Genomic DNA, 72,089 nt, shown 5'->3' on the forward strand with positions numbered 1-72,089 from the left:
GAACCCGGGACATGAGAGGGTACCTGTGAGGGACAATGAGCTCCGAAAGTCAGTTTTGTTTTTCCGGACCAAAGAAAATACGGTCTCTTCTCCTGCATTTGAATGCGGAATAACTAGCACGTTGTTTCAACGTTGTAACAACGTTGAATAGACGTTGGATTTATAGTAAACGTGAAAGGTGAAACAACATTGAAATATGACGTTGAATCAACGTCAAATAAGTATTGGTTGTATATTACCTAAGATTGATTAAGATTGATATATGTGGTTGGCTTTCATTAATCCGCTGGCGGTCACCATATAACTGAAATCCTATTGTGTGCCAAACATGTACATAGACATAAATTACAATCATCAACATCAACAATCATCAATAATCGATCTGAAATTCATCTGCTCACTTTCAGCATCAGAGCTAATCATCTCAGCTTTGTGAAAGGAATATAAAGTACACCATGCTTCACAGATGAAATTACCATCCAGGGTATAGAGATAAGGGTTAATCCGTCCACTCGGCACCTCACAACCGTACACTTTATACATAACTTTTGCATTAAACAATAAAGGTACAGGGTTAGCACACATAAGTTTTAACAATATTCCAGGAATTATTTTTAAATTTCCAGGTATGAAATCATACCAAGATAATAATTATGCAGTTTACTTTACGTTGTACCGACGTGGCTAATTTTAACTGGTACAGTCAATTTTTCACCAATACATATATTTTTGTGTGGGATAAAACCAAGAACTGAAAAAAAGACAATACCATCGTGTGCTCTCAGCACGAGATGTTTAATCGACTGCTCCTCAAGGCAATTATGTATTTTCAGCCAATCAAATTTGCCAATATATTTGCTGCCGTATAGAGCCTAACAATAGTTAGGGGATACCCATTTGAAAAGCACAGTGAAAGGATAACAAAATGAAGTGATGATTAACTTTTGATTTGTCATTTTTAACTCAACAGTGAACCAATGCATTTGGCCTTTTGATTACCATAGGTTTTTTAAAATATTTTTATCTTTACACTGTACCGTTAGCGTTTAAAATATAGGTGCATTGAATATTTTTTTTAAAAACAATAATTACCAGTTAACGGGAACACTTGTTTCATATTCACTTCCTACCACCACCACCATTTCTCTCTGGGGCATATTTCAGATATTTGGCCATTACTTCTAACACCTGGATCTCACTGACACTGTGTTCACGAGTGACAGATTCTGCAAGAGAACAGAATTAAGCTGACACAGATGGTAATTTGAAAAGAAGCATGAATTGGAACGAGTACAATTTAACATTGAAATATAATTTCTTAATGGTATTTCAATTCAGGACCATTTGTGAAACTTATATATGCAAAATAAGATATTCCTGTAAATTTTTTTCGACCTATGCATAAAAGCCATAATCATATTTACCAAGTATAATCCAGCAGTCTGGAGGTATCTCTGGCAAGAAAACGACTACTGTACAAAATTCTCAAATAATTAAACATTCAATACATTAACAAATGAATTCCTGTTAACACAGTTACTGGTAAGAGGAAAAATTCATCACAAGTTAAAAGGGTGTTGCTTGTTAATTATTCACATGATGTTACCTCAGCATGGCTTTCTTCAGGTGATCCTTGTAATCAAGTCCCCAATACGTTGAAGATGAGATTTCTAAAGAAAGAAAAAATTTCAATTTAAAACTATGATTTGTCTACAATGGAAATAAACATTTTGCAAATCAATTTTCAGCTCAATATTTCCATAAACAGTTAAGAAATTCCCCCAAGCATGCGTGAGTGAGTGTGATTATCATTATCATTATCGCCTTTGTCTAAATATAAAAGGGACATACCAGTAGAGCTTGCTTGGAGATGAGAGGTTATATTTCTTCCATGGCCTCTACATCCTCAAGGGAGGAAGCTTGACTAATATTGAAGGAGTTATAATCCTCCATCTGATCTGGCCTTTTTGTGTTGTCCTTGATTTCCGACAACAGTTTTAAAACCATTCTCTGAAACCCTTAAAAAATGCAGTGCGGTCATCATAATAAGAATCTCTTTTTCTCTATCCCACCCTGCTTGCTCAATCTAAGTCTTATTTTCTTTCTGACTGCTGAAAGCTATGTAAAACTATTTCACTAGCTCACTCATTTTCTTCTATGGAACTGTGAAATGCAATTTATCAAATGATACTAAATAATAATCAGTGCACTTACGAGCTTCTGACATTGGGAACATTGATCTAGTTGTTTCGACTGTTTTTCCATCTTGTTTGGTGGGATGTTCTCACTAGAGGACAAGAGTGGTGACCTGGACTGCCTGTTTGATGATTGAGACCTCCTGTCCCTTGTATATGGCGATTGTGACCGCCTGTCCCTTGTATATGGCGATCGTGACCTTCTGTCCCTTGGATATGGTGATCGTGACCTCCTGTCCCTTGTATATGGTGATCGTGACCTCCTGTCCCTTGGGGGGGCGGTGGGGTAGCCTAGTGGTTAAAGCGTTGGCTCGTCACGCCGAAGACCCGGGTTCGAATCCCCACATGGGTACATTGTGTGAAGCCCATTTCTGGTGTCCCCCGCCTTGATGTTGCTGGAATATTGCTAAAAGCTGTGTAAAACCAAACTCACTCACTCATTCACTCATAACACTAAACTGAAAGGGGTAATCATCCAGAGAAGATGGCATTGTCTGTGTATATGATGACAACAAGTTTGGCTGGAGTGGAGTGTCATGTGTCTGCGTATCATGACCTACTACCCCCAGAGTATCTGGAAAAACTGGAGTAGAAAATGCCTGCAGTGGAGGCCTAGGAGACTGAGGCCTAGGAAGTGAATACCTTTCCTCTGTTTCCTACTCAACCGGGTAAGGACAAGGCGGAGACCTCCCAATTCCCTTAAGGAGTGTACCTATAGTAACCTGATGCATAACACGAGCACGCATAGGCACTTCCAAACCCTGAATAAAATGTACAACCTGATCTTCCACTCCCTTAGGAGGTGAAGTAGCCATATAAAATTCACCAGATGCCATGACTAGACAAATGCTACAATATAAAGTAAGCAGAATACCTGCTGACCACAGCAACAACTTCAAAACCAAATTCAAAGAACCTCAAATGTACAACTAGATGGTTGAGCAAATGTAACTAAATAACTTACCAATTCAATTACCGTATATGACCGTCTATAAGACAACCCCCAAACTTGACCCTCAAAATCAGTGTCAAAATCATATCTCTCATAGATAGGCCGCCCTTTCTCTCTCTTTCCTCCCCCCCCCCCCCCAGACGAGCTAGGATATAAAATGTACCGTAAGTATGTTGCATCAACGACGAGACGGCATTTTGTGAAATTGGATATAGAACGTAAGTGTATTTGGTGAGAATATTACATAATAAAGATTACTGGTATATTGTGGAACCCTGTGTTAGTTTTCCTTTTTATATCCCAACAATCACTGCTTGCATCAACAACGAGACGCCATTTTGTGAAATCGGTGAGTATAGAAATGTGAACCCAAGAGAAAAAGTACCATCGGTAAATAAAAACTGAAGTAAATTTTTGATTCAAAACATATTAAGTGTCCATATTTCATGAAGCATGTATAACAATAGGAATAAGAATATTTGTCATCGGGGTCCATTCACAATAAATACTGACATTTCTGTAAGAGAGTTCTGACAAGTCATCAGCCGTAAACCCTTCAAATTCAGTGTCACTGTCCTCGCCAGCCAGTTCCGTCCACGCTAACTCGTTGGTTCCATCATCATAATAATCTTCAAGATTGTCAGACACAAGCACATCTTCGTCTTCCTTTCTGGCTTCAGGCGTTAGAAATTCCTCGAACAAGGCATCGTCTTCAGAACCGTTCATCGCATTTGAAATGCCACATTTCAAGAATGAATTCTTGACCATGATTGTTGGGATTTCGTGCCACGAGTCCCTGACCCATCTCGCAACTTCACTAAGTGGAGCCTTCCTCATGGCATTGGATTTCGTGAAAGTGTGTTCACCGTTAATCATCCAATCAGACCACTTTTTCCTGACATTCACCTTGAATGGCTTGTTAAGAGAAACATCCAGTGGTTGAAGTAGAGATGTGCAGCCACCCGGAATAACTGCCTGGTGTGTCTTCTTTTCAACCAACCTTTTCTTCACAGAATGACACAAATGGGCCCTAAACATATCCCAAACAAGTAGTGAGTTGCAGCCTCTCAATCCACCTGGTCTCACAGACCACACATCCTCTACCCATCTGTTCACTAGCGCCTCGTCGATCCATCCCTTGGGATGAACTGCAACTACAACACCTGTAGGAAACTTTTCCTTCGGCATTGTCTTACGCTTAAAGACAATCATCGGCTTTAACTTCGTTCCATCTGCCATACAGGTAAGTACGACTGTGAAGTGCTGCTTCTCGTTCCCTGTTGTTTTAACTGACACTGTCTTTATCCCTTTAATGTCGACGGTCTTTGATCCAGGCATATCAAAGCTTAGTGGTGTTTCATCCATGTTACCTATCTGTGACAGATCATAGTTGATAGCATTTCTTTCCTTGATAACAAAAGCTTGAAATAAGTATCCGCTTTTACAGCAAAAGATGATGATGATGAAATGACAACACAACAACAAAAGTTAGTATTATTATCAGGAATAGAGATCAAGTAGATAGTTGTCAAAGGTAAAGTTAGGAATAGAGATGAAAGAACAACTGTAAATTCTGATATTTTACTAAGTTTAGTTTTAACTGGATCGAAATTAAAATAGATCTAATTTAAATTTTGTATATATATAATACACTAGTTTTTATACTAATTATAACTTTACTTAAATATTATTTCAGTTTTATTTCTCAAGATTCAGAATTTATAACTTAGTTTTCATTTTAGTTAACCTTGCCAACTTTTTACGATTATTCCCATAAAGGGACGTAACTGCTGTAGGGCATGACAACTGTCACATGTTTTGAATGTTATGAGGACGCAGTCCAAGAAGACAAATTTCATTGGCAAATATCAGAGGTAAATGGCTAAAGGTAAGCAGTAAACAGTAAAGGCAAACTAATGAAAACAAAACAACTAGCAAGCACACGTTTGGCACAGTACAATTAGCGACTGACAGTTTTGAAAACAGTCACAAGATTTGCTTGTCCCAGCAAACACACAGATTTCTCTATTAGGGCCAGAAAATCATGGACTTCTAAGTTCTCACTTTTATGTTTCCTAACATTCTCCATAATAGCCCATCTTTTAGTTAGGGGCCCCATGACGTTCATGATCCGCGTCTGAATACGCTTTAGGGCAGCTCTGTGGCTTTGACAGGCGCGCATTTGCCTTCTTCTAGCATGTCCTGCCATTCATCGTCCAATTTCTGGACCCGAAAACCTTTGGGCACTGGGTTTTCCTCAAGAATCGAGGTTTCTAACACCTCGTCTTTCTCATAGGTAGTGAATGGTTTCGAGGCATAATCAACCATGTCATCAGCAATGGTAGAACTCACTTTCGTAGTTGACGGACGAAAACGAACATACTCGTCCGCCATTTTGGATCTCGTGTCACGTGATGTTTTCCGAGAGTGGCTCTTTTTCTTATTTTAAGATTTCGATTTCTTTTCGATGATTTCAACACTAGAGTCTGAATCACTGGAAAATGTAGGACTTGACGAATCAGACGAAACACTGCTTGAATCGTATGAATCTGAATAATCGCTGCTAGATGACCTCGAAACGGCCATCGCCTGATCACGTTTCTTCGGTATCCTGAAACCCTTCCAGTCCGCCTGTTTTCTCTTACGACCGCGGTTTGATACTTCCTCAAAGGAACCATCTGCAGTGATTTGAACACTGTTTTCTGCCTCTTGGCTTGATTGTTCTGCCTCTTGGCTAATTTCATGATCAGAGTTTCCCGCCATTTGGCTTTCCCCAAGTTGTTCGCCATTTTGGCTGTCCAACTTAGCCCGTCTGGGCTTAGGCATAATGACAGTTCGACCAACAGCGAACACTAACGGTACGAGCAAACCAAGTACCCAAAACTGTAAAGGGACACTTCCCCTACAAGAAAAAACCTAGTAACGTACGTAAATACAAAATAAAACTTTTGTAAAGGCTAAAACTCGAAGAGCGTAAAAGGTAAGTGTAAGACTTTTGGAAGCCAGAGAAATGAGGACGAGATCTCGTTTTTTCTCGTGAGACTACATTGAAAGGCTGTTAACTTCTGGAAGTTAGAGAAACATCGTATTTAGATGTTATTTCAGTTTTCGATATAAAATTAGCGACTGACAGTTTTATCGGAAACTCATGATCGAGAGAAAGTAGTGCTGATGTATACGGGACGCAAAGTGCCGATGTATACCGGACGCGAAGTGGCCACACAAAATAAATATTCAGACAAAATAAAGCTTCACTATATACAATTTACATAAAGCAATACATGACAATCAACCAAACCAAAGTAAATCAACAACCAAGTAAACAATGCATTGTAATATATCAACATGCAAATCAAGAGAACAATCAATCTCAATTCCATCCAAGTGAGTTCAAACATTGTCTATGGCACCGTAAATGTCAATGTCAAATATAAGTGTCAATGTGTCACAGCGCCCTACTGTACTCACTTAAATCACAGGTCCTTGCAGCAATAAACAATCTAGTATATAGAGAAGAAAGTCACAAGGATGGCATGTGGCAAATCACAGGATACCACATTGCAGCAGGCAAAATGGCGTGTGGCATATCACAGAATGGCATGAAGAATATCTCAGACGGCATGTTGAATATAACAGAAGCATTAAAACATCAGATGAAATTCACCACCTGATTGTTGGTCGTAGGGCATCTTGAAGAAAGGTGTCGTCCCTGTTCAGGCGCCAATGAGACCGTGGTCCAGGGGTGGAACAAAACTCGGGTCAATGGACGACACCGGGCCCTTAAAGAATTCTTAACGACCAGCCAATAAGAATATTCTTTTATTGATGAAGATGATGTAGAGATGTGTGTACCTGTACCTAGTGTTGGGAATCAGTTGTGATTTCATAATCGATCATCGGTTACAATCGGATTGGCCCAACCGATCAATCATCGGTTAATAATCGATTAAATTAAATGACAAGAATAACCTCTGAATAAAAAATATGTTACACAAGACCATGTGTTTGGTATTGTCTCAGACTCCTAAAGGTAAGTAAGTTCAGTTCAGAGACAGATGGTTGAACTTGAACAAAAGAAAAGAAAAAGAATTTGTTCTCTTTATGGTTTACTATTTATTTACCATCAATGCCAGAGATGCCAACCTCTACGATTTTATCATACTAGTGGCTACAAATTTTAGCCTAAATTACGCCAATATGTTTCACTAGAAAATAGAAATTCTACGAAATTGGAAGAAAATTCATTAAATTTCAAAATATAAAGACACAAACATACATTTTCGTTGATTAAATACATTTTCGTCAAAAAGAGACAAGAAGAAATGTAATGCTGATAATTTGGGAATCTGCTTTTGGAGGTATGTGAAATTAAAGCTTCACTCTTGATTAGTGGCATATTATCTTTCTCAGAATCCATCATGATTTTAAGTATTTAGTTGACTACTAACTTTATGGTCAAAATACTAATTTTGATCATTGAAAGTACTATTTGCAACACTTTGGGGTTGGCATCTCTGCATCATCAGCATTATCAACCATTCAACAAACAACAGATTTTGTCAGATGTCAATATTGTCATGAAAACAAACATGACTCAATGCCGGTGACTGACTAGAAAAGTGAATCAAAACATTCAACCAAGAGGAATGAAACCTCCACTCAAACTTTTGCATCTGGGGCCGTACTACTACACAAAGAGCACCTTGTTGCCATGACATGGCAAAACGACAATCCTAACAACCTTTAACTCCAAGAGAGGTAATTGGAGTAAGTAGAAAGATACATTATGCTCAGTTTCATTTAATGATTTTGATGACAAATATTCCCAGTGAATACAGACTAGAGTGTCACTGTCAATACAACAGTCAAATTTAGAGAGTGTACTGGGCACTACTGAGTATAACACAACTGTTTAAAACAGTTAGGACGGTGGTAGAAACATATTAAACAATGCTTAAGTGGAAAAGCAATGCAACTACAAACTTTACAAAGCAAGTATTCTTTGGCACAATGTCAGTCATTTATAGTTTACTTACCATAATATATAGCCATAATACAGAAAATTAATGTTAAAACAAGTCAACAACCTGAAAACGCAGGTACCTGAGAAGATTAAAACTGTAACAAGAAAATACTGCTCTGAACATGCAGTATGGAATGTTAAGTATTCATCCTTTGACAATTAGCAGGGCTCCACATAATTCAGGGGTAGCCATACATTATGAACAGTCCCTTATCATAACAGACTACTGTCCTCACTGGATCACCTCTGATCTATTAGTAATGGCTATTACCAATACAGTTCCATGTTTTTTCGCAAGAATACAAGCAAGTCAATGTTGTTAGGGCTGAGTCTTGCTCTCTTTTTGTTGACGAGATTACCTGCCAAGCTAAACACCCTCTCAGATGGGACTGAGGATGCTGGTATAGCCAAATACTTTCTTGCCAAGCCACTTATGCGAGGAAAATACTGAGCATTTTTCTTCCACCAATCTAAAAGGGTTAACTGCCTGTCTGTGTGAGCTGAGCCAAGATACCTTGCTACCTCTTGAAAGACTACATCTTCTCTTGGCTTGACAGTTTCACCTGTACACAATACATCCTCCAACCACTCATCCATGTCTGCTGCTGGACAAATTCGCTTTGCAGGTGAAAGTGTAAGTGAAATGTCCTCCTCCACAGATATGACCTTACCATCCTCATCATGTATGCCAAGGTTTGTCAAGTGTGGGAGAACGTCCTCTGTACCTGGTTCCTTCTTAATCATGTTAATGCTGGCAATGTTCACACCCCCAGCTTGCTTAAGAAGAAGGTCATGCGCAAATGCCCGGTCCTCAGCACTGAGGAATTCAAGGTCCTTTGCAAAAGGGTTCAATACGCATGCCATGGATATCAGCTCTTTGTCACCACTGGTTCTGTATGCCATTTGCTGTCTGATAACATCTTTCACCTTCTTAATGACATCAGGATCATCATCACTTGTCTTCATGCAATTATCAATCTTGATAATGATAGGCATGATTTTTTGGAGTGTTGGGTTTTTTTTGGCAGAAACTATAGTGGTAGCTTTTTCAAACGGTTGCAATATTTTGATCAGTTTCTCGGCAAGGGTGTGTTCTTCAAAAGAAAACACACATGCTTTGATGGTATTCTTAGCACTGTTGCTGAGAGTACTCTCATTCGCCAAAGCCATTATGGCTGGAGTCTGTTCAACCAAACAAGCAAGCATTGCATGTGTACTGTTCCACCGAGTTGGGACGTCAGCGATAAATTTGTGACCCACTAGTTCACTGCTAAGAAGCAGCTGTTGCTTTATCTTCAATGCATCAAAAGCGCTGGATGACTGATGAAAGAAAGTAACAAGGGTTCGGCCTTTCCCAATCAGTCTTGAAACTTCAGGCACTTCCAGGCTCTTCTTCACAACCAAATTAATTCTATGCCCATAGCAACCAAACTTCACCCACTCCAAAATCTCAAATGCCTTTTTTTCATTTGCAGCATTATCTGTGACCGCTGTTGGCTGGTGGAGCTTCCATTTCTGTTGCGTTTCTTTTAGACTTGCTGCAATGTTTTCTGATGTGTGCCTCCCTTCAGTTTTCTTAGTTTCCAAAACTACACTTTTCAGTTCCCACTCTGGGGTGATGAAGTGTGCTGTCACAGTGTTGAAGCTTTTTAATGTGTTAATGCTGGTCCACCCATCGTGGGTTGTCCCCTATAAAATGAAACATCTGGGGACCTCTCAATGTCCTTCATGATATTTTTCTGCATTATGTCCTTCTTCCTTTGAAGCTGTGTGGTGACAGCTTTCCGTGAAGGAATGTCATACCTATGAGAAACAAGAGATAAGACCTTAAACATGATGAATCAATTAACAGGTGAAAAATGTTATCATACTTTTTTTAAAGATTTTAAGTACACATTAACCAATACATTGAATTTGTAACTTGTAATAGTTGCTTTTGTCCAACTAAACTTTTTAAAAATTATCTTTCTAAATGAATGTCAGAAATTAAATGGAAGGGACTGATGAGAAGACTATGGATCAATCTCAAGACATTACAATGCTCCTTGAGGAAAAGTCACATTGTTCCGAACCAAACAATACCCAAGCATGTAACTTTCCTTCATAAATCTCTTATTATCAAGTTTTTAAATTAGCAGGGTGATAAAAATATATAATACCTGTTTAAATTGAAAATTTTAAAGGACAACCAAACATTAATTTCCTATGTGACCAGTCAAAGTGTTTTGATTATATTACTAACCTTGGGTCCAACAGTGCCACAAAGGCTCTAAATTCTTTGTTGTCCACCAAACTCATCGGCAATAGCTTGCGCACAAGTAATTTCATCAGAGCTTCAGTTATATCATTTTGTCTGTTGGTTGACCTCCGTGCTGGTTGTGAAAAGTTCCCATCAATTTTAAGCTGAACTGTCCTTGGTTGAGCAGGTTTTGTAGCATCAGCGGCTGCATGGTCGTGGCTCAAGTGAAATTGTAAGTTGGTTGTGTTTCCTGAAATTACTGTGAAATCTGTTTTTATCTCTGTTTTTATGTTTTAACATCTTGATCTAAAAAAGACAAATATCAATTATTTTCTTGATTCCGACAAATAAAAAATCTCTAATCATTTATGAAATCAACTTGCATGATATATTTCATATATTTTATTTTTTCAATATATATCCAAAAGTGACTGACATAGCAAAATACTGCCCCACAAAGGGTACTCCATAACATCTTAAAGTCACTTTACTTTTCTATTTTCAAATAATTCTTTTGTCCATTCACTTGATATTATCACGAAATTATGACCATTATAACATCTTCCTTTTACTTTTCTATTTTCAAATAATTCTTTTGTCCATTCAATATCGCCCATTATGACATGTCACAAATACGGTTTTCGCTTTGACATGTCAGGGCCCCTGGCATTTCTCGAAACACTTCCAAGCGTTGGATCTGGCTTTCCCGCCAGGGTAGTTGAATATGTCATCGACATCAACCCGGCTCGGCAGTCATGTTGTTGTTTGGCTTAAAGCTAACAACAATTATGTTTTCACCAAAACTTCGCTTATTTATCTTAACACATTACTGGCAGATCATTATTTATTTAGACTTTTTGTTTCTTTTGTTTATTTTTTATATTCTGCAGCTAGGTTACTCTGTATTTAATACGTCCCTCATGAACAAGGTAAGCAGAAGTTGTACTCTCATGGAATGAGGTAAACATGCAAGTCATCGCTGCGCCGGAGTGTGCATGCCAGTTTGTTGTGATCGACAGCTACAATTAATATGCCATTAAGCAAAACAAAATATAATATACACTGCGTATCCATTTTCAGTCAACTTCACTTCATTTCGAGGCGTAAGTAGACGCCATATGATTGTGAATTCTGTGAATAATACGGACAGAAGTTATAATCATCGGTAGCTGCCAGTTGTCTTGTGGTCTGAGTTGGGTATATTTGACTGTTTTCGTAAAAAATATTAGCGACAATCGATTAAGAAATTTGCAATCGATTGTCGTGTCGGAAAAGGGTAACCAATCAATTTTCGATTATAATCGATCATCGGAACACCACTACCTGTACCTATACAAGAGAGAAAGTCTCTCAATGGGAGATAGGTACACACTGTCACATATAAAACATTTCCAAAGCAAATAAATCATAGCCTATTTACAAATATATCAAGTGACAGTATGCAATTATCAAATATCACAGGTATTGAAGTAAGCAATTGACAGTAAGATACTGCAGTAATTACAAGTGCCGAGTATGACTATTTTCATAAGCTAATGTGACAATAGTCATGGCCGACACTAAATAAGCACATGGCCAAAATAATTGTCAAGTTTATGATTTAACTAGCTTTTTTCAAATCAAATTGTCTGATTATTTATTCTGGGTTAGCATTTACGTATAACCCTAATTGATATTCAATAAATTTAACAAATACCTAACATCAAATTATAGAGTGATAATGAAATAGTAAACGGGTTGACTCACCTGTACAAAAGAGAATGTCTCTCAGTGGGAGGTAGGTACACTCTGAGAGACAATGCACAGGTGGGCAACAGGAAAACTATGGAGGACCAATCATAGCCAAGGTACCTTGGCATAAAAGAAGCCAATCAGTTGAAGGTACCGTAAGTGACAAAGGAAGTAAGTCCACTGATGGAAAAGAAGAATTGAAGTGAATTAGGATGGTTCCCAATTCAGAAAAAGATGGAATTAGAAATTCAAGATGGTGACCGATGTTAATATACATAAACAAGACTATACAATGAAATGACATGGATGCTGTAACTGAACCCAAAATGGCACTGAAGGTATTTTTGATATTGTATTGAAAAGTTAGATATATATATATATATATATTATTTTTTTTCATTATCTCTATATAATAAAATATGCATGACTGTGAAAATATGCACAAAAATGCAGAAAAATACCACATGGCTACTCATACAACTTTAGGGACTGCACTAGCATTGACTTCTTCCTTAAGTGTATACAGATTGTCGATGACCTTAGTCAAAATGCACACAGTTTTCACAATCATGGCCTGGGTCTTCTGCAGTTTTTTGTCAACTGCCTGGGTCTTTGATTTCATCAGGGTCCATATCAGTTCATCTACCTTTGTAGGAACAAGAGAAGCACAGCTGACTGGCCTCAAAGCCACTTCCACTTTTTTCCCTGTTACTTATCAGGAGGACTGGCTTTGAATATCAAATCATCCACGATTCCTGCCAACAGAGTATTGACTGGCTCAGAGGTTCTCTCTTTGTCAACAAGCTGCTCATGTATTTCTTGAAAAAAGTCAGTGTTAGGCTTGGAGGAAGCCGGCTTGGGAGATTCGCTATGGGGGGTCACCCAAGTGTGATAACAAACCAAATGATTTGGACCTTTTCTGTTGTTGCTCTTCATAGTCTTCAGTGACTGAGTTATCAATGTAGGTATAATCAAGTTCTGGGTCATAACCATAGTCAATGGTTTCGTGTGACTCATCAGATGAGCGTTTTAAGTCATTGAACCCATCGCTGATTGTATCTTTTAAATCTTTGATGGTACTGGTAAGAACACTGACCAGATCAAGTCCTCACACTGCTAGGTTTTGTCGAAGTAGCCATCCAAGTTCCACACTCCATGATCAAGAAGCAATAATTCAGATCTGTCTTTGTCTCTGGGGTCAGATTGGTGTCTACTAGTGGTGGACACGGTGTCCTTCCGCAAAGGCATGCTTTTGTTTACTTCAGCCATTTTGGGTCAAATCTAAGCAGTGGTACACACTGCTCTTATATTATAAAAGACCAGCCACGCTGGGGGACCTATAAGTCGAATTCTCGGAGCACCAAGAAATTACAGTATACAACTGATATTAATCAACAAACTCACGTGACAAAGTTAGTCACAAGTGTACAAAGTGATTTTTCTGACACGTGATAGAACATGTCTATCTACTCGTAAGAGGTCATTAGGAATTACTGACAATATTGACAACCACGTAACATCCCCCTTCTGTTAGATTGAAATGTACAAAGTATAATCACACAAGATAACATTATTACTGTGTATAAATGGCGTTTTATTATGATGTGATAGAAGTCGAAACAACTTTAAATGTTAAATGAACAAATATGAGTGTTAGACTAGAATCATGGGTTATCTTTTATTTTCCAACAGTTTTCTTATCCCTGAAAGTTTTGGGATGCAGACAATTCAGGTACTTGGTATCTGAGTATTCGTCCGTCGTCCTCTGTAGGAGAGTTTCTGATATTGAAGAGACCTTTTCTCATCATTTGCTTGGCCACTTTACCTGAAGAGGAAGGGTAAGCCGAGGCAAGGACGGAAGGCCGGGCGAGAAGTGAGGGGTTGCTCGAGTAAGGGTTTTGAATCCTTAAACTGGCTAACCGCCTCCGCGGCCTCCCTGACTACTGTCAATGCCCCCGGGAACAGGGTTGAGCCCATCCTGAATGGCAGAGACAGCAGCGCCTGCTGAGTAGCCGGTGAATACCTGGCCACGGACAGCCACAACCGACGGAGGCCCATAACTGCAGACATCATCTGGCTAGCGCACGACTGAATGGCGTCGCGTGCCAGATGAGAATGCACCTCCGTCAGCTGCCTCGCTAACGTAGACGGCGACACGGCGTCGTCCACGCCCTCCTGGTCCACCAGCTTCCTCTGCAGCGCTGAGAGGTAAGCTGAGTGGACAGAAACCTTAAGGTGTTGCACTGCATTACGATATTGTTCTTCAAAAGAACGATATACAGATTTCAACACCTGGTTGTTGGAAGTAAATGGAGGCAAGCGCCGACCCTGATGAGCCGACGCTTGGCTATGGCCAGATGACCCCCACAGGGCGACTGAGGCATAAATGCACTCATCCACAACCGGGGGGTCATAAAGAGCACCCTCTCCCATCAAGTAGCGCCGGTTCAGCTCCGGGAGATCAAAGCGTGACCTGCCACCTGAGAGGAGAGGGTTAATTACCTCACTAATAAGTGAAGGTAAAATGCGTAAGTGGGACTCGGCGACCCGACACGGAGCAAACGCCTCCCCAGGGAGACGAAACTCCGCGGGGTCGGGGTCATCCGACAGCACGACCACCTGCGGCAAAATGGAAGCAATGCGTTCCGCGCTTTCTTGCCGCGAGGGACGGACCAAGCGAGAAGGAACCTTCCCCCGACGCCTCATGCCCCCCGTCCTCATCCATGGCCTCCTCCTCCCGCTCCCCCGGAAGCGAACTCTCAGTGTCAAGAGTCACCTCCGAAAGCACGGAAGTCGGTTCCACGGACAAGGATAGGGGAGCGATAAGAGCCGAGGTGCCTGGCCCGACCGACCCTAGGCTCGAGGATGAGCCAAGTCGCCGAGAACCCAGGGAAGTGCCTGCCGAAACAGGATTCCCCGGAGTACCTGAAGGCACCGAGTCGACTGGTAACACCGACGCTCGGGTAACCCCAGCTTGTGGGCTGGTGGACAACGGTACGAGACCCGTAGCCCCAGCGCTGAACCGGAGCCGAAGCTCGGGCCAGACACAGGCGCACCAGCAGAGAGTTCGCCAGAGCCGAGGCTCAAGGCAAGCACCCCTCCGGGGGTAGAACCCGTCCCTGGGCCTAAGCCTGAGGTAGGGGTACCCCTGACAGACGACCCCGGAGCGCCACTAACTCCCGAACGGATACCGATCTCCTGACGGAGACCGGACATCACGTCCGAGATAAGCCAGCGAACCGAAGTCATCTGTTGCTGCAAAATAGAGGTTAAATCTGTTATACGTAAGGGTGCGGAATCAGATTGAGTAGAAGTGGAGGGGATAGGGGAAGAAGGTTTTTCCGCCGTCTTGGCCCGTTTACCCCAACCCCCGCTAGCAGAAGATGAACTCTTCTTGCTTTTACCCGCTTTAGAGGGTGGGTCCTGAGCCCATAAGTCTCCCCCCGCCTCCAGCAAATTTTTGTAAAACAAAAAATCTGCAGACCGACGTTTGGTAGTCTTGGGAGAGAAAATCTTGCAATTCTCACAAATCAGATCATCATGTTGATCTACCGCCAAACAACGGAGGCAAACATCGTGTGTATCCTGGGGTGGCAACATGGCACCACATGCAACGCACGGGTGAAACTGTAACAAACAGAACCATTTTAATGGAAACTGATGTACAGTCTAAATTACACACATATATGAAACACAAGTAAGACAAAAACGGAATACGCACGGGCGATAAACCATTTGTCAAAAGCTAATGCAATTTTAACCCTTTAACATGTAACATGAACAAGAGGCGAAAATGCAAGCTCCCTGCGTAACATATACAGCGTAAAAAATATGAAAAACTTACCCAACTCACCTTACATGCCTGAAAGTGAAAACATTAGGCAAGCCTACAATAGTAAATCTAAAAGAAAAAAACCCACCGACCTAGCTATGTAACCCTAAAAGTTACAAACCGTAGGACAGAAGGAAGCCAAACCGACCGCCATCTTGCCTGCCACCTGGCTGGAAAATGGAGCCTGTCCGACAAAGTTACAACAATCATGAATGAAAAAATCAACCTACAATTCCATCTAACGCCCGTGCGAGAGAAAAAGGAACCATACATACAACAGGTGATTCTTTAGCACTCATTTCCAAGGCTCGAAGTAGAAAAACTCCAATGAACAACACGCACGTCTCACATGGAAAACGACAGCATGAAAAGTGAGGTGCGAGGTTGTTGGCTAGAGTTACCTGCTCTTGCCGGTAGGGGGCCCCGTGGGGTCCCTGTAGGGGTGGTCTCATAACACAAAACGTGTTTTTCGTTTTGTAAATATTTTTATTAAAATATAGTTACAACTGTCGTAGGCTTTTAAAATGGACATTTTAATGCTTATATGTACCCCAAGGAGGACTTCTTCTGAAAAAGAATTCCTTAATCTGCTTAGGCAAATCGTCCCCAAAGAGTAGAGTGGTGGTTCTTGTTGAATTTGAACACAACTTTTTGTAGGGTCCTTGCAAATCTGAGCGGAAAATATCTTTCCTCTTTGTATTGATATCAGACTGTACAGCCACTAGGAGTCTTAAAGTGTCTTTAGATTTCACCAACAGGTCTTTTGCGTCAACGCCTGTTTTATTTACTACTGCTGACAACTGGGATAATGGCCTTGACCAGTAGCCCTTGGGTATGCTGCAATTTGCAGTCTCTTGTCTTTGTATGAGATTTTGCCTCTTGCCAAATTTCTGGGTTCGTCTTTGGTACCAGCAAATACTCAGTGTTACATGTCCGTTTATACTTGTCCATAAGCGGCTTAACCTTATCCATGTTTGGCGCTTTGGAAAGTCCTTTGTCAACTGACTTAGCAAGGTCAGCATTGATTTTTTCGCCAGTTTGGTCTTCATGGCCAAATAAGTCTTTCATCTCTTCAAGAAACAATTCCATTTTGTTCCCTTCTCCGGCAGCCACAGTATCGTCGGCGCCGGCATCGAGGCATTTGGAGACCACATTGTCGAAATCATCGCTGTCATAGGAGTCATTGTCGCTATCATGGGCACCGCCATCTTGTCGACAGTCAGAACCGCTCGGCTGTTTTCGTTACTCTCCGACAGGTCCCTTACTAAAGACCGTGCTAAGAATAGATAGCGCTGACCTAATTTCTGCCATGGTGTCGGCCTGCCCCTGTTGGCTTGCGAGGAGCGCTTGCATGGTATCGGTCAGCTGCCTCTTATCTGGGTCAACCATTCCACTCTTACAAAGTTTCCCTTTTCCCTTCATGGATTTTTGTGACTTTCCTCCAGTGGAGGTCGTGTCATCATTCTCTTGGGACTTCTCAGTGAGATTGTCCACAATGTCAAAGAACCCAGCATTCTCACTCTGGCGTTTGTTTTGTCCGGCTAATTGGTCATCAGACATTTCATGTGACGGCTGCGCCATTGTCACTGACCACGACCAGTGGCCGTATTGGTCTCAAGCAAACAAGTTCTCAAACAGTCTGAAGAAACGTCGAAACTGCTCCAACAGCTCACAAACGAATCTCGAGGTAGTCCCACACACGATGAATATTCACAATCCAATGAAAACGTAGTTTGGTCGCCAAAAAAAAAACTAATTAGAAAAGCTTCTTGAAAATTGCATTCAAGACTAGGTAAACACGCTAACGAACTGGTGATACTGCGCATGCGCACATCTCATGTGATTCTGATAGTACGGAATAGGGAGGTGGAATGTCCTGTTAATGTCCCGTTAATGTAAGGACTATCAATATATTGTGTAGTACATCACGTCAGGTCTTTGCCTATGAATGTGATGGTTTATCGGATACTTACTGATGTAATTTGAAAATTAAACGAGACTTACCTGTAAGGTGAAGTTTGATATACCCCGGTAAATTCTCCGAGGTACCAGGGCACAAGTGAGATCACATGAGATTACGCATGCTCAATCGGGTTTCAGTCTTTAAAGCCTGTACTGTGAACTAATGGATACCCTACAGAAAAGAGGGTGGGAGGGAGTGGCATGTGATCTCATTTGTGCCCTGGTACCTCGAGAATTTATATCAAACTTCACCTTACAGGTAAGTCTCGTTTAATTTTCAAATTCTCCTTCAGTACCAGGTCACATGAGAGACCACATGAGATTTTAAAGTTAGTTCACAGTACCTAACAAAACCACCATAAAACAAGGTGTCATCAAACATATTTATTCTAACTAGTTTTCAAATTTATAACATGTTCCATCAACAGGTATCACACAAGATTGTTAAGAAAGCAACCTTATTGTACAGGCAATAGTATCCTTCTCTCATGACCTATAATGGGATTACAATCGTATATATACCTGATATCTCAAATCTCAGTTATTAAGCATAATAACCACAACTGTAACGAATAATGGAAAAGCTCCCAATTTCTATGCTAGTTGAAAGAAAACAATGTGAAAGGCATAGCCATACCTGATATATTGATCACTGAACATCACAAGACAAGTGTAACACATTATGGAAATGCTACAACACTGCTATGCTATTTGTAAGAAATTAATTGTCAAAGACATAACCACTCAAACTCAATCTGACTTAACACTTCCATTACTTATACTGATGATCCATGTGATAAAATGGCATTACCAAATAAGCAGTTTGACATGACTTGTTTGGCATAAAACCTTGCAAAAACACAGGTAGATGACCAGCCAGCTGCTTCCATAATCTGATGCATGGGTACACCTGCACTTGAAGCTGCACTTGTAGAGGCTGATCTGGTGCTATGTCCTGAGAATATAGACACATCCACACCGGCTTCTCTCAAAACGGTCTTAAACCACCGGGGTATAGTCTCTGTTCCTACAGCTTTGTATGGTTTAGTAAAACTTATCAACAGCTGAGGAGATGACCTAAGGTCTACAGTCCTATCTATATACACATCTAAGCAAGAAACTACACATAGGCTTTCAACATCAAATCTTTGCAACTCAATAGGTTTCAAGTGACAGCCTGGTCTAGACTGTTTTAGCAAATCCGTTATCTTGAAAGTTACCTTCTCTCCACTCTTGATCATATTATCTATACTCAAACACTTAAGAGTCTGGGATCTCTGTCCAGTGACCAATGCCAATAACATTGTCAATTTCACTGTTAAGTCCCTGAGTGATAATAAATTGTTCATCTCCTTCTTCTTGAGAAAATCTAGCACTACACTCACATCCCAGGTCTGTTGATACTTGGGGAGTGCTGGTCTAGACTTAAAAACACCTCTTATAAACCTTTTAACCAGCACATGTTGTCCTATAGGAGTACCTGAGGGTAGGCATAAGACACTAGATAGGGCACTTCTTGCGGTATTTATTACACTGTATCCACAGCCCCTGTCATACAACTGGGTCAGGAAACCAATCACGGGTACAGGGTCTGCTTCAAGTGGATTTAATACAGAATTGTTCCCACTGATTGAGGTAGGTCTTATACTGACTGCGAGTACCTGTGCGCCAAGAACTCATAATAATTGAAATAGATCGCGGAGAGACCAAGGTCGAGAGACCAAGGTCTTGAAGACTCTCCCGACAAATGGCACACTAGAAGTTGCATTTTGCCTGTTTACCTCCCAGTTTAGTTTCCCTGATGAAGATTGAGAAGGAATGTCAGCAAATTCAGTGTGGTAGCCTTTAACAATTTGATGGATATAAGGGTCAGATGTTAAAGTTTTCCAAGTCTCGAGATGATACGATATCCTACCACATACTGGAAGACTCTGTTTAGTATCATAAAACTCACTCTTTCTACAGAAATTTTGTCCTTTTCCCAGCTCGTTGAGGTCATGCGGCTGTATGGGTGACTGAACTGTCACGCGCATTGTTTCCTAAAAAAACGACCCCTTCCCCTCTGTGAGCCACCTCTTGTATCTCTGAAGACAGGCGGTCTGCTTTGGCCACCTCTTTGATAGGGATGAAAATGATGAGATGTCACATTATGTACCTTGGTCACCAACTTATTGGTGTCAGTCAGTTCTTTTATCTGTTCAGATAAATTATTCCCGAAGAGATGTTCCGTGATTGGGTTGGTGTGGGCACAAAGTTGTTTAAATTCAGGACGTATGTCCCCTCTAATTGCGTCCCTCCTCTTCAAACTGAGATCTAGATTAGCTGAGGCAATCAAGGCAATGCCATCTACTAGTTGTGTCACAAGAGAGGACACATCAAATGCTTCCTTATTGCACAAAGTGTCCACCACCTTTACCATTGGAACTAACCCCTTGCATATGGAGTTCTGCACTTTTTGCGCTCTGATATCTCGCGACTTACTGTCTGATTCCATGATACGCCATATCTCACTGTTTACACGGGGTGGTTGCAACTTGGGACAGTTTTCCGGGCGGGCATGTTTATCGAACATTTCTGACTTTTGCTTCTCATCAAGCTTTGTGCTAAGCAGACCCTCCACTAATTCTGCCAATTCTGTTTCAATCCGTGGCCCTGTTTGTTCTGAAACTTTGAACACACTGGCAATTTTTCCCAGATCACACACCCGCTTAGAGGGTTGACTGGGGGCCGCCATATTGTTTTGATGAGCAGGGGAGCTAACTCCAGCACTTTGTCCAGCTGCTTGCTGTTCTGAGGGCCGCTGAGCGGTGCTAGGTCTAGCTATTGGCTCGCTCGCCTTTGCAAGACCTTGCTGTGAAGCGCTGTCGTCGGTTCTATAAATAGACTCGTTGCACTGAGAGCCCTCTGGCTAGTAAAGGATGTGATTTTCTTGTTCTGTAACTTTGTCAAGAACTTTGTTGATGACTGCCATTTGATTTTTCTCCATTATATGAAGTGCCTGTGTGAAAAAATCGGCACCTTTGTCAGCACTTACACTTGTGGAAAGTTTGTCAAATTGACCACTGGTCCCTTTTGGACCGCCAATAGAGATACTGTCACCAGTTTTCTCTTCATCAATGTTATTACATTCAACACACGGGGTTGTTTCCTCTGAAACAATTTCTTCCCCATTGTTCACTTTTGGGTCTGATAAAAGTTCTTGTCTCGACTCCCGCTTTTGGGCAGACAAAGACTAACCCAACAATTCATCTTGTAATTTTGCCAAGATGGCCGTACCCCGAGTTGGTGAAGCCATGGGGGAGAAGGTAAGAGGACAGAAGAACTTGACAAAATGGGACTTACATGCGCCGAGCGTGAATGGAAACCGTGCCCAAAGTTCCAAGTAAACAAATCCAAATGTCCAAGAAAGTCACAAAACACAAGAGCACACAAATTCCAAGAATTGAAGAGCTGATCAACAAAGGCTTTGACTTCTACCCGAGTTCACATTTGCACTGAAACCCGATTGCGCATGTGCAATATCATGTGGTCTCTCATGTGACCTGGTACTGAAGGAGAATTTGTTGACACACTAACATTATGTATTAACAACACAACAGTGTATCCAGCACATTTAGTTTCTGGGTTCCATCAGTGTGGTGAGGCACATGGAACATCCTCCTGAACTAGCTCCTTGCACACTTGGCTCTCATGTACACAGTCTTTTTCTCTCATGCTCTCTCCTCTTATCAGTACATCTCCAGCTCTTGGCCAATGCTGGGGAAGTCTCTTTCTTATCTATAGATCTGGACCTCTGGACCAATGCTGGGGCAGTCCTTGTCCTGAGTAACTTAAGCTAACTTCAGATGACAAGTATTAAGAACATTTTCCCCAAACACTAGCCCGTGTGTCTTAAAGGAATCTACCCATTACCTTAAGTACTGAGGAAAAGATAGACCTTAAACACCCTGAAGTTTCACCAATAACATAATGTTATGTTGTATTACCCTGTCATATCTGGTTATTTGTTCAAATGCCATGGAATCACTTGTGTGTATTTACTTTGATAGCAACAATCATGTTTGTATTATTGAGTGCTGAAAACTTTGAACAAATCACAATTTCTTGAGAAGTCAGTAGTCAGAATGTCCTGTTAATGTAAGGACAATCGATATATTGTGTAGTACATGAAATTAGCTCTTTGTCTGTGAATGTGATGGTTTATCGGATGCTTACTGATGTAATTTGTTTTATGCCAGTTTAGTTATGCCTGTGCATTGATCAATATGTAAACGATATTTAATGTTTTTCACTGTATTCATGTTCACACTGAGTGAATTAAACCCAATTTACAAACAAAGTAACATTTCTGTCGTTTGTTGTCTTCATAACGTGTGCTTTAAAAACCAGCATCAGATGATGACAATGGCTGCTTACGGTGCATCACGCTTGGAAGACAACCTGCCATTGTTTACCAGGCTGATTGTGCATCCACAGACTCATGGGGATTCTGGGTAAGGACAGCTTCCTGGTAACCGATGCTTAGCATCATCATGCCTTGGCAATGTGGATTGTTGCTCAGCATATGAATCACTGGGTTATTTATGAGTGAGTGAGTTGAGTTTTATGCCACACTCAGCAATATTCCAGCTATATGGCGGCAGTCTGTAAATTATTGAGTCTGGACCAGACAATCCAGTGATCAACAGCATCAGCATCGATCTACGCTATTGGGACAAGATGACATGTGTCAATCAAGTCAGTGAGCCTGACTACCCGATCCCGTAAGTCACCTCTTATGACTGCAACACATTGTTGGAATATCACTGAGTGACTGAGTGAAACGTAGAGTCTGCCATTATTACCGGGGGTATCAATCAATGTTTTGCCTGGTCAAGAATCAATTATTTAGTAATTGCTGTACTAGACTTCGATACTTTGCTTGCTACACTGTAAAACCACAATAATTTCCAATAGAAAGTCATGTTTTTGCAGGGTGACATTATAATTAGTGCTGTGTTGAAGCAGATTATCTCCCTTGTTATCAATGTCTCTCATCCAATGCTGGAATAAAAACATTCACATTCAGTCCTTCAGCTGAGAAAGATCATTGCAAAGAAATCATAAAGAATAGTTCTTTCTCCAACACAATATGATCCCCTCACAAATAATCCAAAGTAAAAGAAAAGACACCAGCAGACGAATGTTTGAGATAAATTTATAACAATATGGTAAAGTACAATGTATAAACAGACCATATACTCACAAATAATACTAGTCTTTTAATCAGCAGACTTTGGCAAAAAGTTCATGTAAATACATCGTCAAACATCACAATTATCTCAACCAAAGAATGGAAAGCACATATTTTCCCATTCTCTACTCAGTTTATCGCCATTTAGAAGCAACAGATTGTGTTAGTCTTGAAATAAAACTTTAAAATTCCATGCAGTGTGTTGTGGCAGTGTTGCATGATAAAAGATATTTGTTTGTACTCTGAACTGTAGTGGTTGAATGAAGATTGTGGCACTGATATAAGATGGAAGGCAATGAAAACATACTGAATATAGTGAGTGAGTTGGTTACACCTCTTTAACCGTATTCCAGTATTCAGAGCGTGTCAACTTATTGTGATGCAGGGCTCCACTTTTATTTAAATCCAGGCACATGGACATGGTGCTCACAAATCTAAAAACATAATCCATGTGATTTGGGATTCGAGACCACCAGAACACAACTCAACACAGCAAATTACAGCACCCTAAATTACAAGGCATCTTGACCCCAAAATATAGAGTTAGTTTTGGAGAGTATGTACAGACTTCCTAATACTGGTACCAGGTATGTATTTCAATCTGGTTCATTTCTGGAATAGCAAGGCATACACATGTAAGTATATATAACGTGGAAAGACTTCACATGTACAAGCAGCCATCATACAGCTGGAGCATTGCTGAGTGCAGTATTACACAACTGGCAAAAATCTTTTGAGTCAACTAAAATCCAGTAACAATGTTGACACAAATCAACATCCTCTTCTGAACACAAGAGACATAGAAACAAAGGATATTGAATCTACTACACACGTGATAATACTGAGAACAAGGGTTCTTTTCACAGTAGGGGACAGTGGGGTAGCCTAGTAGTTTAAGTGTTTGCTCATCACGCCAGAGACCCGGGTTCGATTCCCCACACGGGTACAATGTGTGAAGTAAATGATAAAACACAACTCCCCAAGGTTTTTGTAGCAAATGTAAACCCACGGAGGGATTTTCCCTCCTCCGCGGGTTTACATTTGCTACCAAAACCCGAGGAGGAGTGTTTTATCAAACTTATGAACCATCATGAATGTAAAACACAAATATGTATTATGTTCAATTTGTGCAAATGTTTTGTGTACCTGTACTGAGCAGAACAACATTGATGGAACAGCCTGCAAAAGATGGAAAAGCCGGTGTCAACTGGGATGCGACATGCAACCAACAAGTTGCCTCGCATGCTCAATGCACGTGGTCTGCATGCGCTACCCTTGTCCTGCACGTGCGCATTTTGTGAGGAACACATGATTCATACTGACAAACAATCTCATTCTTCAGAGCGATCCTTCGTAGCCTAGTGGAAAAAACCCCGCCTAGCTAGAGAGCGAAGGGTTGCGGGTTCGAAACCAGTTAATGCAGTTAACTTTACTGCAGACAAAATCAGATATAGGTTTATAAGCCCATTTCTGGGGTCCCCTGCCTTGATATTGCTGAAATATTGCTAAAAGTGGCTTAAACCATACTCACTCATTCACTCTTTTCACAGTAAAAATTGTGTAAAATTGGAAATGCCAGTATGACTTAATTGGTGTTTTATGCTGAAAAAATATTTGGTATTGTATATCTACAGTGCCTCAGAATCTTCCCATTCATGTATGTCTAAATAACTTCAATCAGACTCCTCTGAAAGTAGTTCCATGTTGGGATTCTGGGTTGAAGCCCATGCTTGTCATACAATACTAAATATCGGGGTTGTTAGGCTGAGTGAATTGGTAGATTTCATTACGGTATGTCCTGACAGTTTGGGCTGTTACTCATCACATAAAGCACTGCATGGCTGATCCAGACAGTATTATTTACAGACTGCTGTCAAATAGCAGCCTTGAAAAGGTAACTTAGAACTGTCAACATCACAATGTAAACATTTTATATTTAATCACAGCTTCCATCAACTCTTAAGGCCATTATTAGTGGGACAATTCATTACATTCTCTGCTAACCCAGGAGCCTAAATAACTCTAATATGCAACTGGTCCGACACTTGAGTCAGGGCATGCTTAAATAACACTGTACAAATGGCAGCTTTACAGACAATTATAGAAGAATAATACATAAAATGATAAATATGAATATTTTTTAACCATCTACCAACCAGAATATATCATTATAAAACATAAACCAACAAATAACATAAGTCTGGCGTAAACTGAGAATTGAACATATACCTGACCCCAATCACCACACACACACAAGTAACAATTGTAAACAGTGAATCTTAAAATCAGTTCACAAATTTTATCAGTGATAATGTAATAATCAGTAAGAGAAAAGGTCTCTTCAGGATGCTTACCAGTTAAAACAGCTTTATACAGGCAAATAGCCAATTCCCAATGTCTACAATTCTTTTAGTGGAAATAATTCATTTATAATGAGTAACATGTCTTCATTTTATTTAGAATAGTTGACATAAAACAAAAAAGCAGGAGAGATACCATGGCAGGTATTTCAAATACTGCACTGAGCAAGATGTGTTTAAAACATCAAATAAAATAAAGCTATGAATGGAATAATTGGACAAAAAATACTAAACTGATTTGGTGAAATATGGAGATGTTATCAATTCCAAACAATGTCTGGAACACAAGACCAAACATGCGAGCGCATGCATGCACACACTCACACGCACCATTCCACCTCACCAGACCTGATTGATGATAAAATACACATGACTCAAGTCATGTCATACAACTGAGACATGATTCACTTAACACGTTGACTGCCACCACTACAAGTTATCTCGTAGCTATATCGGTGGTATTTTAAAACCAATGTTTCACATGTTGGCAAAACAGCACAAGAAGCAATTGTTTCCTGACGGTAACAAAGAACGCCAGGAGACGTTTGTTTCTTGTGCCTATTTTGGCAACATGTGCAACTTGTTTTAAAATACCACTGATGTAGCTACGAGATAACTTGTAGTGGCAAATTCGGCCAGAATTGATACTACGATTATACTCGTGATAGGCAGTGAACGTGTTAAAAAACGGGGATACATTCGGCCTTTCATGCCGGTAACTTCTGGAGGTCTTCAGTACTGTAATACATTGCCTTCTCCCCACCGTCCCCCTTTTCCCGACTCGACCGTTCCATCTGCGCCTCTGTGAGCTGCATGTACAGTATCTGCTCCTTGTCGGTGTTGTAACGCACCTCCTCCCCGGGGTGTTTGTGCATCACATGTTTACGGACGTTCCCACCCATGGCACTGCTGTAGGCGCAGTACGGGCACTGGTAGGGCTTCATGCCCTTGAACACATGCTGTGTTCTGATGTGGAGCTTCATGTGCTCCCCGGTCTTGGAGCTGTATTCACAGTAGGGACACTTCTGTTCCCCGTCCTGGTGGATCTTCCTGTGTGTGCTCATGGCGGAGAACGACTTGTAGCTCTTCCCACAGACGTCGCATGTGCACTTGAATGTTCGATCATGGACATTGCGGATGTGTTTTTGTAGGTAGCTGTTTGTCAGGTATTTCACATTACAATGTGGGCAGGAAAGCTCTTTGCGATTGTCAAAATCAGCCCGGACACCATGACGATGGAATACATGATCTGGAAAAGAACCAAGGTAGCATACTCAGAGCAGAAGATTGACTGAAATCATGAATGTATGTTAATTTCCTGGCTAGAGACAGGTTAACTGGTTCCCATGGTTCCAGGACCTGAGTTGCTGTTCAGATACATGTTGTTTGTTATGAGGGACGGCTAAATTACAACACTACTTACTAGCTAGGTACCAGTGGATGTTGGTACCATATGGATAACACTACTTACTGGCTAGGTAGCAGTGGATGTTGGTAGCATATGGATAACACTACTTACTGGCTAGGTACCAGTGGATGTTGGTACCATATGTATAACACTACGTACTGGCTAGGTACCAGTGGATGTTGGTACCATATGGATAACACTACTTACTGGCTAGGTACCAGTGGATGTTGGTACCATATGGATCAAAATTACTTAATGGCTAGGTATCATATGGATAACACTACTTACTGGCTAGGTACAAGTGGATGTTGGTACCATATAGATAACACTACTTACTGGCTAGGTACCAGTGGATGTTGGTACCATATGGATCAAAATTACTTAATGGCTAGGTATCATATGGATAACACTACTTACTGGCTAGGTACCAGTGGATGTTGGTACCATATGGATCAAAATTACTTAATGGCTAGGTATCATATGGATAACTAGGCTAGGTACCAGTGGATGTTGGTACCATATGGATAACACTACTTACTGGCTAGGTACCAGTGGATGTTGGTACCATATGGATAACACTACTTACTGGCTAGGTACCAGTGGATGTTGGTACCATATGGATAACACTACTTACTGGCTAGGTACCAGTGGATGTTGGTACCATATGGATAACACTACTTACTGGCTAGGTACCAGTGGATGTTGGTACCATATGGATAACACTACTTACTGGCTAGGTACCAGTGGATGTTGGTACCATATGGATAACACTACTTACTGGCTAGGTACCAGTGGATGTTGGTACCATATGGATAACACTACTTACTGGCTAGGTACCAGTGGATGTTGGTACCATATGGATAACACTACTTACTGGCTAGGTACCAGTGGATGTTGGTACCATATGGATAACACTACTTACTGGCTAGGTACCAGTGGATGTTGGTACCATATGGATAACACTACTTACTGGCTAGGTACCAGTGGATGTTGGTACCATATAGATAACACTACTTACTGGCTAGGTACCAGTGGATGTTGGTACCATATGGATAACACTACTTACTGGCTAGGTACCAGTGGATGTTGGTACCATATGGATAACACTACTTACTGGCTAGGTACCAGTGGATGTTGGTACCATATGGATAACACTACTTTACTGGCTAGGTACCAGTGGATGTTGGTACCATATGGATAACACTACTTACTGGCTAGGTACCAGTGGATGTTGGTACCATATGGATAACACTACTTACTGGCTAGGTACCAGTGGATGTTGGTACCATATGGATAACACTACTTACTGGCTAGGTACCAGTGGATGTTGGTACCATATGGATAACACTACTTACTGGCTAGGTACCAGTGGATGTTGGTACCATATGGATAACACTACTTACTGGCTAGGTACCAGTGGATGTTGGTACCATATGGATAACACTACTTACTGGCTAGGTACCAGTGGATGTTGGTACCATATGGATAACACTACTTACTGGCTAGGTACCAGTGGATGTTGGTACCATATGGATAACACTACTTACTGGCTAGGTACCAGTGGATGTTGGTACCATATGGATAACACTACTTACTGGCTAGGTACCAGTGAATGTTGGTACCATATGGATAACACTACTTACTGGCTAGGTACCAGTGGATGTTGGTACCATATGGACAGTGTTGGCACTTGTATTCCTTGTCCTGGTTGTGCTTGCTCTTTACATGGAGTCGCAGAACAGGTTCCTTGGCGAATCCCATTCCACATATGTCGCAGAGGAAAGGGCGGATGTTAAGGTGCAGAGGAAAGAGTACTGCGGATGTTAAGGTGCATCGTTAAATCGGATGTGGTTCTGAAGAGTACTGGAACAGTCAGAGAGATGAAGGCTTTAAATAGCTTTGAGGGTCGATGCTTTATAACAGGTATAATTAGTGGTAACACACTTAGATTACCCTACAAAGGTTCCCATTTGGCATTTCTTGTGTCTGGAGTAAATATTCAACATTATAAACATCGATCAAAGGATTAACCGATAACACGCTGATTGATTAATTTCTTTTATCTTACACAGCGGAATTGTCAAAAGGTAGTGTTTATGTATGTAGATTTACTAATCTATACTGAATACACTCTGTCGGTCGGGTGTCTGCGTAAAAACAACGTCCTTCTTTCAAAGGATTAACCGGCAATACATTGATTGATTGCCCATTATTGGCTAACTAAATTACTGTTTTTAAAGAAAGGCAGACATTATGCAATTAGTTGCCAGGTGTGCTATCTTGGGTGACCAATGAGACTATACACCAATACCTGAAAAGTTTTATCACTTTTTAGTATATTAAACTGTTAAAAGACACATCATTTTGGAACAGTTCTGTGGATATTGATGGATACATTCCTCGAACAAGGTAATGGCCTGATATTGTTCCTATAACTTTAATCTGTTTTAATTTTAATATTTGCATTTTGTTTTATTCATTTGTCGTAGTAGCATTCAACAGAATCATTGTTTTCGCCCAGGAAGTGTAATGAGACAGACAACATGCACTAGGGTGTGTGTCGCGAATTATGATTCACATTGGCAAACTATAAAATGTCTAGATATTACAGTTCTGTTATAAATTCACTATAAGTATCAGCAGATCGTCCTGCTTTTTATTTAGTTTCAAAATGCATACAAGTGTGATAATAAACTAATTAGGATTATAAGACCAAATATAAAGACGCACATTGACTAGTATCTACATACTGGTGAGTGGACATTAACCATGGGAATGTAGCAAGAAATTTATCCGCAGTATTGTGACTTCGACCCCCACCTCGCTTCCGTGGAAGAAATCGTTATGTTATAAGTTGTGTCATGCAAACTCCGCTTTGGTTATGATTCCAATACATATTTAACTATGAGTAGAAAGTAGTCTTGATTTTCTAACTTGAGTGAAAACAAACTATAATCTCATTAATTCTAACAGATTTTTTATTTTTTAAATGATACCGGCCCTGTCGGAACATCCAGCCAGTCTGAGGATATATGGTATTTAGGGTTGTTTTCACGTTACAAAATCAAAACTACTTTTCTACTGGTAATAAAATATGTATTTTATTGATGGCCAATAGGATTTTGCATGACATAGCATATATCATAACAATTTATCTCGTGGCAGCGAGGTGGAGTGTCATTATAATACTACTTACAATATTATTGTTACTTGACCACAACCTCACTTCCGAGGAAGAAATCGTTATGTTACAAGTTGTGTCATAGAAAATCTTTATGGTCATCAATCATATGCATATTTTACTACAACTAGTAAGTAGTTTTGATTCTTTAACTTCCGTGAAGCGATCTGAAAACAAGTAAGATATCGTTTCAGGCTTCCTAGCGCCGCTTCGCGACTCTACAAACATAACCCATTTAGCACGAACTGCGGGTCCTGTGGAAATCTGTGCATGGGGACACCATCGCCCGACCCCTAGGAGCAATTGATCGACAAAGCAACGATTCGGCATGTCTTCGTTGATGTCGAGAAATCATCAAAATGATGAGCGTGCTACATATTTTCTATACAACTAACTGAAAATCGTTCCTCATATGACGCCACTGCAGTGCTCTGGCGACAGAGTTACGTAAACCTGTCTGTGGTTTTCGTATGGTGAGAGGGAAAGCAGGCTTACTTTTTACCACTTTAATCGCCGGTATTAATTAACCACAAGTTTTTAAAGAATAAATTTGGTGTTCCGCATAAGACTAACCACAAATCTTTCATATGTAATGGTTAAAAGAGTAACAAAAAACAAAGTTTATTGGTTCTTTAATGTCTTTTTAACAGTAATTCGGTTATTTTACTGTATTTTACTTAAGCTTACATTGGGATTAAAGCCCAAATAAAAACTCCATGACCACAGATAAAGTGTTGACAAACCAAGGATGATAATCTAGGTGAATTAGGGATGTTATACCATGATGATTAGATCCAGTCTTGACTAAGGACTATAACTTATTAAAGCGATTACAGAATAGAAGATGAAAGAGTGGACGAATGTTGTTTTACGCCTGTCAACAATATTCCAGCTACATATGGATGTCCTGTAAACATTGATTACGAGTCCGACAAACCTGTGGTTGATAGAATCCCCAGTCCGTAGGAAGATACCATACTCAATACTTTGGTGAGTAATGATTTAACGAGTGAGTATGGTTTTACGCTGCCTTTAGCAATATTCCAGCAAAATCATGGCAGGGGACACCAGAAATGGGCTTCACACATTATACCCATGTGGGGAAACGAACCTGCGTCTTTGGCGTAACGAGTAACCCACTAGGCTACCCCACCGCCCTGAGTACTGATTTAGCATTAAAACATTTTCTAAGGTTTCCAAGTTTTAAGAGACCCTTAGAACTTTTCCCAGTATTATCGTCAGTGGAGAAATGGACAACTCACTCTCCTGTTTTGACGACTAAGTTGCAGTGAGGACACTTGTGCTCGGTGTGACCTATACGCTTATGTTTCTCCAGGAAGAACTTGCGGACAGTCTCGTACTCACACCCTTCAACATCACATCTAAACAGCTGCAACACAGGAAGTATTACGGTCAGAAGACAGTGATAGAGACAGATCAGTTGTACAGAGGCAAAGTCCTGTAAGTGAACATTAGCAATATTCCACAGCAGGGGACCAATGGGCTTCAAACATAGTACCCATGTCAGGGATCGAAACCCTTGACTTGGGTGTGACGAGGAGACAGTTTAACCACTACGCTACCCCACCCCCACCATCTAGTCATCACAGAACTGACTCCAAGACTACTTATATTATGGGACCGCCTCCGTGGTGTAGTGGTTAAAACGTCCGCCCGGAGAGCGGAAGGTCGCGGGTTTGATCCCCGACCGCGTCATACCAAAAGACGTTAAAATATGGTACTTGTTGGTCCCTGCCTGGCGCTCAACATTAATGGGTACAACAAGGACTGGTCAGCTCGGAGTCAGTATAATGTGTCTGAGTGGGGTATTCATGCTTCACTGCGGTATGGTATCTCAGTGGGCTAGCACTATAAAACCAGCTTAAGTCTGGGCTAGTACAAGCAGCCACACATACACATAGACACGCATGCACGTCGTCATATGAGCGAAATATTCTCAAGCACAACGTAAAACCCAATTTCACCTCACCTCACTTATATTATGGCGATAATTTGTAAATAGAAAAGCAGATTGGTTTATCAATTCTAAAATAGTCAAATATCATCCATCCAGAAATCACACGACCAAGAAAACCTAGTACTAAAACATGTTTCAGGTTTCATTCTATGTTTCAGTTTGTGAAACTAGTTGACTACTGAGAACATTTCCTGCAATATTAGCTATACTCAAAATTATATGTCATCAAACTTGAAAGTATCAGTTCAAAAAAAGTAAGCTACAAATGATGGATGGCGGAGATAAAATCAGGTCCCCATTCCACAGAGTGATCTGTCATAGATTTTCAGTAAAACAGTCCATGCATTTTGAGGATGAGAAATGACGCATGTTCCTTTTGTTCTACATAAGACCTTCATATACATACAGAAGGTACAAGCCACTACAACTACCACTAACCCAGTGTTTGGAGCACTACTGCTTGTCCTATATGGTGATATACACTGACACTGTTCAACATTGTATATTCAGTCAATTGTTGCCTTGACAGATGACTAATTACCAGCTGTATAATAACGTGTGCACAGCTAATTGCTATTTCTGTCTCTGTTTACAACACAAATACACATGGTAATCTTAATCCCTGCATATAATACAGTGCCTTCACAAAATTAAACTGACTGACTGACTGAGTGTGGTTTTACGCCGTTTTTAGCAATATTCCAGCAATATCACGGCGGGGGACACCAGAAATGGGCTTCACACATTGTACCAATGTGGGGAATCGAACCCAGGTCTTCGCCGTGACGAGCCAACGCTTTCAAAAAATTAAAACTGAAAAGACAAATAATCTTGTCTAGTGATATTCAATCGCAAATTTGATGTCTTCTCCGACAAAGTTGTTTTCTCTTAATCGTTCATGAGAAGCAATATGATACGATGTCGTTTTCTTACCACCAGAAAAAGGTTTGACGTAAGTGTAACCTGTAGATAAGCCGATTCCCTTCTACAGACTGCTTTTTTCCCTCAAAATTTGGCTTATCTACAGTCATATTCAGTAAATAGGGAATATTTTCAGTAAATATACAAGTAGGGAGTTTCAGATAAAGGCCTCATCCTCTTTCTACCTCTAGCCATCTGGTAATGGGTCTGCCAGACACAAGGGAATACATTGTAAAAGGGGTCTGTCTCAAGTCTAGAATGATCTGGCATGTGTAGCGTGCCTCTGCTCTAGGAAATTTCTCCTAAAATTAAGAAATGTTCAGGGCTCTTTTTAGATTTTTTTATTTTAGATTTGGTAGATATATAATTCTAAAATGATAACTTTATGTCTGGAACTAGAAGTCGTTGGTTAGCTAGTTGGGTTGTTGTTTAACGTCGCACTTAGCACTATTCCAGCTATATGGCGGCGGCCTGTAATTAACCGAGTCTGGACCATACAATCCAGTGATCAACAGCATGAGCATTGATCTACACTATGATGTGTATCAATCAAGTCAGCGAGTCTGACCACCAGACCCAGATAGACAACTCTTGTGACAAGCATGGGTTGCTGAAGACCTATTCCAACCCCGATCTTCACAGGTCTGGAACTAAATGCCAGTCAAGTCATCAAGATCTAGGCCAGATGAAACATAAAGTAATGTAAAGGACAAAATTTCATCAGCATGGTTTAAGTGGCCACTATGTTTGTGTAGCAGCAGCAGCAGCAGCAGCTCATACATCACCTTCACTGAATGTTGTATGCCATGCTGGTCTCGCTCGTGCTCCTGCTGATGGACGTACTTCACAAACTCCTGGCCACACTGTGTACACGAGAAGATGGGCTTGTTGCCATGAACCTTCATCACGTGTTTGTCCAGCATGGCCTTCAGGTGGAACATCCGAGGCCTCTGACAGTGTGTACACTTGTACTTCACATCGGGATGTTCCAGCTTAGCATGGCGTTCCAGTTCACCATAGTCAATAGAGGCAAAATGGCAGCCTTCAATTTCACAGTTGACTAGGAGGGCTGAGTTCATCTCAACCTGAAAGAGAAATTGTGGTCAAGGTGGAACATTTTCCATTGAAACATTTCCCTGTATACATGCATTGACAATAAACTTTCACAAATCAAAATCTGAGAAATCTTATAAGCAGCTGCATCTACTCAAGATTTACAAAGACACCTGGCATGTTGCTTTGTCCATCTCGGATGGAAAGTGATAAGTACTCTCAGTGAGGACTGGTCATTTCATTCATGTACTGGTATGTGACCCAGAGTGTCAAACTGGGGTAACTGTCAACAGTAGTGACTACCGGGGTAACTGTCAACAGTAGTGACTACCGGGGTAACTGTCAACAGTAGTGACTACCGGGGTAACTGTCAACAGTAGTGACTACCAGGGTAACTGTCAACAGTAGTGACTACCGGGGTAACTGTCAACAGTAGTGACTACCGGGGTAACTGTCAACAGTAGTGACTACTGGGGTAACTGTCAACAGTAGTGACTACCGGGTAACTGTCAACAGTAGAGACTACCAAGGTAACTGTCAACAGTAGTGACTACTAACTGTCAACAGTAGAGACTACCACTGTCAACAGTAGTGACTACCGGGTGTGACTGTCAACAGTAGTGACTACGGGGTGACTGTCAACAGTAGAGACTACACTGTCAACAGTAGAGACTACGCCGGGTAACTGTCAACTGTAGTGACTACCGGGGTAACTGTCAACAGTAGAGACTACCGGGATAACTGTCAACAGTAGAGACTACCGGTGTAACTGTCAACAGTAGAGACTACCGGGGTAACTGTCAACAGTAGAGACTACTGGGGTAACTGTCCACAGTAGAGACTACTGGGGTAACTGTCAACAGTAGAGACTACCGGGGTGACTGTCAACAGTAGAGACTACCGGGGTAACTGTCAACTGTAGTGACTACCGGGGTAACTGTCAACAGTAGAGACTACTGGGGTAACTGTCAACAGTAGAGACTACCGGTGTAACTGTCAACAGTAGAGACTACCGGGGTAACTGTCAACAGTAGAGACTACCGGGGTAACTGTCAACAGTAGTGACTACCGGGGTGACTGTCAACAGTAGTGACTACCGGGGTAACTGTCAACAGTAGTGACTACCGGGGTAACTGTCAACAGTAGTGACTACCGGGGTAACTGTCAACAGTAGTGACTACCGGGGTAACTGTCAACAGTAGAGACTACTGGGGTAACTGTCAACAGTAGTGACTACTGGGGTAACTGTCAACAGTAGAGACTACCGGGGTAACTGTCAACAGTAGTGACTACCGGGGTGACTGTCAACAGTAGTGACTACTGGGGTAACCGTCAACAGTAGAGACTACCGGGGTAACTGTCAACAGTAGAGACTACTGGGGTAACTGTCCACAGTAGAGACTACTGGGGTAACTGTCAACAGTAGTGACTACCGGGGTAACTGTCAACAGTAGAGACTACCGCGGTAACTGTCAACAGTAGTGACTACTGGGGTAACTGTCAACAGTAGAGACTACCGGGGTAACTGTCAACAGTAGAGACTACTGGGGTAACTGTCCACAGTAGAGACTACTGGGGTAACTGTCAACAGTAGAGACTACCGGGGTGACTGTCAACAGTAGAGACTACCGGGGTAACTGTCAACTGTAGTGACTACCGGGGTAACTGTCAACAGTAGAGACTACTGGGGTAACTGTCAACAGTAGAGACTACCGGTGTAACTGTCAACAGTAGAGACTACCGGGGTAACTGTCAACAGTAGAGACTACGGGGTAACTGTCAACAGTAGTGACTACGAGGGTGACTGTCAACAGTAGTGACTACCGGGGTAACTGTCAACAGTAGTGACTACCGGGTAACTGTCAACAGTAGTGACTACCGGGGTAACTGTCAACAGTAGTGACTACCGGGGTAACTGTCAACAGTAGTGACTACCGGGGTAACTGTCAACAGTAGTGACTACCGGGGTAACTGTCAACAGTAGAGACTACCGGGGTAACTGTCAACAGTAGTGACTACCGGGGTAACTGTCAACAGTCACCAGTAGTGACAGTAGTGACTACCGCGAACTGTCAACAGTAGAGATTACCGGGTGAATCCGTCACACCGGGTACTGTCAGTAGAGAACTTCACTGGGTAACTGTCAACAGTAGAGACTACCGGGTAATATTCGTCAACAGTAGAGACTAAACTGTCAACAGTAGAGACTACTGGGGTAACTGTCAACAGTAGAGACTACTGGGGTAACTGTCAACAGTAGAGACTACCGGGTGGTCAACAGTAGAGACTACCGGGTAACTGTCAACAGCTACCGTAACTACCGGGTAACTGTCAACAGTAGAGACTACCGGGGTGACTGTCAACAGTGAGACTACAGGGGTAACTGTCACCAACTGTCAACAGTAGTGACTACCGGGTAACTGTCAACAGTAGTGACTACGGGTGGTAATCAACGAGTAGAGACTACTGGGGTAACTGTCAACAGTAGTGACTACTGACAACAGTAGAGACTACCGGGGTAACTGTCAACAGTAGTGACTACCGGGGTGACTGTCAACAGTAGTGACTACTGGGGTAACCGTCAACAGTAGAGACTACCGGGGTAACTGTCAACAGTAGAGACTACTGGGGTAACTGTCCACAGTAGAGACTACTGGGGTAACTGTCAACAGTAGTGACTACCGGGGTAACTGTCAACAGTAGAGACTACCGCGGTAACTGTCAACAGTAGTGACTACTGGGGTAACTGTCAACAGTAGAGACTACTGGGGTAACTGTCAACAGTAGTGACTACCGGGGTAACTGTCAACAGTAGAGACTACCGGGGTAACTGTCAACAGTAGAGACTACCGGGGTAACTGTCAACAGTAGAGACTACTGTCATATCCTAGTGTTCACACATCCTCTATTAAATATAAAACAATTATGACAGCATCTTGCCAATTATACACACCAACTATTATAGTAACATCGCAGAATATTACACTGTAAAGCATAACCAATGAAAGTGTGAAGTGGCCTCATCACATACATGTAATAATGCAAATATTGAAAATTCCTTAAGCAAAAGCATGGTCATACTTTAAAGCTTCCCTGTTACTGTGATTTGATGCACCTGATAAAAATACCTGTGACAACAACATATGATGCTCTTGACGAACATACCTGTGAGATGATGCACTTGACAAACATACCTGTGACAGTGACATGTGATGTACCTGCATCAGGTGGAACTTGAGTGTTTTCCTTAAGGAGTAGGCAGACCCACACTCGGTACACAGCAGACATTCTCCCGATGGTTTCCTCTTCTTATTTTGGCCTTTCACCTCTTTCAGTAAAACTTTTACCTTTGACCTCTGACCTTGCAACTTCCTCTTCTGAGAAAGATGGACAGAGATTGTGTGAAGTCTCCAAGTGCTGAATCTTTTAAAGTCCTTTTTGCAGAGTGTACATGCGTAGCTATGTGAGGAGGTGTGGTGGAGGTTTTGAGATAAATACAAGTTCTTCAAAAACAAAAGCATACGATATCTTCTACATAAAGTCTTTGTCATCCTCTCCAGGTTAGATGCTCTTTTCAGTTTTTTCCACTTAACACTGAACTCAAATTTACTGCGTTTAAGGTTCTTTTGATTTTTTAGTTTACCTTCAGCAAAATGCATTAATTTTTTATGTGCTTTTTCCTGAAATTACACTTTGATTCTTTGGATAATTTCACATCTGTAGCAGTAGGTTTAGGGTGCCTTGTGTTGCGTCTCTGTGTGACCTTCACCTTCACTTCATCATCAACTACAGGGTCACATTTTGACTGCCTTCCTCGACTTCTCTGTATACAGGTTTGAACTGATGAGGAAGTAACCGTTTTAACTTGGTTTTGGATCTTGTTTGTCGTCTATTTGTTTCTGTGGTTACTGATACACTGCTACATGACTTCACTTGTTTTTTACTTGTAACTCGTCCAGTCTTCCTGGGTGTAGCTTGACTTGAACACTCTGTGGGTTTTAGAGGATCTTCAACGCCATCAGGGACACTTCCACTATAAAGAGTATTTTGTGTGACAACAATATGTGAAGTGTCTCCATCAACCAAACCGTTACCTTCCTTACTTTGAAGAGGATTACGACCCTCCTCCTCACCAATGGCTGGGCTTTGTTTGGGCACAGAGGAACATGTAACTTGTGGAACAATAAATTCATTGTAAATATTTGTCTCATTAACATTTAATGAATGAACAGTTGTTGGATCGCTAACATCTGATAGCTTAACATCACTAGTTGATTCCTCACAACTGATGTGACTCCTTATCTGGTCCTGACCTGGATTATGAACAAGTTGTTCCTGCACCTGTTCATAGTTAGAGCCACCTTGTTGTCCATCAGTGATAGGTTGAGAAGGAACTGGAGAACCTGCTCCAGCACGTCCAGTAGAACTCAGGGCAACTCCAGTGGAGACAGCTAAACCAGTCTGTACAGATGCTTGTGTGTTGTTACTCAGTGTTTCACTTTGTGAAGTCCTTTGAGGCTCAAGTAGAACAGTTTGTTGAGGACCTTGTGGGTTAGTTGTGATAGGTGTGTTATGGGCAGAGGCTGACTTTTGAGAAACTGTGTACACATTTAGTGTTTGTAGCAGATGGATGTCACTGGAGCCTCTCTGGTTTACAACTGCATCTGTGATGTGTGGATCATGGGTAGAAGTTTGTACAGTGCCAACAGACTGAAGTTGTATACTGGGTGTAGACTGTTGATGGCTGGTCTGCAAGTGTTGTTGGGGAAGCTGTACAGCACACACAGTGGAGCCTCTGGTGATGCTTGGATTTGCTGCTTCAGAGCTCACCCTTACATCACCATGTAGGACATCACCATCTGTTACACTAAAGCCACTCCTCATCTGTGCAGTGTGCACATTCATCATGCCTTGCTGCCCAGCTATCTGCACTTCCTGCAGGGCACCTGTCAAACTGGTGTTCTCCTGATGCCCTCTATCCTGAACCAGGAGTCCTCCACAGCTGCCAGGGAGGAGCCTGTCTGCACTCTGTAAGGCCTCCACTATGGTGGTGAACTGCAGCGTAGTGGCAGCTTCCAGGATCTTCTGCTTCCATGGCCACAGGGATGGAACCTTCACTTCCCCTTGGTATATCAGGCTGAGAAGAGCACCAAGCACATGGGCCTCGATGCCTGCAAGCAAATGCAGACCATTTTAATCAGTAGTGTTTAAACAGATATTTGGATGAAGCATGGCTTAGCAGACTGGGGGTTTAAAATATCAGTTAGGTGATCATACAAATGTACCATTTGGTATCAGGACCCCTGCATGGTTAGGGTCAGGGCTGACCTAATTGAGAACAGTTACACTGTGTGACCTGTCTAACTGTGTGTCATTCTTCTTCTTCATGGATCGTTGGTGCTTGTTTATTCACAGGCAGCCCTGATATAACTGAAATATTGCGGGTGATGGCATAGTAAGTGAGTGATGAGTGGGTACCCATTAGCAATATCAAAGTGAACAATACTGACTTCATGTTGTAAAGGGGATGGTGGGGAAGCCTAGTGGTTAAAGTGCTCGCTCATCACGCTGAAGACCCGGGTTCGATTCCCCACATGGGGCACAATGAGTGAACCCCATTTCTGGTGTCCCCTGCCATAATATTGCTGGAATATTGCTAAAAGCGGCATAAAACTCCCTCACTCACTCAGTCATGTTGCAAAGAACCACCTACTTGTCTTGAATTCTGTGATTGTTTCATTGGTTTCCCTCCAACCATGAAACACCCAGTGGAAGAAGGAGGAGTTGATTGCCAGCAGAAGTTGATGTGCCTTGAAAGTAGTTCCGTCTTGTGCGATGAGGCTGACATCACAAAGTGCCTGGTTACAGTAAAACTCGTGGAGGCCTTTGATTGCCACCGAGCTGTGTTGTGGCCACACCAGGGTCTCCATCTGTAACAACATCAACAGCTAACAACATTATCAACAACTTCTTTATTATGATTCAACATTTAAAAATTATCTCTATCATTGTCAAGCAAGAGTGACAGCAATAAAAGGATCATTACCAAAACATCAATCACATCATGATTGAATAAAGAAGTTGTCATCCATAAAACTATTTCAGGGATTTACTTTGAGTATTTGAGGGTCCCTGGGACAACAAAATGGGGGTCCCAGACACTTAAATATCATTATTAATACTGTTATTGTATTGTGTATCATGATCATCACATTGTTACAGTAATTAAATTGCAAATAATACCATAACCCAGCTAGTAGCAAACTCAGTGATAACTTATTGTCACTTGATTGGAAATTTTACAAAAAGTATTTGGACTTTTTCTGAGTCCCTGTGGACGCACTAATACATTTTCTTGCGCCCATTGTCAATTTTTATGCGTCCTATAAATCCCTGACTATTTTGCTTACTTCTAAAATACCAATGAAACAGTTTGTACTTGAATGCATATACATGTACTTAAGGTCCAACGTTTATTAGCTTAAGAACAAGATCCTTTGTCAGTTTTAGACCATAGAATTAAATAAAGAAATCAAGACAACTTAGATGTCAATTAACGAACATTGTGTCTCATTGCATATCTGAACATTAACAGGTTTCTAGTCTGATTAATATGCAATAATGGATTGTATAGTTCATCAATGAAAAGATGTGAAAAGTTCTTCACAATGTAACATTGTATATTTGTTGAGTACAATGTGAATTAAATTTTAACTCTCCACAGTAAAACAATATAAACATTGTATCTCTGATAGGTACAGTAATATTAATATTTCTTTCATAGATCAGTTCTATGTCACATATTCACCTTTTTGAATACTAAGGTGTTGAACAATCTAAAACCATGTTGGTTTGTTACCCATGAATTTTGTGGTTGAAATCACATACAAACATGAATTTAAATCATGTCTATTCTTAATTAACTATCTCAGAAAATGTTAAATCTATGAAAAGTCAGTTTATTAGAGATATAAGCCAGTCTCTGTTAAAGATATATAACACTATCAGACTAACTCCACCCAACAAAGGTTATACATTCAATAAACAGATTAAATATTTATTTGGTGAAATTGGAAATGAAAATACAAATCTATTTCACTTTAATGTGTTTTCGGGAGTGATGATGTGAGTTACGTAACACACAATGACCTGATAACCTATAAAAACGTAACAACAAACTGTAGTAAACAAAAACATTTAGCTCCATACTTTATTAGAAATATTTGCATCAATTGCATATGCGTGCTGTGTGTCTTTATATCCATCAGTGATCGGCAGTAATATTACAATAACAGATAAACAAGACCACGTAAAATCTGACGCTCTCGTGCACAATGCAGTGACGTAACACGTTAACTGCACATTGGATAATTACGAAAACAGTTCAAGTGTATTGTTCTCTATGCCCAAGCCTCCAGAGTGTGGAACATCATAGAACATATACCTATGTTTGCTCAATAGTCTGAAACACCATGTTAATGTTAGGTTAAATATTCATGAAGACGCAATGACATAGTTTACGTTTTACAGCAGAATCAAAATCACTAGGGACATTCTTCGTTTGGAACGACTTCCGTGCTTACAAACAGAGTTACGTCCCCTGAAAATTATCATAAAATTTGCCGCTTCGATACATTTGTTTCAAGTTGTGCGCATTTAATCACTGCTCTTGAAAAATATGAAATAATTGGCAAATTATGAGACACGCAAATTTATTGCTCGTTTCTGTATGCCGGGACACAACAAATAACCACTGGTTCTTTGAGTAATTAACTATAAGCATGGGGTCAAAGTAAGACAGTTAAAAGAGCATTCCTGGTTCCTCGTTATGCTTTATTTTAAGAGGGAAAACTTTATTCAAATCATTATTCTGATTAGGAACAGTGACATATGTTTATTTGTTTCCTTTTTTTAACAAAGTGAATGGAGTGATTTTATACCCAATATTTCTTGTATTTTTTAAAACATTCCAAATGTTTTGTTTTAGTTCAATTAATTTTAGCATTTACTTTACCAAATCATATACATTCTACCAAAATCTTGTCAATGGATGGTATCGGGGTAGCGTAGTGGTTAATGCGTACGCTCGTCACGCCGCAGACCAGAGTTCAATTCCCAACCAAGGCAAAACCGCGACTTGGGTCACGGCTTGTTTTACAGTAGCGGTAGCAACGGAAATCTGACAAAACTCCACTACATGTAACTCATCTATAATATTTATGTCTATATAAAATGTAGCACATGTAAAATAATCGTTAATATAAAGGAGCATATTTCCGGAAGAACTGACCACTGTTACTGAGTATTATTCGCTTCCGTACTAACAGCTCGCCATAAATATGGTTTCATTGTATATTCCTATTCTCCAAAATCTAGCGTAATATATTTACATTCTGTTAGTGATAGGGATATAACACACCGATTCGCCGAGAATGGAATTTTCCTGCAATAATATTACGAGTGTTTGATTCCAGCCTGAACAACAAGGATAACCGTATTGATCTTTGCGATCACACTTCTGCTTATATCAATCATCTGCGTATCTCAATATCAGACCACTAATGCAGGTGTAGATGTACATTGCTCCTATCTAGTATAAAGTAGCCAACAGTAGATTTGTATGTACCAGAGCTACGACTTCGCCGCTGAATTATTTTGAGGAGAAATTGATATCCAAGACATCAGTCTTCTCATATGTCGTAGGGGCGGTGGGGTAGCCTAGTGGTTAAAGCGTTGGCTCGTCACGCCGAAGACCCGGGTTCGAATCCCCACATGGGTACAATGTGTGAAGCCCATTTCTGGTGTTCCCCGCCGTGATGCTGCTGGAATATTGCTAAAAGCGGCGTAAAACCAAACTCAGTCAGTCAGTCATATGTCGTATGTATTCTACATGGAAAATGTCTGTCAACAAGTCAATGAGTGAAAAAGAAGGAATCTTCCAGCAACCCAAAGTACGTCTTAATGCACTCAGAAACACTTTTTACTGAAAACGCTGTTGTTTTGTTTTTGTAATTTGCTGTTAGTAGATCCGTCGACTGTAATAAATTGAAAAAAGACTAAAACATGTGAATATCGGTTTTTGATAACGACGAATGCAAACTTATGTGATCTCCACTAAAGAGTTGTGTATACGGTTCTTTCAACCACAAGACAGGGGAATGCATAACTGACATAGCACACACATCAATATATTAAAGAAGTATTTTAAACAACACTCACAACAATAGTTCCAAGCATTAATTTGAAACAACACTCTCGTGAAAACGGGTGTAAATGAACTGTGCAAGCACACACACACACACACACACACACACACACACACACTTCTCAAAAAGCTGTATCCGCCCCTGAATTGTTTCTCACTTATACTGTACAGGATGTTCCCCACCCACAAAGACGGCGCTACAAAACCATGGCCGATGCATGTTCCCTCGACTTTGTTTGTTGTGGTTTTTGTTTCGGGTTTTCTTCTAGCTTTTGCTGTTTTACGGTGTTTTTTCAGTTATTTTGTTTTCATTTTTAGTTATTTTTTTTGTATATCAGGTGAAGAATTGGCTTGCCTTTGCATGTGTTTGTGATGGGCGTTTCTGGTGGGCAAGGATACGCCCACGTTTTCTAGTGTCATTACTGTTTGATTGTGAATCATACACACATGCTCGTTTAATCCATAAAAATATCTTGGACATATATTTGATCTATTTTACAAAGAAACTATATGCCTTACATAACGTCAGTCGTGCAAGTATATTTGATCTTCTTTCACATGGTGTATTGTCTTTTTAAAGTCACTGATATGTGAAGGCAGTGTATATTATCACTGTTTATCACAGGGCGTAATCACCGTCCAACTGTTTATTGCTCATCGACCAGTTGGGACGACTGTATAAGGGAGGTAATTGAGTATTCGCTCTTCTGAAAGCGGAGGCGTGGTAGCCGTAGAAATGGAATGGCAGAACTTACTGTATAATTTGATTCCACGCAACCCATGCCCGTAAATACCTCTCAGAGGTTTGTTTTCTTTCTGCATTATATCATTGCATTTACAGTTTATTTTACGTAACAATATGTGTCTGAATGTGATAGATTTAGACGCAGAACCCGGGAAGCAGAAACCGGAAGTAGGGTAGTTGCTATTGCTACAGTTCTGCCCAGATAATAAAGCCAGTAAAGTATGGGGTGTTTGAGAAGTATGGTACAGTACGAACTAAGCTGGTACTACAATTACTGTCACTGAACGAGACAGAGATGAACCCTGTGGCTTGGGATCGCGTATTCACAAGCGTCATGCATGTTTTTGTCATCATAAATGTTTATTATTTTGTGAATGTGTGACATGAGAATAGATTGCTGTCATTAATTAGTTAATTATCTTCTTGAACATTAATACATCTGCCACTAATCAAATATAGGAAAATGTAGAGGAAAAGGGTGTTGTTATCAATCATATATGGGGAACAAGACTCACAGAAAGGTAGTTATCACTACACCTTGAATGTGATATCATCCTCATCTCAATCCATGTATAGATTTAGACAAGAAATACTTTTTAGCATTGTATTAGGCAGGAATGTGTTGTATTGTCTCCAAACAGGCCATCACAACAACATTCAAAATGATAAAAGTTTGAAAAAACCCAGTTGTCTATACTTTTTCTTTTGGCAATTAATATTGAAGTTACTACTAAAATATTTACTTGAATTTTTAATTGTTATCTGATGAAATCCATAAAAAACATATATTGGTATAAAAACAATGTCTTCTAATTTATCTCTTTTGCAGTTGATATTGAATTTACTATTTAAAAATAACTTGAATTTACAAGTCTTATCTCTTGAAACCCATAAAAACGGATTGCAAAAAACTTTCAGATTTCCAATACATTTGTGACAGACATTTAATGTCCAAAGTATGTATGCCCAAAAGTTCAATAAAGTGTTGATTGAATTACAAAAAAACATGTTATCATTTGGAACTCTCATGTATATGCATTATGGCATGAACAACCATCTAATTAAGTGATAAAAGGATTTAGCAGTCATCTTTTCGAAGGAAGCCCCAAATCTACTCCAACAGTATAATTCCAGTATAGGCATGGTGCCACATACCAGCATATCTATATCTTAACAATTTCCCAGTGTTAGCTAGGTTTGTATGAAGTATGGCTAATGTCATGTGCACCACCTACAGATTTGCCTCGTTTAGGTCTGATTCACTCAGTTTGACAGCCTGCTGCCATTGAATTTGTCAACTGAAAATGGTGCAAGGCTCAGGCTACATCGGCAGTCAAAGCCAAACTGAATCAAGTGAAACAAGCCCTGTTTTAAGATGTGTATCAATCTAGCAAATCCCTTTGCCCTGTTAGCAGAGATACATGGTTTAAGATTCAAGCACTAATTGTATTAAGATAAGGAAGAGGAATGCAATCTGGACTGAGAATTCAGGAAATCAAATCATCATCTTGGGAAAGGCAATCTTGGATAATAATGTAATGAATCATGAAAAGGATTTGAAGTATATTGTAGGTGATTGTTTTCAGGCCGTCCCTAAGTTTTGCTCTTAGTTATGTTCTTTGAATTATTAACAAGAGTGTAAACCCACTCACTCACTCAAGCTGTATTCTCAGACTCATTAAATCTGAACCAGGTTATCCGACATGTGGCCAAAATGCTAACTATAATTGTTAAATCTAAAGTACTGGTTGCTGAGTTGCTCTAATTTCACAGAAACAGTACTTGGTTCCAAATATTTCATAGAAGGCATCGATTAAAACATTTAGACCCATACATGAAAAGGGCAACAGATCAGTGTACCGATCACCTGGTCATGGTCTTGTTTTATCGATGTCCTTACTGTTGTGACCAAGCTGGTTTCTGATTGTGTATCTCAGGTGCCTGTTTAATTGTCTGTGACAAAGCTGGAGAAAAACATGAAGAATATAGAAGATACTGTCAAGGTTGATTTCTTGATCATATTGTTCGGAAACAGGATTTTATGAAAACTGATGTTTTCAATACAACATTCAGTTATGTTTATGGTTAGACTGATGTCAGCTACATATGTGATGGTGTTTTTCATCATTCTGTGCATTGTAAATGTTTACTATACGGTTACAGATTCCCTATCTGACTTGAAACATGACTACCTTGGTCATGTCATTATTTTGAATAATACCCAGCAGTTTCTTTATGTTTTATTATGATCTATCTGGTAATATCGACTCCTACAGTGCCAAGTGTGCAATCATATATCAGTTATAATGTGATGAACATTCTGTGGGGACATGCATTGTGTGCAAACCTACTTCAGAACAATTCTGATGTGCTGCAGAGCCTTGAGAATCTATTTTTCTTATTTTTCATGTTTTATTGACATATCTATGGCTGGGCCGCATATAGGGCCAAATAAAAAAAAATGTTGTGGTTCCGTTTACACCTCTTAAAAATTTAGGGTAGGTAGGTAGGATTTTTTTATTTTTTTACATATTTGTTTTAGAAGGATTCATTAGGTACAAACTAATAACACATGTATCAATGTGTAATTGTTTATTCAATCAAACTTGTGGCCATCATGTCGACGTTCTCTATCAGAATGACCGATATCTGTGGTGCCAGGAAAAAACAATGGTATCTAAAAGCTTATTTTATTCAGTCCGCTTAAAAAATAGGGTCGGCACCAGAATTCAAGGGTTGGTCGGGTAATCGGAACCACAACATATTTTGTTAGGCCTAGACAAGAAAACAAGTTGGCCTATACAAGCCGATTTTGGCGGAGTTCATCTTATTTTCAAATACAAAATCCGGACTCCAGTTTGTCTTTAAAAAACTCTGATTATTGAGAAAAAATAATAAATGATAACTAAATAATCACTATTCTTGAATTCAGAACCTTTTTCCTGTTGATATCAGCATATGTATCGCTGTATATAAACAAGATACAATCATGGTCTCCTGAGCCTGTAATGCAGTTTGATGGTTTCAGATGCTGCAGACGTAGAAAGCATGCAGAGACTGAAGGACAAGGGCCACCAGGCCAAGCTGGCCTGCAGGTTCGAGGACCTGTACCGCAATCGGGTCCTCACTGATGTCATCCTGTTTACAAGTGATGGCATGGAACTCAAAGCTCATTGGCTCATCTTGGCAGCCTACTCAGAAATATTCAAACAACTTGCAATCAGTCGAAAAACCATGAAGAACGACTGTGTTGGTACTGTTGTTAGACTAGGTATGAACTAATATGGAACTATCTAATAGGGAGTATGTTAAAAGTCATGGAAACATCCAGGCATTGAGATTTGCAGGGTTCAGAATTGTCAAAGCAAAGTCTTGGTCAAGTCAAATTCGCAGGTGCTAAATGGTGTCAGTTCATTTGCGACCTCTTCGAATTGCGAATATTGTGTAATCAACATCACTGACATCAAGTATTGCTCAAGTTGAGAATGCCCTCTAGTGGTTGGGTCACATGTTTTACCTGTTGTCCACTGAAAGGGTGTAAATATTAATAATGGAATCGGATGTTTGTTTTTTCTTAATTCATTAAATTTAAAAATAGAATATGTTTGACTTTAGCAGTAAATTTTGGTTTTAATATTTATGTAATACATCCAGTTTTGGAAAGTTTATGAATAGGTACAGTTCTCTCCCTTAACAGTGTCAGAATGTGCTTTCATGGGTTGGAGTCCCAGACTAGGATTATAATAAATGATAAATAAATAATAGTAAATTTAGTAAATATCCATTTAAATGTATTAATTTGAGTTATGTCTTATCTGGTTAGGTATGCCCAGAAAATGCAGGAAATTGTATGCCCAGAAAGGGCAGGATATTGCATATTTCCATGCTAAATCTGAAAAATGTCCTGGGGGAGGCCACCCAGACCCCACCGTCGAGAGACACAACTCAACTTTCATTAGATTCAGGGTTGGCAACTCTGCATGATAGTAAATAGACTGCATTGTTTAATCACTTACATATATGAATTATGATCTGATTATTTTGTTTTCAGAGTTCACATCTGACATTGTTGCCATACTGTTGAATTACTGCTACAAGGGTGAGCTGATTATCACCGTGGCAACCAAACAACAGGTCCAGAAGGCAGCACAGCTCCTCTTGATGAATGACATCCTCAAACTGCTGGAGTCCAATGAGCTGGATGAACAGACAACAGATTACCTGAGGAAAGATAAGACAGATGTCACCTTTGCCCTTTCAGAAACAAGGTCAACAGGGGAGATAACTCTAGGTCACCACCAGGAACTCTCCATTCCTGAAGGAAATATAGTCCCAAGAGATGATTTTGAAGGAAGGAGGGGAATTAAGCCAACTGGAATATGGCCAGATTCTCTAAAATCAACAACGTCTTTGTTGAAACAATTTTCTGAGATTGTTACCCTTCAATCTGAGGCTGGAAAGTTAAAACCTCAATCTGTTGCCCCAGCATCCCCAAGTGTACCTACAAATGATAATTCTAAATATATATCACTCGATTTGTCCAATTTGGAAAAGTCTAAGTTGAGAAAAGAAATTATGAGAAGTGAGAATCCATTGCTGAAGAAACAACCAACCATCCCCGTCCGACGAGTGACATATAATAAGGTGATTTGCCCACGAGAACGAATGTCCAAAGACACTTGGAAACCATCATTGTCCATAAGAATAGCAAAGAAGGTAGCAGAGAAAGTGTTTAATACCAGAATCTTGATGCACTGTTGCGTGACTTTAGACTCCTTGGACACTAATGACAAACTGTTCCTGTGTCGCAAGTGTAACAAGAAGTTCTCTCGATTCAGTTTATGGAGACTCCATTATACCAGCACCCATCTACCTGAACTCTTCAAGGGTACCACCTTGGAGGAACTACGAACACACACCAGGCATAGGAAACTCAAAATGTTTGGCAAGAGAAAGCGGGAAAGGTACTTCGATTGGGAAGTTTTGAATCCTTTAGGAGAGGACAATGAAGACTCTGTGTCCACTGAAGGTTTTCCTGCCCGAGAGTATGATGTCGACAATAACATCCAGGTCACCTTTCAGCCTTCTGGAGTTGTTTCCACTGTATCAATTGGGCAAATTCAGCCAACAGCACAAGCTCTTCCAGGAGTAACCATGACAACAGTTGCACAAGCAGTTTCTGCAGTAACAGCAGCTTCTGAAGTGACAGTACCTGTTACTCCAGGACAGCCAACAGCACTACCTGACCACACCATAACCTCGTACATGGCCGATCCTCAGTATAGTACAATACCACTCCCTCAGACCCAGTACACCACCACACCCCTTATTCCAGTGGCAGGACAGCCACCATATCCTGAACAAATGCAGCAGACGCCATTACAACAGACGACTTTACAACAGACAACAGTGCAGCAGGCAACACTGCAGCAGAGTTCTCTTGGCCAGGCCACAATGCTGGGTGAAAACAATTTACAAATTGAAGTTCCTGTTCAAACTCCAGTTCTTTCACAAGCATCAGCCCTGGCTGGCACGTCAACCTTGCCTCAAGTTCAAGCCATCCCTGATCCAAGTCTTGCTCCTGCTCCTATTCCTGGCCCATCTGATGCAGCCAATGCCTCTATTCCTTCTGGTTCTTCTGTTGCTTTATCCCCTTCAATTACCCAGAACCAGACTTTGTCCTCCCAAACTGCAGCTAAGCCGACTGATCAGGCATCGTCCCAGTGGTTGCCATCACATGAGAGTTGGATGAGCTTTTTGCAGAGTGACTCTTTCACAGCCAGTGTGCTTGGTCCCCCGCCCCCACAGGTGAGATAATGTTAAATGTTAAACAGTAGGGGAGACACACACACAACACTGTGAGGCGATGAGGGGTGGTAAGGTAGCCTAGTGGTTATAGTGTTCGCTGGTGACACTGAAGACCCGGGTTCGATTCCCCACTTTGGTACAATGTGTGAAGTCCATTTCTGGTGTCCCCGCCATGATATTGCAGGAATTTTGCTAAAAGCAGCGTAAAACTAAAACTCGCTCACTCACTCACTTACTTAAAATAGGAAATAGTACAGTGTATCTTAACTTACTTATTTTAATTTCGTATTTTGAAATATTGGAACTGTTAAATGAAACTTTTCCACATTAGTTACATGTTCCACTACCATGACTATTGCTAAACAATGTTATAAAATCAACTGCCATTAATTGATGATGTCAATGATGTCCGATATTATTAAAATGTTTGCTGACCTATTCTGTCAACAACTTCAGTATGTTACTGCATATATAGTGACCCCACATATAAGGTAACCCCCTTGTACAAGCCTTCAAAGTCGATGCTAATTTACATGCCCTGTCTATAACACAACCCTGAACACATGATCAAAGCATACACGATCTCTAAATTCGTACTAGAAATGTGTTTGTGTTACATGGGCAATTGACTCGGGACATTTGACTGACTGACTGACTGAGTTTGGTTTTACGCCGCTTTTAGCAATATTCCAGCAACATCACGGCGGGGAACACCAGAAATGGGCTTCACACATTGTGCCCATGTGGGGATTCGAACCCGGGCCTTCGGCGTGACGAGCCAACGCTTTAACCATTAGGCTACCCCACCGCCCCCGGGACATTTGAGGAAAGTGTAATAGTTTATTTCAATACAACTGTACAGATAGAAACATATTTATGGAAATGCAGTGATGATTAAATCAAATGTATATGTAAAATCACCAGTCAAAAATAGAATGTGAAATCTTCCACCCGTGCATACAACAACCACCCTTCAAACCCCTCTAACTCTAGGTATGAAAAACTCGCCTTATACATGGTGAACGTTTTCTTGTCCAAGACTTGTCTTTTTACATGATGTCCTAGTAAAGCATGAAAATAGGTAAAATGGAAACCATTCCCTGACACATCTCACTCTTCCCTTTCCAGCCACAGAACACCCAGTACATCACCATGGTGAAGTGTAGCGTGAAAGGCTGCAGCTTTGCCGGCTACAGCACGAGGGCAGTCAACAAGCACATGCACGACACCCACCTCAACATGGAGTGCTCCTACTGTATGTTTGCCTGTAGCAACAAGGAGGAGCTGGAGAGACACATCGCTGAGCGGCATGAACGGAAGAAGGCTCGGCAGTATTCCTGTTCATCATGTGGGAAGAAGTTTTCCAAGGCTATTCACCACCGAACACATGAGCAATCTCACCATGGAATCGATCATAATATGAAGGTAAAAAGCTGCACTGTTGTGGTTGTCTTTCCCTGGCTGTTAGTTTGTGTCTGGATCAGTTGTGTGGTTTGTGTGGGTTCGATGCCCTAAATGGGAATCGGCTAAAAATAGTAGTTGATCATGTACTTTACTGAGATCTCTTAGTCTCAAATATATTATGTATTCGATATGACCACTTCCTAAAAGGCACTGTATTATATATTCATGATAGGTTTCATCTTCAAATCTACTGAGTTATTCATGCACAAATGATGAATCTGTTAATGAAATGGAAGAAAAAGATCAACCCAATCCGAAGTGGGGCCCCACAGAAATATGGCTCCAAATCTTAGTGCTTGCAGACTAAAGACCTGACATCTTACTGTATGCTGACTGAAAGCCCTACATCTTACTGTCTACTGATTATAGGCCCTAAATCTTCAAGTGTACTGACTAAAAGCCGTCAATCTTATGAGGGACTTACTAAAGTTCATACTTTTACTGTCTTTTGACTAAATGGCCTACTGTTTGAAGGACATGAAACTTACTGTCTACTGAAACTTGTTACTGTCATCTACTGACTGAAGGCCCAGCTGACTATTACTGTACTGACTGAAGGCCCTACTGCCTACTGACTAAAGACCCTTTTGCCTGCTGCCCTTTATCGCTCTGCCTACTGCCTATGTACAAAGGGTCTTTCATGATGCTGCCTACTGACTGCCCTACTGAAGGCCCCCATACTGCCTACTGACTAAAGGCCCTTTTGCCTGCCTAAAATCGGCCCTACATCCTTTCATACTGCCTACTGACTGCCCTACATCCTACTGTGACAAAAGGCCCTACATCCCTACTGCCTACTGACTTTAAGGCCCTACATCCTACTGCATACTGACTAAAGGCCCTACATCCTACTGCATACTGCATACTGACTAAAGGCCCTACATCCTACTGCATACTGACTAAAGGCCCTACATCCTACTGCATACTGACTAAAGGCCCTACATCCTACTGCGTACTGACTAAAGGCCCTACATCCTACTGCGTTACTGACTAAAGGCCCTACATCCTACTGCGTACTGACTAAAGGCCCTACATCCTACTGCATACTGACTAAAGGCCCTACATCCTACTGCGTACTGACTAAAGGCCCTACATCCTACTGCATACTGACTAAAGGCCCTACATCCTACAGCGTACTGACTAAAGGCCCTACATCCTACTGCATACTGACTAAAGGCCCTACATCCTACTGCGTACTGACTAAAGGCCCTACATCCTACTGCATACTGACTAAAGGCCCTACATCCTACTGCATACTGACTAAAGGCCCTACATCCTACTGCATACTGACTAAAGGCCCTACTGACTGCATACTGACTAAAGGCCCTACATCCTACATGCGTACTGACTAAAGGCCCTACATCCTACTGGGTACTGACTAAAGGCCCTACATCCTACTGCGTACTGACTAAAGGCCCTACATCCTACTGCGTACTGACTAAAGGCCCTACATCCTACTGCGTACTGACTAAAGGCCCTACATCCTACTGCTAAAGGTCCCTCTGACTAAAAGGCCCTACATCCTACTGCGTACTGACTAAAGGCCCTACATCCTACTGCGTACTGACTAAAGGCCCTACATCCTACTGTGTACTGACTAAAGGCCCTACATCCTACTGCGTACTGACTAAAGGCCCTACATCCTACTGCGTACTGACTAAAGGCCCTACATCCTACTGCGTACTGACTAAAGGCCCTACATCCTACTGGGTACTGACTAAAGGCCCTACATCCTACTGCATACTGACTAAAGGCCCTACATGCATATACTGTACTGACTAAAGGCCCTACTGCATACTGACTAAAGGCCCTACATCCTACTGACATACTGACTACATCCTACTGCATACTGACTAAAGGCCCTACATCCTACTGCATACTGACTAAAGGCCCTACATCCTACTGGCGTACTGACTAAAGGCCCTACATCCTACTGCTGCATACTGACTAAAGGCCCTACATCCTACTGCATACTGACTAAAGGCCCTCCTACATCCTACTGCATACTGACTAAAGGCCCTACATCCTACTGCATACTGACTAAAGGCCCTACATCCTACTGCATACTGACTAAAGGCCCTACATCCTACTGCATACTGACTAAAGGCCCTACATCCTACTGCATACTACTAAAGGCCTACATCCATACTGACTAAAGGCCCTACATCCTACTGTGCGCATACTGACTAAAGGCCCTACATGCTATACTGCACTGACTAAAGGCCCTACATCCTACTGCATACTGACTAAAGGCCCTACATCCTACTGCATGCTGACTAAAGGCCCTACATCCTACTGCATACTGACTAAAGGCCCTACATCCTACTGTCCTACCTACTGCATACTGACTAAAGGCCCTACATCCTACATACTGACTAAAGGCCCTACATCCCTGCATACTGACTAAAGGCCCTACATCCTACTGTGCTGACTAAAGGCCCTACATCCCACACTGCATACACTACTCCTACATGCACTGACTAAAGGCCCTACATCCTACTGCATACTGACTAAAGGCCCTACTCCTACTGCATACTGACTTAAAGGCCCTACATCCTACTGCATACTGACTAAAGGCCCTACATCCTACTGCATGACTAAAGGCCCTACATCCTACTGCGTACTGACTAAAGGCCCTACATCCTACTGCATACTGACTAAAGGCCCTACTGCATACTACTGGCCCTACATACTGACTGACTAAAGGCCCTACATCCTACTGCATACTGACTAAAGGCCCTACATCCTACTGCATACTGACTAAAGGCCCTACATCCTACTGCATACTGACTAAAGGCCCTACATCCTACTGCGTACTGACTAAAGGCCCTACTGCATACTGCATACTGACTAAAGGCCCTACATCCTACTGCATACTGACTAAAGGCCCTACTGCATACTGTATACTGACTAAAGGCCCTACTGCATACTGACAGACAACCCTACTGATCAGGACCCTCATGTTTGACTCCATCTGTCCCAGGAATACAAGTGTGAGGTGGAGGGTTGTGAGTTCCGCACGCTGGCCAAACACAACTACTTCAAGCATAAGATGACCCACCAGGAGAAGATGTACTCCTGCCAGTACTGTGGCATCAAGATCAGGACCATGGAGTGAGTAGTACAGGCTGTCACCACTAGACAGGCCCTCCCCAATTTCATACAATGAGGAATAGTATGTATGTAGACTTGGCATCATGTACAGGCTGTCACCACTAGACAGGCCCTCTCCAATTTCATACAATGAGGAATAGTATGTCTATAGACTTGGCATCATGTACAGGACCCTAAGTGCCTTAGGATTGATGGTCCGGGCTCAGTGAACCCATTTCTGCATGTTGCTGGAATATTGCTAAAAGCAAGCGAAACAAACTCAGTCAGTCAGTCATGTACAGTGGATGGTCAGGCTCAGTGATTGCATATTGCTGGAGTACTGCTGAGTGATGTTAACAAAAACACTTACACATGTGATAAGATGGATAACTGTTCTGTTTTTCTACATAACCTGAGAAAACAGTTTATATCCAATATGATTATTATTTTATCTTTATAGGATATTTATATAGCACACATATCCACGCAACTAGTGCATGCTCAAGGCGCTGGCATTTTTTCCCTTGATCATTGGATGTCAATCTCAACGGCACATTGTATTATCAATCTCAACTCCCTGAGGAGTATATAACTCTTGCTGCCACTAGGCGCACCGAGTTATTGTGGCTTTCTCATCCTAACGAGGTACCCATTCACAGCTGGGTGGACTGGAACACATAGTCACAGTACTTTGTCCAACTTCACTGCACGTTGCTGTACCCGCAACTAGGTGTTTGCACGTATTCATGTGGCCACCATCTGGTCATATACCAACAGATTCGTGGGTTGTTTTAAGTGCACAGGGTTGTGTACAACAAGGAAAGAGTTCAGAATCAGTATCAGAACAACCATCCAGTAAATATCAAAAATCACCTTTTTGCATCACAAGAACCTTACTGTTGCATTTGATCTGTCATTTATATGAGCTCATGAAATGTTTCAAAATGACTTCTAGTTGTATTAGATATTTTCTGACATTATGCAGTTCTAGTGGATCGGATCATCACATATCCTTTTTCTGTCCATAAAAAAACTGATCCCAAAAGTGTTCCCTTTTAAATAATTTGTGTGCTAATTTGTTAGTATTTTTATTATTGTTGATTTAACAAATATTTTATGAGATGAATTGTTTGCCATATTTCCAAAGATAATCGTAAAAGCAGGCAGTAGGCTTATTGTATCAGAACGTCAGTTTTGAAACAAGCTTGTTTGTCCGCAGTTACTTGCAGCGTCACATCAACAAGCAACACCTGAACATCCGCCCCCTTCCAGTGTGAACACTGTGGGTCGGCCTTCGGGGACATGCACGCCCTCAAGTCCCACATCTCAGCGGTCCACGTCAAAAAGAAGGAATTCAAGTGTGAGCACTGCTCATATGCAGCTAATATCAGATACAAAGTAGCAAGTAAGTACCATTCTGGTTATGTTAGCTGGCTCTTATACCCCATGTGGCTGGTGAGTATGCCTTTAGTCAGTAAAGAAATTGTAGTATTCATGCTACATGGGATTTCAAAGCTTAAAAAAACTGAAAAAGTCAACAATTTGTGTGATTTTATGATAGTATGTGTAAGGACATTGAAGTCTGTAGAAAATGTTGCCATACTTATAACCGGTCTTGGGCTTGGAGCAGAGATGGAGCCCATGGATTAGTAAGTGTTGTAAAGACTGTGTGAACAACGGTAACGTTAACAGTACCAGTATTTCTCTGTATGATCCCTCAGAGATCAGTCTATACAAAAATGACTCTAGTGTGTTTGACCAAACAGCCAATCAGAGACTTTGTATCACTGACTACTGAATTAACATTATGTAATTTGAACATGTGGCTGTGATTTGTAAGCAAAGACTCTCTTGTAGAATGCTTGAAGTCAAGTTTGCACGAACAATTTTCTCTTTGGTAAATGGAAGTAATTTGTGAAAAAATGGCAAAATAGGACAAGCGTTATAGCATCATCCTGTTTTGACAGGATTACAATAGTGATTGTGATTATTTAATGTAGGAGACATGCTCCAAGTATTGTTTTGCAAGAACACTTGAAGAGCCTTTGATGAACTTTATGAAAGAAGATATATTCAACAGTAGACTGACTGACTGACTTGAGTTTGGTTTTACGCCGCTTTTAGCAATATTCCAGCAACATCACGGCGGGGACACACCAGAAATGGGCTTCACACATTGTACCCATGTGGGGATTCGAACCCAGGTCTTCGGTGTGACGAATCAACGCTTTAACCACTAGGCTACCCACCGCCCCTTCAACAGTAGAAATCTTGGAAAATGAGATTAATGTTCAGCCTATTCAGTTCTGAATGTGGTTTACAAATGTTAAAGGTTTACATTCTTGATGAAATTAAAATTCCTTTCAGCTCACATGTATCAAGTTCATGGCATCCGAGCCTCATTTGACAAACGCAAAGAGATCAAATGTCCGCACTGCAACTACACCGCCCTGGTGAAATCATGGATGACCAAACACATGGACCGACATGCCACTACCAAAAACTACACGTGTGAGTTATGCGGGAAGACTTTCGGGTCGCCTCGAAACCTCAACTCCCATACACGGTGGGCACACAAGACTGCCAAACATCAGTGCCCCCACTGTGAATACATTACCAAGACGCCAACAAGGCTGAAGAACCATATCAAAACTCAACACATGTTCCGGGGCTACAAACCGTATACATGTCCGTACTGTCCATTTAAGTGTGCAACGGGCGGGAACTGTCGGAAACACGTGATGCAGAAGCACCAGGACAGACTGTGACGTATAACCGCAATGAGGAACTCATCGCATACATGAAAGCTGCTGGTCGAACAACAGAGGAGGATGAATCCTTCACCCAGGTTGTTTCATAAGTTGCTGCTGCTGCTGCTGCAATCAAACACAGAATAACCTGAAATGTAGATAATAACTATTCAGTTCACCTGTCTTGCCCAGTCAGTGGCAGGCAGTAGTCAGGTTCACGCATGTTCATAAACAGTAGGGCTCATTGTCTGCCATGATTTGAACACAATTGTGTTATTGGTTGACTAGACTAGACAGGTCCCAGCACCACGGATTTCAGCATCCCTGTGGAGGACCATGGTTAGTTTAAACGCTTTCCTGTATGAAGGCAGGAATAAGAAATGCATACATGAAGGAATAGCCCCTTTTTCCATTAAGTGATGTTATTAGATTTTCTTTGTCATCAGCTGCGTCCCTTTACGATGACTGTTTCCCTTGAAGAATGATTACGTATCATTTTCAATCACTTTTTCGTGACAAATCAGAATACAGATGCATGATGGTGCTTGGGCATGCAAACTGAATTTTTATGGCAGAGTAATAGTTAACAAAGGAGACAGTTCTTGAAATTGTCATTTCCAGAGTGAGTGAGTTTAGTTTTACGCCAAGTTTAGCAATATTCCAGCAATATCATGGCGGGGGACACCAGAAATGGGCTTCACACATTGTACCCATGTTGAAAATCGAACTGAAGTCTTCGGCGTGATGAGCGACCACTTTAACCACTAGGCTACCCCACCATTTCCAGAGTATGAGTATAAATCAGATACTGTGGTCCTTTCACATGGGTCTGCTATAAATAAGGTGTCCAGACTTTGTTATAACTTGTTACAGAGACATGTAATTATGTGAATCGACATAACTCCTGCATGGTGTTAAGGTCTCTTTGGTCTTGTGGATAGAGTGTCTGCCTGGACATCAGTGCGTCATGCCAAATGACGTTAACAGATGGTAATTGTTGTTACCCTGCCTGGCGTTGGCATTAAGGACATTATAAGTTGTTCACTGGTCACGAGGGGGACATGGGTTGATGTACTCTCAATGTTTGTTTATGTTCCCTGAGCCCGAAGGGAACATAAACAAACATCAAGGGTACATCAACCCACGGGCCCCGAGGGACCAGTGAACAACGCATTTATCTTACCGAACACCTTAATGTTAATTTTGAATTGTTTGAAGCACGGGTACAAATCTTTTTGTAGCCATCGCTAGATTTTGCTGACAAGAAAAACAGATTTGGAGTTATCTCCCTTCCATCGATTTGCATTCGCAAAACATCGGTAATTTCCGTACATCACATGTGATTCAATGTTATTCGAGATAAAGAATTACTACCACGAAGTACCAAATGAGTTACCATTGCCAGCGGGGTACATTGAAATGTTACTTGCTTGTAAGCGGGGTACATTGAAAATAATAGAAGAGCGCTCAGCCAATCAGAAAGTGACATTTATGTGTGAGGTAAGATGAAAAATGAGGACTGCTTGGTTTCGAGTGGGGTATCAGTGTTATACTGCTGCATGGTATCTCAGTGGGCTAGCACTATAAAACTGGCATCAGTCACAACTGGTTGAAACAGCTAACATGCACATTGCTGTATCAGTGCAATAAGTTTGAATACAACATTAAACACCAGCTCACCTATTATTAGACTACAAATGCTCTTGTAGAGACGCTACACATACTGTTATGGAGACACTATTCATACCCTTATGTAGACACTACAAATGCTCTTATGAGGCACTACTCTTATGGAGACGCACATACTCTTATGGAGACACATACTCTTATGGAGACACTACAAATGCTCTTATGAGACACTATTGTTATGGAGATCTTATGGAGACACTACACATACTCTTATGGAGACACTACAAATGCTCTTATGGAGACACTACAAATACTGTTATGATCTTATGGAGACACTACAAATGCTCTTATGGAGGATACTACAAATATGCTCTTATGGAGACACTGCTCTTATGAAATACTGTTATGGACACTTCAAATGCTCTTATGGAGACACTACAAATACTGTTATGTAGACACTACAAATGCTCTTATGGAGACTCTACAAATACTGTTACTGTGACAACACATGCTCTTATGACACTATAAATACTGTTATGAAAACACTACAAATAGTGTTATGTAGACACTTCGAATGCTCTAATGGAGATATTACACATACTCTAATCATGACAAAACTATACTATTATGTAGACTCACTTGAGAAAAGTATGATATCCATTTTGAGGTGATTGCTGTGTTATTCATTTTGAAATGATTTGGTAGTTTGAATATATGTAAGCAATAAATAGAGCTATTTGTTGTGACTGAGAAGGTCCCTACCTTATGTTAATTTATCATTGACGTATCTCATACCTATTTTGATAATCATTATTGTGATCTATGTAGTCATGTGATCCATGCCGTTGCATTATGTTTTGAATTGGTTTGAAGCTTATTTTTATTGATTTCATTACTTTCGTTATCATGATCAGGAATATTTTTCATTTTTAACCAAACTTGACATACTTTGGGAAAACAAAATTCCATGGTCCTCTGAAGATTGTCATTGAAGTGCACAGTTTTTCATGGAAGTAACGAATGTTACAAGTACACAAATACGTTTTGGAACTATTTCTTTGTACTCAAAACTTCAATACAAACCAAAATATTCTGACAATGAATTTGAATATTTTGAACAATAATTATAGCCATTTTAGTTAAAGTGTCAACACAGTAACAGTTCAGAGAGACTCTGCATGACACTGGTCTAATTAGTTTTGTTCCAGATTGAGACGACAGTTGCTTTCAGTTCAGTGTTCTTTTATGTTCAAGGCAAAAATGCATGCTATCTGGTTAAATTTTAACAGCTCCAGTTTTCAGTTATGTTTAGCCCTGGTATATTACATGTTATGTTGTTTTTGGTTATAATGGGTTGCAAAGAGACTCTGTCTACAAGTGTCTATAGTGTGCATAGTAGTGATTGGAATTGGTGTAAATCTCATATTTGATGATTGGTTCATTACAACCGATCAATCATCGAAAATAATTGGTTAGCGTCATTTATCAAATTTTCCTGGTTATGTTTGTTAATGCACGAAAATAAAGAAAAAACATGTAGTTCTCTCGTTTTTTTCACAAATTGCACAATTTTTTTTTAAATTTCACATCTTTAAAGGATGACTAGTGTGTTAGGAACATACATTTCCTGGAGTTGTTAAGATAAATTTAATCATGACTTGGAATGAGCTTGTAGTGCTTATGCAATGTAGAGACAAAATCAACCTTTTGAAAAATATTGTTATTGCAAAGAAGTGTTCCAAAATTGTTTGTGTTCGATTATGAGAAAACATGATCGATTGCTTGGTCGTTTTGTCATTGTGACCAATCTTCGATTATTTCAATTAATTGGACCACCACTAGTGCATAGTGCTGAATTGAGTGGGTGTGGTAGTGGCCTCTCAACATTCAAGAGCCACCCAGAGCTATGGAGTTCGGTTAACCCAGAACCAGACTTTTTATGTTTTACCTTTCTGTTTGTTACCTTGTTAAACCAGGCACATTGCATCTGATTCTGTGCAAGTTTGGAAAGTTTTCAGTTTCAGTCATTACCACGGCATATGGGAAGTTTCTTGTTTTCTTGAAATTGGAAAGATTATTTATAGATATCCACAGTGCTAATATAGTTTTGATATGAACTGGTCCTTTGAAAAATTTACATTTTTATAGAATTATGCATTTGGATTAGGAATGTTGTCAAGTATTTATTACCAACAAAGGTAATATATATAATAGAAGCTGGTATATATATGGTATTTTCTGTATCTGAATAACGGCATATTGTTTTACTGCATGTTGTTTTTGTTATCGACAGACAAATACCTGTTTACCATTGGTTTTGTTTGCTTCTTTTTTATAAATATTTACAAGAGTATATCAGCTTATGAATGTTTAGATATGTGCTATTGACAGTATAATCAACACTTGTGTTTATAGTATCTCCCCCAACATGTGAACGGACAAACTGTATACGTTTATGATGAAATGTACCATGCATTACTCACTGATGTTCAGCTGAAGATGAGGCTGTCATCTATCTATACTGCATGAAGTACACCTTCTGAATGTGAAGTAAACCTGAAGTGTTCTCTGTGTCAGGTCTTTGTGTCAACATAACCTGCATGGGTAAACTGACAATACAGAGCTACTATTCACTCAATAGTAACTTTTTATCATGTTTTTGTTGTCTTTTTCAAGCCTCAGGCTTGTCTATTTTCAAACAGTGACCACGATAGTTGGCTTGATGCTTTGACGTTTACATGTTTATAAGTTATGTCAAAAAACATATTTAGGGTGCTTTATCCTCAGACTATTAGAAAGTTACCATTGAATGAATATTAGCATCAAGTACATGGTGGATAGTCAAAGCAGAGTAGTACATAGCTCTGTGATTTCTCAGCTCATTCTGAGGTAAGTCATAACATTGTGCAAGATGGATTTGATTGCCTGTTGCTTTAGATCCCAGTTTGCAATATTATAGCTATATAGGTAAGGTTGACCCATAAATAATCCAGGCCAGGAATACCAGTGGTTGATAGTGTGTTGATCCATTGTTGTGATCAATATCTACTGTTGTTTCTGGATTTACAGAGTGAGTCAGTTGACTCATATTCCACCACGGCGGGCAGAGTTATGTCACCCCTAGAAGCAGCTGGACCAGAACAAAGTGTTAGCCTCATCTTTACTTGAGCATCCTCGGACGTGTTACTGTGATGGTGGAGTATGTAGTCATACCTGGTTTTGTTACCTTAGTCATATTCTATGATTATTATATGCTTCATATATACTGTAAGCATTTTGTTAGATAAAATATTGAATAAATATGAAATAGACTGTTGTGTTTTGTCTCTCTTCATCACACCCAGTGAATACAGTTTGTGTGTATATAACTATTGTGGCCAGTTTATGTTTTCATACGGATTATGAAGACACTGATGAACAAATATGAACTGTTACTGTTTGCAGAAAAGAAATGGGTCACTGTCTTTGCTCACAGTAACGTTTCCCACGTTTGCATTCACAACCTCTTGGCCACACCAGGATGTAGCAACCGGGTCCTGTTCTGTGTTGACTTCTGTGAAGATCAGGCTAGAACTGGTCTTCAAAAACCCATGCTTGTCGTAAGAGGAGACAAACAGGATCAGGTGGTCAGGCTTGCTGACTTGGTTCATACATGTCATCATATGCCAATTGCCTAGATTGATGCGCATGTTGATCACTGGATTGACTGGTCCAGACTCCATTATTTACAGACCAGTGCCCTACAGCTGGAATATTGCTAGTGTTAAACAACAACCAAATCCAAAACAACACCAGTTTCTTACTTGTGTGTGTGTGTGTGTGTGTGTGTGTGAAGATATTTGGGTCTGAACTCAGCAAGTCTTACCACTTGATCCCATTAATGGAATCTTATAACAGCGTTCGAAATACCAGCCTGTCCGACAACCCGGGACGGCTTATTTTCAACACGGACTGCCAGATTTTCAAATTCACCTGCCTGACGGTCAGGTTAAAATTAAACATGTATATGAAGATATTCAACATATTTCAGGATAATAAAACATGGTGAAGTGATAACATGACTTCAAACATTAAACACAAATCTGAAATAAACAGTTAATTCTTTTCTTGCATTGGTATTAGTTTTTTCAATATTTTACAAGTTTTAAATTTAATAATGCTAAGTAAATTAGTATATTTTGTGGGTAGGTAAATTTTACTTCTAGCCAGCCCTGAGGTCTGGCTGAAATTTTTGGGAGTTTCATACCCCACTTATAACAAGCCCTTGGTTTCCGAAGACCACTTCAAACTTGGGTCTTCATTTGTCTATGTGTATGGCAAGCATTTGAACTTTTTTAACAATATTGGTAGCAGTGGTGGATATGATTGATGACACACATAATCAACCAATCGTGCCTCCACTGGAACCAAAGCAAACAATACTCTTTGAGATGTGTAGTACAATCTTTTACCCATGAGGTCAACGTATTGGTAGTATTGGTAGTTGCATACTAATCGTGTCGTATCGCGTTGACCTGTGTCGTAACGACTTGACCTGAGATTCTAACGATTTGATTGGATAACCGATGACCTCTCAATTAGGTCACATTCTGACGTAACTATTTTTCATTCATAACAAACACGTGAATTCATTCATTCTACAACTTAAATGCATTGTGGGAATGTAAACATTGAGAACGTTGTCGTGTCGCAGTTTAATTGTGAGTCGAACTGAGACATTATATCCGTCGAAAAACATAAATGCAATGTTTCCACTAGTGATGTTAGCCGAATGAAGCAACTGGAAACCAAGAAACGAAGTGCTACAGAGTAGTTTACTGTTGGAGGCTGTACGAGGCGATGACAACTGACATGCATCGTGGACGCCGGGTTACCAAGGCAATGACGTCATTACAGTGTGACGTCATGCAAATATAGTACTACAGTACAAAACTCTTCCGCAACCTCTTTATGAAACCGGTTTCGGGTTTGAAACCAAAAATATAACAAAAATGCGCTATTTTGTCAACTTAATGCATGTAAGACGTGGGTAATAAATAAAATACCATTTTCGGTCTCATTACATACTATCTGAATCGTACCTTCATATGACCTTCAGATACCATAGGAAGGATACTCGTTTTGTATAATTCATATGTAATGAGTGTAGTATTCTCTATTCACGTGTGTACTTCTGATCTCATAACCTTGACCTTCTTATAACAGATCCTGAAATAATTCTCCCTGACCATTTGGTAGAAGATCATTGTTAAATATTTTAATATGTTTACTTTGACACTACTGTTGCAAATTCCAGAGAAAACTTGGTTGAACTAATAATTGTTATAATGAAACTCCACCACTGTTATAAAAATTCTCTTCCTGATCACTAGTGACTAATCTATCCAACAGTCATTATCAAGACTGAGTGACTGAGTTTGGTTTTACGCCGCTTTTAGCAATATTCCAGCAACATCACGGCAGGGGGCACCAGAAAATGGGCTTCACACATTGTACCCATGTGGGGATTCAACTTTCAAAGCTTTAACCACTAGGCTACCCCACAATCAAGATGACCATCACTGGAACAAAACACTGAACTTCCTTAAAGATGTATTTTCTATAATGTTTGGTATGTTGTTCAATGAACACTTCATCACACATCTTAATGAATTATGTATGTCATGCAATGCTAAATGCTAGAGACATATGGAATAATGCAGAGAATAAATGCTTTCTACTAAACAAAACACTGTTTTTGTTTTGAAACAATGCAAAAGGTTGGTGAAAAACAGATTGTACATGAATACTAACTATGATGATATTCATTCTGTATACTTCATTATTTACGATGTGTGGAAAATCGGGTCAAGATATGCATTGTCTGTCCTCTGCATGTGAGTGAGTTTAATTTTAAGCCGCACCCAGCAATATGGCGGCAGTCATTAAAAAATCAAGTCTGGACCAGATAAACCAGTGATCAACAGCATGAGCATCGATCTATGCAATTGGGATACGATGACATGTGTCAGCCAAGTCAGCGAGCCTGATGACCTCCCGATCCTGGAAATCGCCTCTTCCGACAAGCATGGGTTACTGAAGATCAATTCTAACCGGATCTTCATGGGTCACCTTTGCATGGGATACTGAAGATCAATCCTGGTTTGACCAGGTCTTCAGGTTGAATTGTCATCAGAGGTGACTAGGTGAGATTCAGGTGCTCACTATGTGTGGATGAATGAGTTTAGTTTTACGTCGCTTTTGGCAATATTCCAGCAATATCACAGCAGGGGACACCAGAAATGGACTTCACACGTACCCATATTAGGAACTAAACCGGGTATTTGGTGTGACGAGCGAACGCTTTAACCACTGCCCCCATGTGTGACTATCTTGTTCCACTGCACACAAGTGTCAGAGATTGTTGTTGATGTCAGCTGTGTTCGTTGTGTTCTAGGGTCATATATTATGAGGTGAGGTGAGGTGAAATTGGGTTTAACGTTGTGCTTGAGAATATTTCGCTCATATGATGACGTGCATGTTTGTGTACTTGTATGTGCGGCTGCTTGTACTAGCCCAGACTTAAGCTGGTTTTATAGTGCTAGCTCACTGAGATACCACGCGCAGTGAAGCATGAATACCCCACTCAGACACAGTATACTGACTCCGAGCCGACCAGTCCTTGTTGTACCCATTAATGCCGAGCGCAAGGCAGGGACCAACAAGTCCATATTTTAACGCTCTTTTGGTATGATATTGACTTCCGCTCCGGCGACACTCTCACCACTACACCACGGAGGCGGCCTCATATATTATGAGTAATGTCCAACAGTAACTGCTCAACTAAGTCGCCAAGTCTGACGACCGATCTGTAACATCGTCTCTTATAACAAAAATGGGTTGTTGAGGACCCACTTTAATTTGTAGTCACACAAGGTTATTTACAGGCTGTTTTAATACTGCTTGAATATTGCTGGCTGACTCATATATCTATCATATATCTATTTATTGTGTCACTTATTTTTCAAAACATCGGTCCACTGAGATTTATCCAGGGACAGCCATTTAGCTTTCATCTCTGCAAGAAGTTCCCGATCAGGCACATACTTCACATCTTCTGCTGGGTGCTGCACCATCGAGTGCTTACGAACATTGCCGCCAGTCATACTCTTGTACGAGCAATACACACATGAATAGGGCTTCACGCCCTTATAGTAGTGCGCGATCATCAGATGTTTCCTCATATGGTCCAGTGTCTTCGTTGTATGCTGACAAAAGTTACAATGCAGATCCGACTCTTTGTGTGTTGAGTTTCGGTGGCTGCTTAAATTATTTGGAGTTCGGAATATTTTACCACAGATTTCACAAGCAAAGTTTTTTTCTGTGACATGTATTTTTTTGTGTGCTGTGAGTGTTCCTTGCCAGAGGGTGATGAAGTCACATTCGTCACACTGCAAACATTTCCTTTTGTCATCTTTTAGCCCATGGACCTTCCACAAGTGATCTGAGAAGAGGAAATACTTCATGTAATTCTCAAAGATGCAAAGAATTTAAAGTCTTGTGACAGTAAGGATTACCGCCTGTGATCAAAACTGCTTTCTTTAGCCATCTTTTGTTTTGTTTTCTTGTTAAAACCCATATTTCAGCATTTATTGGAAAACTTAGTTTAGTCTAGCTCTCTCTCTCACCATCCATGGAGTATTGAGATCTGTAGTTGTTCCCACACACGTGGCACTTGAACAGCGGGCCGTCGGAATGGTTGGTGGTCGTGTGCAGTTTCAGGTCAGAGGGTGTGGCTGTGAAGTAGCCACAGATCTCACACTGGTAGCGCTGGCTGTTGATATGGTGGTACATGTGATTCTTGAGTGCTCTGGAAACAAAAGTAAGACTGATCACACACCATCAACCTTATTTCCATAAAAAAAACACACACAAAAAACAACAACTTATGCTTATGTTTTATTTGTGAATATATTTCACAAGCAAAAATATTTGTAAAATTAAACATTTATACAAATTCTCAAATTGATCACTCATAGCTGATTGCATGAATAATTTATCCCTCTTCTGGATTCTAACATGAAGATCTGCACATTTCCTGTCAACTCATGTTGCCTGTATTTTTTTGACTTTTACAAAAATCAGGGTAAGTGTATGCTCCCCAGGGAGTTGAGATTGACAATACGATGGGCCGTTGAGATTGACATCCAGTGAACGAGGGAAAAACAAAGCGCCTTTGAGCAGCTGAGCGGAGCTGGATATCGGCGCTATACAAATGTATATATGATGATGATGATGAAGTGTATTCATAAAACAAAACCCTGACAGACATACTTCCTGGTCTTGTACTTTTTGTCACATTGGTCACATGCATAGCTGAACGTGTTGCCATGACCCTTCCTGTGTTCCCCCATGGTGGCAGGGGATTGGGCGGCGCAGTAGAAGTGACAGCCTTCTGCTTCACACACCAACACCTGCAACAACAACATCATCATCAACTGTGTAAGGTCATCTGTCTCTCACCACAATGACCTGTATCTGACACTTCCACATTCTAACTAATCTTAGGATATCAGTTCATGAAAATCACATGGAGTTGAAATTCTAATGACATATATTTAGCTAATGATGACTTTGAGTTATCAAACTTAACATTACAGCAAATTTGTAACCATTATGAGAAGGAAGCAGCATTCTGCATTCAACTAGCATCTGGGAAATACAAGTTTATTGGTGAGGTGGGGCTGTCTGATGATTTGCAAACCATGAAACCGATTCTGGACTAATGGGGTTTCACTATATATAAACAATTTTAAAACTGTAACAATTATTAGTCTTATTATCATCGTAATGCCAGAAACAGATAAAACAATAAATAATTTGTGATTATTATTATATCATCATTACCATAACCCTACATTAGATTATTTTAGGGAAAAACAATAACCTTATCAACAGTCCCATCAAAATAATGTCTTTCTTGTGCACATAACTATAGCCATTTATTATTACTTTGCACCGTCACTACTTTTGAGATATCTTATTCAATATGTTCCTAGATCATCAATACATACGGCATCCTTGTATAAGCTCTTCACCAACAAATCATGACTAACAACTATGATGAGGGCTATGCAAGTAATGCAGATCCTGTTAACGTGATTCATGAATTCTGAACATCTGAACACTGTTAATAAGGCCAGACCAAGTTTATTTCTTGTTTTACGGATCCACTGGTCATAGTTTTTCAAGAATAAGAAAAAAAAAGAAAAAAAAATTCCCGCTCAAAAGATAAAATCCTCATGTTTTCATTGGCCAAAAATGTAAACTTACAAAAAAAAAATTTTTGATTGTTTTTTGCCTCATATATACTTCATAAATTGCCAAATGTAAAAAACTTTTAGTATTTAAAAGGAATATTACTTTCACTGGTGATTTTTATCCCTCCTGCCTTTAGGTTTTCTGAGGACAAAAATCCGTAAAACAAGAAATAAAATTGGTCTGGCCTAATAAAGGAAAAAAAGAAAGTGTAACTATATAGATAAACTGTTTAGCTCCGTTAATGACCTCAGACCAAAAATGGCACATGCTAAAGAACTCCTAGTGTCATACTGACCATAATATTCGATGTTGAAGAACTCCAGGAACCACTGTTCCATTACTACTTCCAGCATTACAGTGACCAAAATGATTAGGAAATTAAGAATAGAAATTGATCTAGCCTAACTATAAGGATATTATCTTTCTTCACCTCTCTATGGTGTACTCCATGTACAATCTGGTCGTGACTGAGAAGACCCACGCGGTTATGGCAGTCTCGACCACACTTCTCGCAGCTGTACTTCCCCGACTCCCGCCACAGATGTTGCCGCTTCAGATGTTGGATCATAGCCCTGTGGTCCACGGACTTGTTGAAGCACAGCGGACACACATGGGCCTCCTCTGGGTGGTCCAACTTTCTGTGGGTCACCACATCACTTATCTGACCTTCAAACCCACACAGGCTGCAGATACTGTTCTTGTTCCAACGAATCTGGGGATAACAAACATCCAGATTTAAAGGAGGATGATAGAAAATTGCAATAACTGACTGGGTTAAAGATAAAGTTATGAGAAAAATGTACCCCAATTTTTAATGCAAAAGTCTTAGTATTTATATATTAATTGCGAATGGCATCAGCCATTATGATTCTTCCGCCAGCGGTCACGTGACCTTTTACACTAGTGACGTCAAATGTTGGTCATAATGCGTAATGTTTTTAGCGCTTTTTTCTGTCATTTTCGTAAGTGGTGAGATGGGTTATTGTGTTGCAGTGGGGTTGCACGGCATCACCGAACAATGGAAATAGGCACCACGGACAAGGTAAATAGTTTTGGCGGCAGTTTTCGATCAACATAACCGTTACTGTAGAACATTGATTTGGTAGGAAAATAATTAATGTTCATTTCGTATTATTCCATGTACACTACATCATTACACGTTACAACTTACTTAAGTCCGACTGTGATTAAATATATATTATCAAAATCAGTAAGGGATTTCCCATGAGCTTGAACATGTTTCACTATAATGTACATTCTGGTTTGGAACCCCAAATACCGTTGTCTACCGGAAAAAAAACAACATTATCTGTAAATACAACGGCAAAGGATAAAGTACCTTTTCACACCATGGGAACGGCAGGAAATATTTCATAGCAGGAAGTGAATGATTTATCACGTGTGAGGTGACCACGTTTTAGTTTTTAGGTGTAGGAAAATATCTGTATGTTTATAGGCCACATCGTCCCCAAAGTTTATACTGTAAAATAGAATTCCACCCAATATCTTTCCATTCCATCATTATACTAGCCCATGAGCCTGTTAAACAATGTCTAGCATCGGCTACGTTTCCATAAAGATTCATAAAGTTATCAAAGTTTAAGGTATCATTGCTGTATAAACGAAAAACAAAATACACCCACATTTAGAGTAATTATCGAACTATCTTTGTGCCAAAGCTGAATGCTTAGTGTCATGCTGTTTTTGAGCTTTCATCCACGAAAGACTGACACCATCAAACTCTTAGTGAATGATGATTTAAGAACCCATGACAATGGGTCATGGTGAGGAATTTCATTTTCTGTTGGTGAACGATTTACAGTCAGCCTAAACTCATCCAATTTGCTATAAAGTATTACCACTAACTATCAAGTATTCTGTTCTTCAGATGTGGTGTTTAAACAATGGAAATGTCACCGTATCAGTGCTACTACTGTCCTGAACATTTTCAAGACTTCAGTGGGGTGAAATATCGCTGTATTGACATAAACAGGGAGAAGACAATTATTATTAAAAAATTATGTTTATGTGACATAACAGGTAAACTTTAATACGTACAAAAAGATTTCAAATATGTGTCAAATGAAACTGATAGAGAAGTTGTTGTCTCTGGGGACTCTGAAAAACTCAGTTTAGTATCAATTGATGAAGAATCCCCATGTCCACCAAAGAAAGAAAAGATAGATGATGAACTGATGAATGAAAAAGTCAGTTGCAACAGACTAGAGATGGGACAGGATCCAAATTTTCTACTCACTGGGTACCCCACCCCCTATTACCCTACCCGAATACCTGTTAGGTTAATTCCTGATATCAAATTTGTAAGAAATGGCAATAAGCCAGCTCGGAGGTTAAAAGTTTGAGTTTTTCAATACCTTAGCCACGTATTATATTCCAAAGAAGTAGTGTAATTATTTCTGTATCTTCAAAGACAATACAACCTTTCATCATGAAAGAATAAGACATTACATTGTTTAATCTATTAGTCACATGATCATAGCGGGTCTGGGTATTGAGACGGGTACCTGGATCCAACTCATTACCCACCCGTCCCGGGTATCTCATCCCAGCCCCACAACAGACATAGCAACACAAATGATCAACTTCAAATGTTAAGTGACATGCTACCATCAGTGCTGTCAGAATTACAACAACATGGCTTGTCAGATCTTTTTGTTACATTCAACACCTTAAAAGTTAAAGTTTCCTCTCAAGAACATTGCCTTTCTTCTTTTTATGGATGTTGCAGCATTTTACAGCTCAAGATCAGCCTGCCAGATGCGTCACAGTGTCAAATATTATTCTGGTTAGCTGCGTGCAGGCTTTTCCATGAAAAATTTCTTCAATTCATGGGTGGGACTAAAGGTAAAGGTTTAGACATGTTGTCTTCAGAAAGACAAGCATCTCTGAACCCACTTGACTCAAACATAAACTTTGTGGTCCCGGATATTAAAACTCTGGAAAGTACAAGCAAAAACATCTTGGCAAATGAGATTAGACCAGGGATTCTTGTAGATTCTCTGGATATTTTACAGAAAGAGCATGCTGATGAGAAGAAACCTTCAATGAAGATTTGTTTTGATGGGAAAAGAGAAACAGTTGCCTCTCTGAACACCATGGAGATGTGGATCTGTTTGAATGTGAACCGTCAGCCACAATTAATGAAGGGAAAAGAAGAATCGAAGAGAACAATATGACGTAAAGAGTGATCAACGATTGTCAGCAAACAAGTGACGTTTGTCCAAAGGACCTCTTATCTGACATTCTTGAAATAATGTGTCTTTTGAGTCACAGGAAATGCTAGTTACAAAGGAACAGTGTCTAGAGAAATTTAAAACTCTTGGCAAACCAGACAGGAAGAAATCGAAGTATCAATTTGTGATAAGCAGTGCAGAAACCTCAGTCTATCAAATGAAAGAGTGCATCAACAACTGCCTTGAAACTATAATTAGTTAGGACACGCCTGCACTGAAATGCAAAATAAAGCCTGTTTGTATTGTCACAAGAATGAAGTACACCTGAGTACACAGGAAAATTTTGTTTGAATTAAAAGTGAAACAAGAGAAGTGAAAGATGGAATTCAGCAGCACATCATCAAACAGAGAGTGAAAAAGTGGTTCAAGATCAGAGAAAAAGGCAAAGTTATAGGGAGTTCTGTCTATCGTGCCATTGGACTAGACTCCCTGCAGTCTCAGATTGAACAGTTTGTTAGTGTTTTTAACAAAAAAAAGCAGAAGCCAGCAAGTTCTGTGGATAAAAACTGCATGGAGTATGGTACAAACCATGAGATTGGTGCAGTGGCTACCATATTAACAGGACAAGTGTTTCCTATCTATTCTCCAGAACTGATGTTTCATGAGAAAGGATGTTTTGATTTACAGCATGAAAGGTACCAGTCTGTACATAGTTCATCCTGACGGCTCAGGTAGAGCTCACCCAGATGGTACTCCAGTCATTGGAATAGAGATAAAGTGTCCGTTTCTGGACAAGAAGTACTCAACTCAACAAATGTGTACCATATCCGTGT

The 72,089-nt window shown here is 40.5% G+C and overlaps 5 protein-coding genes across 6 annotated transcripts in view; 1 reads left to right on the forward strand and 4 right to left on the reverse strand.

Annotated features, from left to right (window-relative positions):
- Positions 1-8,437: 8,437 nt before the first annotated feature.
- Positions 8,438-9,340, reverse strand: LOC124269969 (zinc finger BED domain-containing protein 4-like). The gene has a single exon (XM_046704968.1). The coding sequence runs from the start codon at positions 9,338-9,340 to the stop codon at positions 8,438-8,440; it is 903 nt and encodes a 300-aa protein (XP_046560924.1).
- Positions 9,341-24,810: 15,470 nt separating this feature from the next.
- LOC124269997 (zinc finger protein 711-like) lies at positions 24,811-28,731 on the reverse strand. The gene is made up of 3 exons (XM_046705016.1): positions 28,579-28,731; positions 24,971-26,776; positions 24,811-24,910 (listed from the first exon to the last, which is right to left on the reverse strand). The coding sequence occupies exons 1-2, from the start codon at positions 28,694-28,696 to the stop codon at positions 26,235-26,237; spliced, it is 660 nt and encodes a 219-aa protein (XP_046560972.1). The 5' UTR covers positions 28,697-28,731; the 3' UTR covers positions 24,811-24,910; positions 24,971-26,234.
- On the reverse strand, positions 28,655-41,646 carry LOC124269986 (zinc finger protein 431-like). Of its 2 annotated transcripts, XM_046704996.1 has the most exons (7): positions 41,590-41,646; positions 39,782-39,998; positions 37,263-39,239; positions 33,801-34,100; positions 31,379-31,506; positions 28,758-28,798; positions 28,655-28,726 (listed from the first exon to the last, which is right to left on the reverse strand). In XM_046704996.1, exons 3-6 carry the CDS (start codon positions 37,725-37,727, stop codon positions 28,759-28,761), a joined length of 933 nt encoding a protein of 310 aa, XP_046560952.1. In that variant the 5' UTR covers positions 37,728-39,239; positions 39,782-39,998; positions 41,590-41,646; the 3' UTR covers positions 28,655-28,726; position 28,758. The 2 variants fall into 2 exon arrangements, with proteins under 2 accessions (XP_046560952.1, XP_046560951.1); XM_046704995.1 differs by lacking the exons at positions 28,655-28,726; positions 28,758-28,798; positions 31,379-31,506; positions 33,801-34,100 and having other exon boundaries at positions 37,539-39,239.
- Positions 41,647-43,991: 2,345 nt separating this feature from the next.
- LOC124269985 lies at positions 43,992-57,532 on the forward strand. The gene is made up of 7 exons (XM_046704993.1): positions 43,992-44,076; positions 47,047-47,289; positions 48,070-49,826; positions 50,955-51,251; positions 54,274-54,404; positions 55,603-55,788; positions 56,751-57,532. Exons 2-6 carry the CDS (start codon positions 47,067-47,069, stop codon positions 55,658-55,660), a joined length of 2,466 nt encoding a protein of 821 aa, XP_046560949.1. The 5' UTR covers positions 43,992-44,076; positions 47,047-47,066; the 3' UTR covers positions 55,661-55,788; positions 56,751-57,532.
- An 8,109-nt stretch (positions 57,533-65,641) lies between these two features.
- The window catches only part of LOC124269971 (zinc finger protein 417-like), a 17,224-nt gene continuing 10,776 nt past the window's right edge, over positions 65,642-72,089 (reverse strand). Inside the window, exons 7-10 of the mRNA XM_046704969.1 lie at positions 68,493-68,774; positions 67,076-67,215; positions 66,430-66,611; positions 65,642-66,245 (exon numbers count right to left, since the gene is read on the reverse strand). Of these exons, the coding sequence (XP_046560925.1) occupies positions 65,755-66,245; positions 66,430-66,611; positions 67,076-67,215; positions 68,493-68,774 (1,095 nt within the window). The 3' untranslated portion in view covers positions 65,642-65,754. The remainder of the gene's footprint in view (positions 66,246-66,429; positions 66,612-67,075; positions 67,216-68,492; positions 68,775-72,089) is intronic.

The sequence above is a fragment of the Haliotis rubra genome, unplaced genomic scaffold (genome assembly GCF_003918875.1).
Source record: "Haliotis rubra isolate DU_JTF1 unplaced genomic scaffold, ASM391887v1 Scf149, whole genome shotgun sequence".
NCBI lineage: Eukaryota > Metazoa > Mollusca > Gastropoda > Lepetellida > Haliotidae > Haliotis > Haliotis rubra.

Excerpts from the sequence above, each read along its gene's own strand:
- LOC124269997 (XM_046705016.1), bottom strand. The coding sequence starts at position 28,696 with ATGGGATTCGCCAAGGAACCTGTTCTGCGACTCCATGTAAAGAGCAAG. Across the intron at positions 26,777-28,578 it reads CATCCACTGGTACCTAGCCA|ATCATGTATTCCATCGTCAT; the intron begins GTAAGTAGTGTT and ends GTTCTTTTCCAG.
- LOC124269969 (XM_046704968.1), bottom strand. The coding sequence starts at position 9,340 with ATGGCTTTGGCGAATGAGAGTACTCTCAGCAACAGTGCTAAGAATACC.
- LOC124269986 (XM_046704995.1), bottom strand. The coding sequence starts at position 39,998 with ATGGAGACCCTGGTGTGGCCACAACACAGCTCGGTGGCAATCAAAGGC. Across the intron at positions 39,240-39,781 it reads AATCACAGAATTCAAGACAA|GCATCGAGGCCCATGTGCTT; the intron begins GTAGGTGGTTCT and ends ATTTGCTTGCAG.
- LOC124269985 (XM_046704993.1), top strand. The coding sequence starts at position 47,067 with ATGCAGAGACTGAAGGACAAGGGCCACCAGGCCAAGCTGGCCTGCAGG. Across the intron at positions 47,290-48,069 it reads TGGTACTGTTGTTAGACTAG|AGTTCACATCTGACATTGTT; the intron begins GTATGAACTAAT and ends TTTTGTTTTCAG. Across the intron at positions 54,405-55,602 it reads ATCAAGATCAGGACCATGGA|TTACTTGCAGCGTCACATCA; the intron begins GTGAGTAGTACA and ends GTTTGTCCGCAG.